This window comes from Haemaphysalis longicornis, unplaced genomic scaffold, assembly GCF_048455015.1.
Source record: "Haemaphysalis longicornis isolate Haplotype H1 unplaced genomic scaffold, Haemaphysalis longicornis Haplotype H1 scaffold_8, whole genome shotgun sequence".
NCBI classification, from domain to species: Eukaryota; Metazoa; Arthropoda; class Arachnida; order Ixodida; family Ixodidae; genus Haemaphysalis; species Haemaphysalis longicornis.
The window spans coordinates 36626224-36698312 of record NW_027526445.1 but is presented as its reverse complement, the minus strand read 5'-3'; the positions used below and the strand labels follow the sequence as shown (position 1 = coordinate 36698312).

Below are 72089 nucleotides of genomic sequence, written 5' to 3'. Positions count from 1 at the left end.
ACATAAGATATTATGCCCAATTTTGTCTTCTTTTTGCATATACTAAGTCTTGGTTGTTTCATTGGTTCTCTGCTGTTAGGCGCGGCGGTTACTATGGGTAATATGACCAAAAACAGCTTGAGCGACGTATTTCCTTGCTCAGCGCGTCTACTTGAGCAATGCAGAGCCCACTTCTTTGCGCGCCCACCGGTACCTTTCTCAAGAAAACTTTCTCCTTTCTCCAGAAAGTTGCAACTTCAGCAGTTAAATACAAGCCCTTGAAGTGTGTATATCCCCTTCGCAATCTTATCGCCTCGACCTTACCTCTGCGACATGGGTACTTGGTAACCTCCATCGTTTCCTTTTATTTTTGACGAAACGCATAGTAACAGGACCTTCTATTCTATTTTACCATATCTTTCGACAACACATGACGCAAGCTGGCGGTATAAAACAGCGACTTCTCTCTCAGCAGAATAATTCATCTGCAAAGTAAGCTCCCCAGCAGCTGTGGTTTTTCGCTCACTCTCCGTCGGATCAGCACAACCTGACACCGCCTTCGAAAACATCATGGCTGGCTGCGCAGCTCTTTCTGGCGCCGCTCTGGCATGTCTGCTCGTCGTTTGCGGGTCGATTCCAGGAGGCTGGAGAGACCAAGATCCCCAGAGCAGCCCAAAGTACAAGAAGCTGGCCCACTTCGCAGTTTCGCAGCACGTGGAGGGGCTTGAGAACTACGATACGGTGCTCGATCTGATTAAGGTGGAGACTCAGGTACGCAATACAGTTATTCCTAGCAGCGGAGAAAGTATTGCAAAGAAAATATCCAATGAATGGCATTTAACACTACCCTATGCCCACTAACCTATTCCCGAAGCGTTGCGAGCATTATCGTTGCTTGCCCACCAAAAGCATCTCCAGAACTGGGCGGACGGTCCCCCAAACACGCAATTTGCTAACGACAGTTATATTTCCGTACCGGACGTTTATTGTGCAGCATTATCAAATTGTCACAGGTACACAATTTGTTAGTCAAGTTCCTTTAAAAATATGAGAACCGAAATCTTGCAAGAGCTGCGAGGGGGAGGTTCTTTTGTAAACGACCATTCGATCTGTCAACATTTTCGTATTCCCTAGAATCCTCGCTCTGGGTAGAGCTTCCAGAAAGTGTTGATTTTAAGTCGATGTAGAAGCCTTATTAGGGCAAAGGGCATTGATGTAATTTTTTTATTGGAATGCAGGGCCCATAGTTAAAATAGATTTTCTTTGTTTGAAATACCTGGATCACATATAAAGCCGCGCCCATCAACATGTTTTGATCAAGAAGGCAGTATTGACTTTAGGGAGAAATTGTATAAGGATTTTCATTTGGTTAGGCTGTCGTGAACAGAAATATTGTAAACCACCAGGCTAGCCGGGCTCTATGAATTCACGTTCTCCTCAAAGCGGCGCCTTTATACAAGAAAAGGCGCATCAAGCAACACCTAATGATCCTCTGCCATCTTACGAATAAGCTGGGAGGTAGTTTACAATAAACATTCCAGAGTTTCACTGATGTTTAAACACCGTTCCTTTATATTCGTTTTGAACAGCTACCAGCGGTGCACATGACTGTAGTTATGAGTTTATTTGACACCTCACGGAGACGGCCGCAGCCCTTTGCGGCGCATTTACGCCGCGGCATGATCACAATAAATCAAATACGCCGTTCTTCACGTTGTTGTGTATATTTCTGTAAATAAACTTTGCCTCTGAGCCTTGCTCTGATACATTGAATTAAACCGGCTATTTCCCATTTGCCGGAAGGAGGACAATATACACAATATATTAACACACTAACTTGCGAAAGTTTGTCTAAATTGAAGTATCACAATATTTGCTATTGTCCAGTTCCATAATTCAGTAAATTTACAGACACGTAGCCAAATGCATTGACATAATTTACAGAATGGGCGCTCTTTTTATACAATAGTATTTCGTCGGCTACATCAACATAAAAATTTTATTTATCTGTATGTCTGTATGTGTATCAGTCTTTCAGTCTGTCCTTCGACTCAGCACCAGGCCAAAAAGTAAACGAAATCTTGAACAGAACGTTTACACAGGAAGAAGTTTCGAAGCTGTTTAATGTAGTGACAATCTTCATAATTGACTGCACAATTGAGTAAAAGAAACCATGAAGGTTATTTCCAGCAGAATATTCCGACATCAATGACTTTTTGCAGTGTTCTTTTAATAAAAATGCATCGCTTGTTTATTTTGGCGACAGTAAAGAAAATATATGCAAGAAGACGCCCTCTGGAGGCGAAACAGCAAGCCGACCACTGAAAGATGTTCCAGACGATGCAAGCCAGCACGTAATCGTTGCAAAATTGATTGACATAAGGAAAGATATATTGCGTTTATCGTTGGAGGAGCTAGATAGAAGAGCAGGAGCACGACAGATGGGTGGGAAACAGATGCGAGGCATTTACTTTTCAGGGGTGGCAGAAGACTATAGTTTTTCGACATTTGCATAAAGTCAATGGATACGCGACCTTTTTTCGTACCTTCACAAGTGCGCAATCAACAATTTGCACGAAAACCCTCCTAAAACCACAACGTTAAAATTTTTGGGATAATGTGTTATAAAATTAAGATTTCATAAAATATGCCGCGAAGCACAAACTTTTTGCCCTATACTGCAACAGAATCATAAAACCATACCTTTCTTAACATTCCACGGGGAAGTTTAAACTTCAACTTTACATTCAACTTCCTTTTCAAGTTCGTGATGAACCTTATTTTCAACTTCATGTACGGGCACAGCATGAAGTTGAAAATATTAGAGCGTATGTTTACTTGTGATTGTTAGTTCTACTGCGTAAGGGCAAGCCAAAAAACGTTCTGTGTACGGGATTCCTCATCTGCAGGGGAAGGCGTATCAGGTCACTTTACTCTCGCCCCCCCCCCTTCTTCCTCGTCTTCTACGTATGGCAATCGGCACCACCTGCACTTGGCAAAATTGCACAAATCACGGCTCAAGAAATGACCGGAGGGGTCAAATGTGCGACAGCCACTACAGCTGAGTTATTTTCGTACAACGTACGAACTGTCCGGAGGCCCACCTAGGATTTCCAATTCGCATTGTCTCTTTTTATCTTAGTACTTGCTCTTGACGTATATCGTTACAGTTTTGGCGTTTGTGTATGGACGAGAAAATGATTTGACTCTCATAATTTCACTCACGATGAATATTTCATCATGGGTGAAGCTGCGGGAAAGGTGCAGCTCAAATGCCACGGAAGCTGTACGACTATTCGTGTGTACACAAAGAAATATTAACGTTTTTGATCCATTTGGTAGGAGTTTTGAAGTGAATAAAAACATAAAAGTTAAGGTAAAGAGTGCTTGGTGGAAGCTTAAACGTAAAGAGCCAAAGCTGACATCCCTAAAAAGACTCCTCACCCACCGCCCTTGTTTGTACAACCGCTAAAATGTCATCCTCAAATCCACCACTACCACAAAATTGCTGATATTGTCTCAATCCTATCTCCTTTAAGACACTGAAAAAACCTCTCCTTCTGTAACAATAAAAAAAGTAACTTTTTGCAAGTATTTTTATGTCGTGCAAACTACATTCGTCTGTATTAAACATTTGTGTCTTCCCAGAAAGAGGGTGAAGAATGTTTGGCTGTGCCTGTCATTTTAACAACATTCATATCGCTGATGGAATTTTGTGGTTAGAAATAGAGCCCTAATTATCACAGATTTTTTCCTAATGTATACATCATAATTAGTAAAGACGTATCAAAACCTGTGAAGAATATTTTGACGGTTCTATCTTTGGGCGCCCACCTTGGCCGCCCACGGGAAGACAATGGCCGGGCATTTGGATACCGATATCTGCAATAAATAAAGGGCACTAGCGTTTCCTGCATCTTTCTGTGCATGTAACAAAAAAAAACGCAGGTGCATTTGTAATCACGCTCTCCAGGTTGACACAAGGTACAAAATTTTCGCATCTAACCTAACAATGTTGGAACATCACTTTCCAGAAAACATTCCAACTTGGAAACTTACACTATTTGTCGTTTCCTACTTGCTTGAAATATGTTCTCACTTTTCAGAAATATTTGGTTCGCATAACTTGCTTTAATAGCAGCAGTGCACTCACCCGGCGTGGCTGGTTTTAAGCGGTAATATGCGATGTTGATTTCAAATCACACATAAATTCATGCGGCCCAGTGTACGGATCTCGCTTAGACGTTCTATGATTGCTTTCCAAAACCCATCTATGATTAATGCAGTCAGAGTCCGTTTGGGAGGGCGACCATAAATTTATTATTCAAAATCTATGCACGGAACATTTTACACTTAAAACGCTCTCCAACAATGGCATACTCCATTCCATTTCAATACCATAAAAATTCGCTTTCTACGTATTGTTTCCCACTGCACTTGAAATGAAAAGATTTGTTGTGAGTATGTAGTTTATCGTCTAAAGGGTTTTTGGTTGTGGGTATTTTAACAGATGTCCTCTACACTATATTTTGACTGCACGCGAATTCTTTCACACTGCCTGCAATGGGTTGAGAAACTAGCGTGCGAAAAGAAGGAAAAAAAAACATTTAGATATTGTCATATATTGATTGGAAGAATAAGATTTGTTATATAAAGGCACACAGTGTTCGCGTGTATAGCAACGCGAGCCCGCCTTTCCGGCAACGGTTGCTCAAGCTCAAGGGGAGCAACGAGGACGAATTGAATACTGAGTTCTTCATTAGGAGGGGATCGACTACATACTCAAACCTCGGAATTTGACATAAACAGATTTCTTTGTTCCGCTCCTGTCATGTGGTTAAAACAACCCATACCCGAAGGGGGATTGGCCCCAGAAGATGTTGTCAGACAAGATGAAGAGAAAGAAGAAGCAGCATACGGGATGGTGAGAAGGATTTTGAAGTGACCAATGGAGAAGGAACACAGGATAATAGAAGAGGAGGAGGAGGTAGCTTGTTCAGCGAATGGGAGCCGCACACGACAGAATGCGAGGTGAAGAGGAGGACGACGAAGTAGAGGGGACAGAGTGGAACGAGGTCTTGGAGGAACGGTGGGAAGTTCGGGCCGTGCCTGCACAACGAACCAGCGGCATCGCACCGTTTGGCAGCGGGGTGCCCGGAACCACCGATTACCAGCGGCTTCGCTCTGCTGGCCTCCTGCTGACCGGCGGCATCGCACCGCCGGCGACCGTGTCGAGCCGTGCCCCACGACGCACCAGCGGCATCGCACCGTCTGGCAGCGGGCAGCTCGGGACCACCAATGAACAGCAGCTTCGCACTGCTGGCCTCCTGCTGAGCCGCACTGCTCAGCGAAGCCGTGGCATCACACCGCGGTCATCCGGACCACGACGCACCAGCACGGGCCATCGCGACGTTCGGCGACGTTGGGTGACGCCTAAGCCAACCGACCCACTGTGCCACGTCATCGGCATCGCACCGTGGTACCGGCGGTAGGGTTTGTTTGAATCTGACAGAGACAGTTAATGTATTATAGTGACTAAAGGAGTAGAGTGTTGGTAGTGTGAGGTCGTGCCTGTTCTTGCTGTTTAGTGTGATATATGTGCGTTCAGTCACTATGATTTCGTTCGTTTGAGTGGTTTTGTTATCTAAATATATTGTGTTGCCATCAAATGAATCAACTTGAGCCTCATTTCTCTGCCGCGTGAGACGCGTGACAAACATTTGGCGAGCCTGCCAGGATCTATCCTTGGCCCAACCACGCGTCTTACCTGGTGGAGAGTTGGATCTCGAGAAGATTCTAACCTTGGCTAGTTCGTCAGGTTTAAACAAAGAGCAGTTTTTTGCATTGTTAAATGAAGAGCGGCGCAAAGAACGCGAGAGGTTGTCTGCCGAGCTAGAAGAGTTGGACCGAGAAAAGGCAGAGTTAACGCGGCGCCTCGAGGAAAGAGAACGCATAAAGAACCGTGCACGCGCCGCACGTGAGCCTGAAGGCATGCGGGTCGCCGACCTCAATGAGGCACGTGAGAAAGAAAGTAAGCAGATTTCCGACAGTGAAGAAGCACGTGGGGTTGACAGAACGCGGTTTGCACACCGTTATGAGAAGAAAGGCGCGTTTGAAACGCAAGGCCGTGAAATGTCTGGGGGTGGCAGAATCGCAGACGAGGCGCCTGAAAATGGCTGCACTGAGAAATCACCTTGCGAGAACAGCGCGTTGCCTCCTAGTATCTTTGTGGAGCCAGTTGGTTTTACGGTCTCTGAAAGATTAACAATTCAGACGGAGGTACCTGCCACTCCGTGCCCTGGCCGTAGTAGCATCCGGACAAAAAGCTCCATTGCTGGTGAGGTAGAAATGCCGATGAATATTGACTGTACACATGTCCCACAAAAGGACATTGCAAATTTTTTAGACTTCTCAGCAGACAGCTCAGCGTCTAAGACAGTAGACGGGATCACCAGTGCGCTGTCAAGTCAGCAGGGTTCAGAGCAGCTAGGACAGCTCCCCCAGACTCAGCTCCTTGTGGTCGACGAAGAGTCCTGACTCGAAGATTTCAGGTTGGGCACTGGAGAGGGGCTGGTCCAAGGAAAATGGCAGTTGCAAGCACCCGGTAAGGGGGCTGAGAGGCAAGAGGGCGAGAAAAAGTGCCTATGTTTTCGTAAGCGTGCGAAGCAGAGGAGGATAAAGAGTTTGGGTATTAGAAAGGTTAGAGTACATGAGCGGAGCTGTGCGAAAAGTGATAGGGCAGCTGGGAAGTTTGCAGAGCTTGCGCATGCTACCAAGATGACGCGCACACAACCAGCTAAAGCCTGTAAGACGAACGGATGGCTACGTAATCAGCACCCAGGCCAAGGTGGCATCGGCCAAAAGATGGGCAGTGAGTCCTCCGGGAGTAGGCAAAATACCAACGTCAGAGGAGAGCAAAAGCGCAGACGCGCAAAGACAAAAACGAAGAGATCGTGCCAGTCAGGCACAATCGAGAGAAAGCTGAAAGTAGAGGGCTGCAGACAGGTCACGAGTCCTAGGTCAGTGAGTCAAGTGAACATTGATGGTAGTTCAAACAGAGATGATAGTGTAGTGAAAGTTGCTGAATGGATGAGGCGCAAGAGGGTGAAGATGAAGTCAAAGCTCGAAAAAGCTGGTTTAAATCACGGAGTTGACCTGGAAAGAAGTAGGACTCACAAGGGAATATGACAAATAGGTTGTGTATAAATGTAAAGCATGAATGTTGTTGTATGGTGCAGACGAAAAGGTGTTGTAGGGGTATGAAGTGTACACGGAAATGAGATAGTCTAGAAGTGTAGAGTGATTAAGACTGTTTGCAACCTTCAGACTTGTTGATGTATTTGGTTTTGGCGATATTAGAGTACTTTGCATGAGTATATTAGTGCAAGAGAATGAGGAAGAGTTGTATTTCAGTAATACGTGTTGTGATTCACTGTGAGATTTCAAGTTAGTTTTGGTGAACAGTGAACTTGGTGTGTGATTAATATAAATGTTTGTCACGCGTCTCACGTGGCGGAGAAATGAGGCTCAAGTTGATTCATTTGATGGCAACACAATATATTTAGATAACAAAACCACTCAAACGAACGAAATCATAGTGACTGAACACACATATATCACACCAAACAGCAAGAACAGGCACGACCTCACACTACCAACACTCTACTCCTTTAGTCACTATAATAAATTAACTGTCTCTGTCAGATTCAAACAAAGCCTACCGCCGGTACCACGGTGCGATGCCGATGACGTGGCCCAGTGGGTCGGTTGGCTTACGCGTCACCCAACGTCACCGAACGTCGCGATGGCCCGTGCTGGTGCGTCGTGGTCCGGATGACCGCGGTGTGATGCCACGGCTTCGCTGAGCAGCGCGGCTCAGCAGGAGGCCAGCAGTGCGAAGCTGCTGTTCATTGGTGGTCCCGAGCTGCCCGCTGCCAGACGGTGCGATGCCGCTGGTGCGTCGTGGGGCACGGCTCGACGGGTCGCCGGCGGTGCGATGCCGCCGGTCAGCAGGAGGCCAGCAGAGCGAAGCCGCTGGTAATCGGTGGTTCCGGGCAGCCCGCTGCCAAACGGTGCGATGCCGCTGGTTCGTTGTGCAGGCACGGCCCGAACTTCCCACCGTTCCTCCAAGACCTCGTTCCACTCTGTCCCCTCTACTTCGTCGTCCTCCTCTTCACCTCGCGTTCTGTCGTGTGCGGCTCCCATTCGCTGAATAAGCTACCTCCTCCTCCACTTCTATTATCCTGTGTTTCTTCTCCATTGGTCACTTCAAAATCCTTCTCACCATCCCGTATGCTGCTTCTTCTTTCTCTTCATCTTGTCTGACAACATCTTCTGGGGCCAATCCCCCTTCGGGTATGGGTTCTTTTAACCACATGACAGCTCCGCGTCGGAGAAAAGTTTTTCTTCGCGCATTTTGTTGGAACCATCAGCAACGTTTGTGAAAACAGTGGTGTACGAAGGGTGCATCTTGTTTTGCCCAAATTGTGATGAGCAGTTTAAGCAATTGTGACCAAGATTAAAAGTATAGCCTTATACCTACTTAAGAAATGAATTTTTATTTCTTTATTATTTTCCACCCTCTAGTAGTGATGACCGTTATGCAACTCTACCCATGGCTAATGGGGATTAAATAATCAAGAAATAAAATGAATGCATACATTTCTGCGTAATAATGACTAACCTTCGCGGTTCCTTTTCATCTACCAGTTTATTAGTTCGTCTTGTTATCTATATATATATATATATATATTGAAAATTAAGAGGAATCCCGCACTTGTCGTTGCGCTGGTGCCGCAATCTCCGAAGTGAAAGTACTGTTACGGCCGAGTCAATTGCCATTGTCCATAACACAATTTCGATAAGAGGATGTCCAACCGGGCTGTACAAATCTCAAGTTCTGCCTAATTAGTTGTACCTTTTTTCTTTGCTGCGAATGATTTGAAATTGAGCAAAATATTGCAGCATCTTGAATATGTGTTGCGCTAACACTGTGCAAAGAACGGGCTGCAAGTGCTATATAGTTTAGCCTTGGTACGGCTAGGGTTGTGTGTTGTGATGCTTGAAGACTCGCCCTTGCATTCTGCATGGTTATGCATCGTTGGCGGTCACGCTTTCTTGTGTTGTCGTCATAAGCGCACGCCCCCCCCCCCCCTTACGCCACAAAAACAGAGCAAAGTACACTCGATCATTAAAGTATTCACAATGTACCCGAACTCGCCACTCCGGTTCTAACACGACTAACTGGCGATTCATAGCCGATTTACCGACGCGACATTCAGCATTGGAACGAAGTCGTCGCATTCATTTCCGAATAACTAAGCGACCGTTTTAGCGCTCGGCTTCCTCCACTTCATGAGCACTCTTAACGAAAAGACTTGTAAAAAGGCAGTAACGAGTTTTATTTACGAACTCCTTACGAACTTTACTACCCCGGTGAACATTACGTAGCTCGTACACCAAGTATTGACCCATAAATGCTATCGTTATTAGTCTACACCGCGCATGTAGTAACTGCTGCTTGTTTTATAATAACATGCATTCATAGCAGCAAAAGGTTATAGACTATTGAAGATAACATCTGCAGCCCTTTCTCTACTCCTCTTTTGGATTATAAAGTCTTGTTTTACAAATCCACATGCTCATATGTATATGTCCACATTACAATACGCAATTATAAAATTTTCGCTAAACGTTTTGATTTTTGCGGCAGCCAGACCGACTCCATCAGGGGACTTTTGGCTTCTGCGTATAGACGCAACAAGAGCAGATGTATTTCCAGGGTAACTAAGTTATACTCGCTGTGTCCGTTAATCCCGTTCGTCTTACTGCTCAATTGATGCGTTGTTTAAGTTCGACATGTATGTGTTGAGTATGCCTCCATGTCGTGGTTTGCGCTCAGCCTATTAACATTGACAGGCGTAGCGTTTGACTACGTTATGGATAGCCAGTTAACAAAAGGATTATGCACCTAGTGGATGCTGTGAAAAGTAACTGTTTAGCGTTCTGTTAGTAAATGCACCAACTTATAGGGGCGAAGACCCTCATGGGCTTGGCCCATGGGCATCGCATGGGCATCACAGTTCTAAAACCCCGGGACACTCGATTTCCAACACCTCGCGATAGAACAGTCATCTTGGTGAGTAAAAACGCGTAATAAACGAACACACCGGGACACTCGTTTTGCAACCCGTCGCGCTAGAACGCTTCGTACTTCAAAGACGCGAGACGTATGTCAAAGCTGCATACCCCTACCCCCCTACGGTTTTATCTCCGCGTGCGAAAACGCCAAGGCGTCAAGGCCTGAGTCGTCGAGCGCTTAGCATCACCATGGCATTATGGATGATAAGTCGCCTGTGAACAATGGGATCCCCACCCACACCACGTGTTCCTGGTAAGTTATGGTTTCAGGTTATCTTTGAAGGCTAGGCAGGATCTAGATACACTATCAGGGCGCAAGCGACAAGCTCGGCTAGACGACGAGACACATTTCATGCCCTCCGTCTCAATTTTCAATCTAAAAGGTGGTTTAAAGCGCGAGGTTTCACATGTACACCATACTTGTTAATGCGCTGCGGCGTGCACACGGAGACAACATATGGCCAGTTTGTGTTTCATTTCTTGGCTAAATGCGATTCAATTCAAGAAATTGTGCGACCACTTCAACAAGCTTGCGATTGATTCACCCACTGGTGCTACCCCGGCGGCCAATAACTTGACGCAGCATGGGAAGAGAGAGACATACAACCTTTGAATGCACTAACACACTGCATGCAAGGCCCATCCCCACGTTTCACGTTAGTGGATATGACCCAGTATTTTAGGTACGTAGTACCTTACGACCGCACAATGTCCCTCCGCATTCGTCCGCAAAGCACTTAAAATCGCAAAAAATAGCACAGGCACCGGCAGGATTCAAGCCTGTGTCTAGCAGACCAGACAGAGTTAGTGTCAGTCGTCTTACCGATTGGGCACGACTACGAGTTAGTACCCCTGTATCAAACGGCTTACTCTCTCGCCTGGAACGGTGCAGAGTAGCTTAGGACCTCCCAATGTCCGTCCGCGTCCATCCGTGCGCACACCACCATCAAGCGAAAATCTGGCGAAATCTGATTTGACCCATGAGTTGCAGTTTCGTTTAGGGAATAATCAAGGTGCAACTCACGGATGAAATCGAATGATGGTAGGGGTCAACTTGGATGACATTTCGAGTCTCCGTAATCCCCACGCTCGCAGTCCAAGGAGTGCAGATGCTGCCATTTTTGTTAAGAATGTCTCGACACCTTTGCTTTGTTGCCCCCCTCTTATTTCGCCGGAAACCAGGCTGTTGCACCTCATGTAACTTTCCTACCTTCACGCGAAAAGGTCTCCTTGACTGGCAGTCCCGGATTATATTTTTTTCGCAAGCTTTCCCACCTCTCGAAAAGTGGAGTGCCAGAGCACACGCTAGAACCAGCGCCAATCACATTTGCACACTCGGCGTCTGTAGCTCTACCTATTTGGACTGCCCACTTTATGCGCGAAAGCATGTTACTCGGTGAGGTGAACACGCAAACATGACGCCATGAACGGTGGGCAAAGTCCTTCGGAAGTTGTAGGCTGCCGGCGCGCACGATGACGGTACCGCCGGCGAGTTTCTCAGCGCACGTTATCCAGCCCAAAAGTATCTTAAACAGCATCGCTTTTGGTGGTGTTAAGGACACTTGCTTGTGGCTACCACTTATCATTTTTCAAAACATCACTCCAGTACATAGGTTGGAATGCTTGCTTTCATGGCGAGAACCTACTAGTACTTTTATTAGGTTGTTACTGCTATACCACACTTGCGTCTCTTTCGTTGGAGTCGTTTATGCTGTTGCCGGAAATCTCTCCTTCGAGAGTGCGTGTCCCGAAGAAAGGAACAAGAACAACAATTAATGTTCTGCTCTGTCTGCTAGTGCGGGGACATGGGTTAAAGTCCAATCACATCGTATACGTATTTTGGTTCATTTGTTCTTTAGAACCCCGGCTATTTTTGACCGGATAAGAGCGACGGTTATTCACACAATGGGGCACATAGGGCTTCCGCTTTATAGTTTGGACGTTTCCATCTCGAAAACATTGGTAGATATGCACTAACATGGAAGAGTCTTTAATAGCTCAAATACAAATTGCCTGCTTGTAACTGCGCGGAGAATAGATTTTATGTATATTAATTAATCTTGTTACGTGCCAGAAAGACAAATGAGACCATGCATGGAAGCTGCGAGTGATATATTTATAAGATGGCGACGCAGAGCGATGCGATATATTTACAAGCGGCCATTATCGCTCGAGCCACGACCGCGTGCCATTCACTGTTTCGTCGTCGTTTGTGTAGCTTTCAAAGAGAAATGCGGAAACACCACTTGCGCTTGCCTTAACCATACCTACAAGTTGGTTTCTGTTCTCGTAAAAGAATTTTAGTCGTGTTACCTACTCCAGGAACGTGTATCAGCGCCATACGAGTTGTTTCAGGCACACCGCTTTGTAAGCGTAATACTTACCACCAACTATATTCATCATCCGCTGGATGAATGTCTCGAAAATTCCAACAGGAATTAGTTCCCACTTAAGCCGGTACACTATTCAGACAATGTGCACACGACAGCTGTAATTTGTTTTAGTTATAGTTATATTTTTTGCGGACTAATCCGCGCCTTCGAAACTATTCTTTACATTACAGTCACTGTAGCTTCTGTGCCGTGAAAGGGCTGTATTCTTAATTAAAGACACAAAAACGAAAGAAAATACATATTTCTGGTTCATGTCTTTCTAAATGTCTGTGATATGTGTTAAAGCTACTGCCTATATTCCAAGGTCAAACCCATGAATGTTTAGCTTTAAACATTATTTAAGTAAGCAGTCCCCGTGCAGCACCAATGTCCCGGTGTCCGTACTGCCCGCGGCTTTCGTACGTTTGAAAGAGGGTATTAAAAAAATCGCGTATTTGTCTCAATTTCACCCCCAGATAGTATCCCAATGTGATCAAAACTAAGCTGGAGCCCTCCATTGCACCAGGTACCACCTCAACATGCAAAGCTGATTGCATATCAAAACTTTTTCTTAGCATTGATCTTTTTGCGTTAAATGTGCGCATTGAACTATTCCCCTGGATGACGAAGAGTAGAAACATCAAAACCAACTGCTCGAGTGTGGCGTTTTAGAACCTTTAGTTATGCTATTGCCCCGTATCACAACGATATTTCAAGGATCACCGTAGCCAATTATCGGTGTTGTGCATAATATAGTTTAAAATGGGTCGGCAGTTTTGATCGTATAGATAAAAATATTTCTGCATCGGTTTTATAATACTTCAGGAGTGTACATTTGACGATATTTTTACAGATGCTACATATATATTTGCATCTAAATACAGGTGCTCGCTGGCATGAACTACCGACTCACCTTCACCATCGCTGGCTCGTCTTGCAAGATAGGAGAGGTCCAATATACTGAAGAAAGCTGTCCTCCAACTACCACGGAAGTGAGTGTCAGCTAACTATGACAGTTAGCGTTACTGAAGTTAATATACACTATTGGTCGCTGTACAAATGCCCATATTTGTTTCTATCTTGTACGGGCCTTACCGCAGCTGAGGGTTCACGCATGGTTGCCGCGCTGCTGACAGGAGAAAGTGGGCGAACTCCACGCTAACACTATATATTCTATTATTTTATAACTACAACAAGGAGGGTAACGTTTTTGTGCTTCACTGCATACGTCAGCGTCTGATTGCCTGACTAGGCTCACAAAACCTTCGACTAGAGCAAAACAGCACTCGATGGGGGTGTTTTATTAAAAAGACACTAAAGATGGTTTTGTTTTACACGATTGTGTTTTCTATATAAGGTGGTGCCACGACAAATGCACTTTTAATGTTTCACTTGGTAGGTCGTCCCATAATGAAGAATTTATGCAATTGCTAAATAGGCACAGGAGGATTTTTAGGCTCACCTGATTTATTGCATTGGGTTTCAAAGATTCCTATATCGCAGCGATACCCACGTTGAAACCGACGCGCATCTTTACCCGCCCCACTGAGGCCCAGGGGGTTCGAATTCATAAAACGTGTCGCTGTCGCGAAGGGATATTGACGTGCTGCTGGCACAGTCAGATCATGCTTCCTTTGTGGGACCTGCGTCTTACAGCGATAGAGTGTTGTATGCTTCCATTTGGAAATAGTGGCAGCGAAATATACTTAACAGATTCAAGGAAGTTGAGACACAAAAGTTACGAACGCTAATCAATGCCATTGTTCTGTTCTACGTTTCAGGCAAAGGCGACGTGCACAGCCGTGGTTTACGAGAGGCCCTGGGAGAACGTCAGAACGCTCACTTCATTCAACTGCGTGTAATACATTTGCAGCTATTTCGGGCAAATACAGTAAAGCATATCACGGAATGTGTTGCCAGCGTCAAATGAGGTTTCACGCTTAAGTGAAATTAGGCCTCCAAATACAGGAAATTTAGATGATTTGAAGATATATGCGCAATAAATCGATCTAAAAAGACGCAAACATTTGTAGTTTTACGTGCAGTTGAAGACAAGAGCGGACAGTATGGTGACAATGTTTTTGTGCGTTGCCAGGGTGCCGATTTATTTGAGTGTACCAGAGTACAGGGTCATAGGTAACACTCCGACGCAAAATTTAGACAATAAGAAAGAATGTGGGGTATACGTATTTTTTTATGGGAAAGTCAATGTTTTGCGGCCCCAAAGAGTTACGCGAGGACTGCATAAATATTTCAAAAACAAAAGCATCTCTCTCGATGAGCAAGCAGGTGGTGATTTGCGAAACCACCAATAGCGAGTCGTTTTGTTAATCTCTGGGTTATCATATTGCATATTGGAAGCCTGAGCAGTTGCTCCAGTAACCGAAACAACTACTCTACAAAACGTCAAGCAACTCGAGGAAAAGTGTTATTGAGAGCACTTCAGTGATATTCGCGTGCGCTCGCAAGCTACGCTAGGTTTTTTAATCCGATGATGCTTGTATGATTTATATGCGTCTGTGGACGCACCCGTAACCTAGACACGGACGCTAAAAGTTAGTATGGCACCAAAACTATCCCTTTGCCCGTAAGTGAAGTTGTAAAGTTTGTTGGCGGGAAGCTACAATGAAGGGCAGCGCTTATTTTGCATCGTTTTATGCAGAAGCACGAATAAAGGCGCGTAACATATTTTGTGTACAAAAAGCCGTGGATGTGACACAAGGTTCGGAACGTGAAGTTACGTATTTACAACACTTGCAGAAGCGAATGTCTCGAATCAATAACGTTTATGGTGTTTTGAAGCGATACGCCCGATACAGAAAGACTATATTTTATTAAAAACTGCATCGCTACGGTGCTGAAACAATCATGCTTAGTACATAAGGCCTGTAAACTTTTCTTCTATATTATGGTGCAATGTTCAGCAGTTCTGAATACTTCGTTAGTTGTGATAAGGTCATCGTTTTATAATAAATGCCCAACAAAAACCGTATTCAGCAACTAACCTAGGAAGCTGAAAATCAACAAACAGATTCAAGCTGTGACATGCGTAAAAAACAAACGTGATGGCTTTAGCGATTCAGAAATAGCAGAACTAAACACGCCATCAATGTCCCTAAATATTATAGTGGTACTCGTCATGTAAAATTCCTTTGCGCGAATTCAATGAGAGCGCCTGACCGCGTGATTGTGTCCCCTGTGTTTTCCGCAAAGTGCTTGCTGCGCACTAACTTTTTTACAGCTCTGCTAAGAAATCCACAAAATTCACGATGCTTAACTTTCCTTGAAGCGTGGGATATGACAGCATTATGCACTCTGTGATGAAAACATTGCCCCGCATCAGCTCGTACTGTTGCTAATGTCAGCCTAAGACAATTATTCTTCCGGCCCTGCCAATCAACTGCCTCACCTTTCTCATCCACCCAGCTTTTAAGCCTGTTCTTCCTGTCTCGGTCTGCACATCCAAGGTGTCCGGATTTCAATTTTGCCGCGTTTTGACTGCTGCGCCTTCTTTCTGGGGCTCTTGGTATTTAGCGCTCAATATATCATTCTACATGCCTATGGAGCTTGATTTGTTAGTACTTCCCCATGAAAAATGGTTTTCGACGCATTGGGTTTTATTTTCTGTACAAATAATACAAACTCACATCAACATTTGATTTTACATTCCGAAGCAAGCTTAGCGCGCTATTTCAAACAGGGAAGCTGCTAAGCCAATAGAAAGTGTTCGCTTTCGCAGTTACAAATTCGAAGAAATTGCCTATGTAGGGCGCGCACGCGAGCACGGTTCTCGAGGTGACCGCACCGAACTTTAAAAACCATCAATGTTGAATCTCCCGATGAGTAGGCATAAGTAATCTTCAGCATCATAATGTATATTTCCCCTGCGAGTAAAGTGATGATCCCCGTAACGGGCAGTCATGGCCAAGGACTCGATTGCGTCGTTCTTCCGCTAACATTTTGGTGCCGTTAAACTCGGGAAGACGGCCGCACGTGACGAAGGAGACCACCGACGTCTCCTCCGGCTTGAGGTTCGTTGAACCCCCCTCTTTTGACTGTTTTTTACGCTCCACAGCCCCGCCCTCAGCCGGAGGTCAGCATGGCTGGCCCTGACCACCTACCGACGACCGACCGAATGCGTGCTATGGATAAGCTGCGCCCGCAGCAACGCATCCTTCAGGGCGCGACTGCGAGACTTCTGAAGTCCGCGACGAATCTACTGGATGCCAACTCAGCGTCTTCGCACGACCTGCAAGATGCGATTGACCAACTGGAGGGAAAGTACCCCGCACTTCACGAGGTAGATCACAAAATCTTCGATCTTCTTGAGAGCGATGAAGTTGAATGTGGCTACTTCAAAGTCTTGACATACGAAGGAAAGATATGTCATGCCATAAACCGCCTGCACTCTGCCTTGAAGTCTCCGAAGGCTGTTGGCCGGAGATAAAAAAGCGACGTCACTTTCGCCCATCCAGACGACCCTCCTCAACGCGGCTCACACACATCGACCTCGGCAGTTGCCTTGCAGAAGCTACAAGTTTACGAAACGAAGGCAGATGCGACCGCTTTGCGCCCACCATGACATCCGAACCTCGATTTAGGCTAGCGTGAGGCCAGAAGCTCCTCTCAAGAACTACTGCTCTATGACGGCGGTGCAAGAACCCGTTCCGTGCAACGCTACCCGCGACGCAGAACAGGGCAGCCTACATCGGACCGAACAAGACGATCAAGAACAATTCCTCTGATAACGTCCCGCAAGTCTTTGTACAGGAGCAAGCCGTCGTTTCAGCGCAAGATTCGTCAGACCGAAAGACTGAAGATTTGGCTGAACACAAGAAGTTGCAAGAGGGTGCCTTCTACAAGGTAGCATCGAGCGTCGAAACACAAGACGGGTGTGAAGAACGTGAAGCTACGCCTGCCGCAGACAAATAAGAATGGGGTGCTTCGGCCCTAGCAGGCGACGAAAAACGTGAGGCAAAGGGCATGAAAGAAAACGTAGAAGCTGCACCGTGCATGTCCGATTACATCGTCGTTGCAGAACTCATGAACAGCGAGTCCTTACTTGAAATTTTGGAAACCCTTCGTAGACACAAGGCCAGCTTCGCAGCACCGCTACACTCGCTGCACAAGGGCTACCACAAAATCCAAAATTCGAGAGCGGCACAGTATCATCCTCAGCTAAACAGGTGCATCAACGAAGGACTGGAGATGTTTAAAAGACCTTGGAGCGCTGGTTTGTTGGCGACCACTTCAGCTTGGTGGCCCTTGGCTGCCCTGAAAGCAGCGAGACGGCGCAAGCACTGCTGGAAACGGAAGAGGAGACAGAGTTTGCAACATCTTCCCTGTTTTGACCTGGATACGTCCCACGCTCGGGTTTATCAGCAGCGATACAGGGTTCAGCGTTCCTGTAGTGGGTCCCACTGGGCGCTGTGATGATGGAATTAGCAGGCCATGCGGAGCAAACAACTCATGGCGATGTCTGTAACGTCGGCGATGGCGCATTGGCATGAGTGCGGGGCGTGCTGTGCATGTTTTGTCAGGTCCCAAAAGTCTGGCGGGTACTGACCTTGGGTGGGTTGGGTAAACGTGAGGGGGGGGGGGTTCAGATGGCATAAACTCGCTCTCAGTTGTAGTCGAGGATGGGGCCAGGGCACACTTGGACATGCATGCCTGATTCACTCGTATGATGAGGTCAACAACATGATGGAGAACCCGCAGGCACGTCTTTAGGGGAGTCAGGGCTGCTGTCGTGCTAGGCGAGGATGAATTCGCCAGCCCACGTGTTGTGGTATGTTGCTGGATTCGGGAGCGCGAGAGAATCGCTTGCTTCAGCAGGTAGTACAGACGGTCCGTTGGCAGGGCTCGAATCCCCAGTTTGCCCTTAAGAACGTCACTGGCAGTGCCGTTGATTGCAAAAACCGCTTCAGCCTGAGCCCGCAGCACCTCCACATCTTTGGCGAAAATGGTTGTAGTTGAAGGTCGCTTTCAGCCTGAAAACGTCTCTCATCTACGACACAAAAAAGCTCACCGAAACTGCTTAACCTCGTGTTTGTTCCGAGTGTTCCGCGGTCGTAGACGGCGGTCATGGGCAGGTCTTCATCAGGCGAGGCCACAGGTTGTTCTTGTGACGCAGAGGACCGGACTGAACTTAGCGTCTCCGCTGTAGCAGCATATGTGTCTGTGACTGTTGTGGCAGGAGACGTTTGCTGACAATGAAAAAGGCTTGTTCAACTGAAATGGACAAGGACTGCCTTTTTCAAGTTGTCGCACACAGTGGGGCTTTGTTGCGGCAGCCGAAGTTGTGCCACGATGCGCTCCGGGACAGCCTTGCTGGCGATGTTGTAGCGGTGCGCCTGGTTGCTGATGCTTCGGATGACATAATTGCTCTCAAGCCGCGTGAACCACACACTAGGGTCTTTTTCGTATAACTCCTGTAGTCCCGGAAGAGTGAGATTCGGCGCTGGATGGATGGGCTTCGTATTAGAGACCAGCGTGCTAAAGCTGTGGCAGACGTGTCCTAGAGCGCGATCACAGCGCTAACGTAGCGTGTGTTCTGCCGCTGAGATGTTATCATAAATGCCGTGAACTGCGGTGCGGCCTCGTTTTCCGGGTCACCAATTATGGAGGGAAAGTGAGGAAGAGTCCTGCCTTCATTTATTCAGGAGGACCGAGCGAACATAACAAGGTAAACAACGACGGAGACGGGCTAGCCATGGCGCTGGTGGTGATCCTTCTTGGCAGATTGCGAATGCGAAATATGCGAAAATGCAAGTGCGAGTGCGAAAATTCGAAGCAAAATATGTTTAAATACGAGCCTAATCTAAACATACTGCGCTGATGTAAATAATAATAAATTGAACCCACCGGACATAACATTCATAAGGTCCCGTGGGGTGTATCTAGGCGGCCGGGCTTGTAAAACAAGCGACGGGCCTGGCGGCTGGGGCTCTACGGCAGCCGGCGGGTCAGTATCGGCACTGTTCTGCCGCGTTGAGGTTGTCCCCTCCTTCGATGCTCTGCTCTGCCGCGTCATCATCTGTCAAGGCGGAAAAAGAACTTCAAACGCACGAGATACGTGCCGGAAGACAACCTGTAAGAAAAGTGAGGCAATTGAAGACGACCGAGATTTATCCCGAACCACAGCTTCCTCAAATGTAACTTCCGGCCGAGATCACGTGAATGCGAAGCGGTGAGTCCCGAGGCGTCGCTGCTCTATTCGTAGGTTAAACCAGACCTCCTTACGCACTTTTGCAAGACCTTCGTCGAGGCACAGCCCAGGGTGAGCGTCAGTAGCAGCGCACTGGGCTATCACACCTGATCAGTCGTTAAGACGCGAAACCAATTACGTCACTACGAGAGCACGGATTAAAATTACAAAGATTGCACGGCCTATGGTGTCAGTGTGTTGCGGTTGTTACTGAAATTATACATTTTCTATGCAAGAAAAGGTGTTTTGAAACGTCAAAAAGGATAAATCGTGTCAAGCTTTTTTCCGACAAAAATAGGCGCCCTAAAAATATTTCATGCAAAAAAAATAAGTATTCGATTGTACAAAAGTCTGTAAATGGGCTTTTAAATTTTTTACACAAATAAATGTTACATTTTAACTAAGTTTTGACATGCAATAATATTGCGGTAAAACGTTTTTAAACAACAAGTTTTGAACTACTTTGGCTCTGAGTGCTGTGGAAATATGCTCTGACTACACCCTTACGCATTCAAAGGCTAAAGATGAAACATTTTTTTAATATCCAGCATAAAGCCCTGCGCCCTCCGTAAAGCAACATCACGCTGAGTAAAACAACTAAGGCAACTAAAGCAAAAAGAACTTTAAACGCACGAGATACGGGTCGGAAGACAACCTATAGGGAAAGTGAGGCAATTGAAGACGACGAGATTTATCCCCCAACAACAGCTTGTTCAAATATAACTGCCGGTCGAGATCACGTGAATGCGAAGCGGTGAGTCCCGAGGCGTCGCTGCTCTATTCGTAGGTTAAACCAGACCTCCTTACGCACTTTGCAAGAACTTCGTCGAGGTCTAGCACAAGGTCAGAGTCAGTAGCAGCGCACTGCGCCATCAAACCTGATTAGTCGTTAAGAAGCGAAACCAATTACGTCACTACGAGAGCACAGAATACAATTGAAAACACTACATAACATTTGGTGCCAGGGCGATTGGGGTTTCCCATTGAAATTATACGTTTTCTACGCAAGAAGAGGTTTTTTAGACACGTCAAAAAAGGAAAAGCGTGTCAAAAAACTTTTCCGACAAAGTAAAGTGCCCTGTAATTGTTGCATTTGCTTGTAGAAAGGTCTGTAAATCGGTTTTCAAATTTTCTGCGCAAATAACTTTTACATTGCAACTAAGTTTTTGCCTGCATTCATTTTGTAGTAAAACGTTTGTTAAACAACATGTTTTGAACTACTTTGGCTGTTAGTGCTGTGGAAATAACCTCTCACTACACTCATACGCGTTCAAAGGACAAAACTCAAACACATTTTTTAACATCCAGCATAAAGCCCTGCGCCCTCCGTAAAGCAATATCCCACTGAGTAAAACAACCAAGGCAGTGTTCTAAACGATGCGAAACCGTTGCCTCTTGTCGCCTCGAGGTATTCGTATTCTGCTGGGACGCTCAGTGTAACGGCAGCAGTCAAAAAGAATTGTGACATCTTAGAAACGCGGTTACAATAAAACATTCAATTTTAACACCACGAGAGGGGGGAGAGATTGCGACTGCTAACAAACTCGTGATCTAAATGAAGCAGTAACCATGCGTAGCAGAAACAGCAAGAGCCGTGTAAATTAACCCAATGCAACATCTATCTGCACTACTATTTCCAGTGTCCCTTTTTGCAGTTTCTGCGTTTCTCCGCCTTTATCCTGAGTTCTGCAACATGTTTCACTTGGCGCATCGAAGTGATGTGACTCCGTTTCTGTGACTTCTGACAGTAGCTATGATTTGCTACAGACGTTACCTGGAGTTCCCGATCTGTCGTCTAAGAAGGTTTTTGGAAAGCACTTGGCGAGAGTGCTCGCGCTGCTATTTCAGATGGCTGGCGTGGGCATATGACCATAGCACTTTGCATCACTCGCACACATTGAGTGTATTGTAACACCGTCCAACATACCATTTCACTTTTTGCTCTGGAAATCGGTGTTTCACCACTACAAGATTTGTTGAAATTCAGGTGAGCTCTTTTTCCACGATGGCATTCAATATCACGCGAACTAACCAACACGCTGCTTTGCCTTCTACAGGTTGGTCCTTACACAGGCTCATTTCGCAGTGACTGTCGCGGTATTGTTGTTCTGCCGTGCCCCAGAAAATTGCTTGAGTTGTCCTATGACTGTTTGATTGCCTGTGAACTGCTGTTTGTGGAGACATTGAAGTAAACCCAGGTCAAACACCGACTGCACTGCTTCAAGAAATATTGGCAGGTCAAGCTTCCCTTCGGAACGAATTGCTCGATATAAAAAATCAGCTTTTAGAAACGAGCAAACTAGTCGACGACCTGCACCGCATTGTCACTGAAATCGAGGGAAAGATTACTGAGCCGTCAGCCATTGCAGAGAAACCTGAGCAAATTCATTCTACATTGCAATCTATCGAAAATGTGATGACTTTTCAAACTCGAAAAAATTGCTGATCTTGAGGACCGAAGCCGCAGCTCTAACCTCATCATTCACGGAATTCCAGAGGGCGAAAACGAAACAGAAGCCGATTTAATGGGAAAAATAGTCGATGATCTATTTAAGACCAAACTTGATGTGAAATGTCAGTCCAATGGGCGCATTCATAGAATTTGCAAGCAACCCGGTAATCGGCCCGTAATCACATATCTTCAAGACTAACGAAAAGAAGGTAATACAAGACAATGCCAAAAAACTAAAAGGATCCAAGGTTTTCATTCAGAACGACTACTCCCAGTCTACCCTAAAGAAACGTAAAAATCTTTGGGAAAGCGCGAGAGACGAAAAGGATCAGGCCAAGAAGGTGTACTTGGTTCACGACAAACTCAAGATCGATCAGAAATTACTTGTGTGGAATAAATCCGAAAGCAAGCGCGTGAAAGTGTGAGATCACACCCCTCAGAAAACGCAGAAATGACGTCACCGCCAGTTTCCAAAGAAAGAACTAAGGTTAGTTAATGTTAACTCTCGCAGCGTAGTAAATAAAACTGACAAGGTAGAAATAATGCTACTGCAGGAAGATCCCCACATTGCAATATTCACGGAAACTTGGCTTCGTAGTGAAATAAAGGGTGAGGATGTTTTTCCTCCCCCAATACACCGTGTTCCGAAAGGACAGGTCATCTAGAGGAGGAGGGGTGGCAGTCTTAATCAAAGACAGAATTGAGGCCGTTCTATTAGAAGAGGTACCCGAAATAGAGTGCTTATGCATAAAAATTAACTGCTGGGGCCACATATTTGTTTTATATGCTCTTTATCGATTCCCGGATGCCACACTTGAATACTTACAAAATTTACAACTGCACATGGAAAAACATGTGAACAGCAAAATCATACTTGCAGGCGACTTTAATTTGCCAGACGTCGATTGGGAGTACCTGAGGGCGGGTGCACATAACAGCCAGCACGTAAACGTGATTTTTGATGTCATGCTCACGCATGACATCGAGCAGCTTGTTCATGAGCCAACTCGTGTGCAAGGCGATTCCCGTTCTGTTTTAGATCTAGTGTTTTCTCCTCGCGCTTTTGTTGAACACGCCGTATCAGTTGATCAAGGCCTTTCTGATCATCGGCTTGTGAGCATTAGCACACCCTTTGTACCTTCACAGATAGATAAAAAATCAGAAATACGTACCTTCAAAGACTACTGGCGGGCTAATGACACATGTATAATAGATTATCTGGAAACCTGTCTCCAGGAATTCAGTGACAGTGACATTGACGTTTGCTCCCTTTGGAACCGCTTCAAGACAATTTGTCATTACTGCATAGCTAAATTTATTCCCGAGAAACGCAAAAAGGTTTGGAAACACACGCCTTGGATGACGCGTGACAATTCACTTGAAGCGCAAAATCAAAAGACTAAAAAAGAAGCGGTCTTCTACAGGACTGATAGAAACCTACAGAACAACCTTCAAAACGCGATAGAAAGCGCCAGAAATTACTACTTTAATACTTCACTGCCAAGCTTTATCAAGAGCGATCCTAGCAAGTTTTGGAACTATATAACCGAGAAAAAGAGACCTGTGTCCCAAATAATCACCGATGTTACAACCGTTACTGATCAGAGAGGCATTGCTCAGCTTTTCAACAAACACTTCCACGCTGTTTTTTCTTCTGCCGCTACATGTGTGTCTAACGATGCAATATCCAATTCATATAATGTAGATTTTATTTCCTACACTGGTGTTTTATCTTTGCTGTTCAATTTGAAAACCAAAACTTCCTGTGGTCCAGATAATATCCCAACTGTGTTCCTTCGTCGCTATGCTGAAATTCTCGCGAAATTTTTAGTTGCTGTTTTTCGTGCTTCCTTGCGATCAGCCCAATTACCGGAAGACTGGAGAATGGCCCGCGTGGTGCCTATATCTAAAAAGGGAGACCGTCTATCGATAGAAAATTACCGCCCAATTTCCTTAACTTCGTCGTGCTGCAAAGTGATAGAACATATTATATGCCACTGCATAAATGAATATTTAGAAGAACACTCAATCTTAACGAAATTTCAGCACGGGTTCAGAAAGGGCTACTCAACCGTTACGCAACAATTACGATTACCCACTCGCTTGCTTCCGCTTTAGATAAAAAAGGCCAAGTTGATGTCATTTTTTTAGATTTTTGCAAAGCCTTTGACAAGGTACCTCACAATAAACTAATTTTAAAACTTAGGAAAACTGGTATTCCTGAAATTTTTGTCTCCTGGATTTCAGCTTGCTTAACCAATCGCAAACAATTTGTTGATGTGGGCGGGCAGCACTCGGGCTGTCTTCCAGTCACTTCTGGAGTACCACAGTGAAGTGTATTAGGTCCCATGCTTTTTCTATTGTATATCAATGCCATTGTAGATGTAGTGAACCCTGGTGTTCAGATTCGACTCTTCGCGGATGATTGTATCCTGTATAAAAATGTTAATTCGGCAACTGATCAAGACGACCTGAACAATAGCCTAGGAAACATTCTGAAATGGTGTGATGAATGGGGCATGATTCTTAATGCTAACAAGTGTGTGTATCTTCCTGTCACTCGTAAAAAAAACAACACTCAAGCATGTGTACAAACCAGGTTTATTGCCGCTGGAAGAGGTGAATAACTATAAGTATTTAGGCGTGACACTAACAAATAACTTGTCCTGGAACCTTCACATTCACAACGTTTGCTCTTCTGCCTTCCGAAAGCTTTGTTACCTAAAACAAAAACTTAAAAGTGCCCCGCCTAGCGTTAAACTTTTAGCTTACGTAGCATTAATAAGACACAAGCTCGAATACGCATGCACCGTTTGGGATCCGTACACTGAAGTTAACACTTATAACCTTGAACGAATTCAAAGAAAAGCTGTGCGGTTTATACATTACAAATTTTCCCGAACTGATTCACCCTCCGAACTAATGAATATTAACGACCTACTTTACTCAAAATTCGAAGACAGCAATTCAGACTTGACTTTCTTTCCCTACTCGTAGGTAACAAACTAGCACTCGACCCTTCACTGTTTGTATCGCCCTTGACAACAAGAGCTACCCGGCACGAACTGATCTTTTCAAGTTTTCTTTTTTTCCACGCACTATCAGTGAGTGGAACGACCTAGCCACAACAAATGTGCTGTCATAAAGTGGTGTATTGCTGTTGAATTGTGCTCACTTGTATCGCCCACCCTGCTTGGACCTAGTGTCCGCAGTATGTTGTAAATAAATAAATAAATAATAAATAAACTCTTCTAAAATTCGAAGATTCCAGCAGCAACGATGCCTGGTGTCACTATAACAAGCTGTTGGATCTCTTTATATGCTCTATTGTTTATTTGTCGAAGGCGGAAGAATTTGTGCCCCTTTCAGAATTTTTTTTCTTTCCAGAACACACGCTTGCAGTTCCTAGGCGCCTCGGAGCAATTGCAGTTAATACTGCTTGGGCGTCGGGAAGAGGACAGGGAATGACCGATGCGGTTATCCGTGATGCTGATTGGCTGCGCCCACTACACTGCCTAATCCCAGGCCACCGCGTGAACCTGCTCAAGCGTTGTCGCAAGCTGCACTGATCAAGGAAAGGCGCGCGTTCCTGTTTCCGTACCACGACATCAAGGGACGGGAGCTCGTACCAATACGAAGTAGCCGTTACTATGTTTCGAGTTTTGATACACCTTGGCTGCTACAGGCATTGTAGAGCGTTGCTATAGGGCTCCTGCGGTGCCCAGGAGGCGCTACGAAACCGGCTTCCGGGCGGTACTTCCGGGTAGCACAAAGCTGCGGGGGTCCCATATGATCCCGTACTGACGGAGGCAAAATGAGCTTTATACTGCCGATTGTTTTGCTACACTGTCTCCAGCATATCCCCGACGCGTCCGATCTCGTCCGGCGATCAAATTGGCATTATGGAAAACAGCTTTGCAGCGCTAAATACGTTTACAGCGTCGAAGAAAGTGCTGGGACGGTGACGGCGCTCTGCCACTAGCCGATTCACCTATCGATGGTCGTATGAAGGGAAATTTGAAGAGAAAGCTTCTTGTTTATACTAATACACTTAGCGGCAATGGCTTTTCAAAACAGCCGATCAAACAAGAAGAGTAACAGAATCAGCGATGATCGCTCGTATAAGCCAACAAGTCTCGCGGGCCGCAGGCTCGTCCGCTCCGGTGAGCCGTACTTTTGCGCTCCCACGCACTTATGCGTGCATTCTCAATAAACACTGTTGGTTTGCGTCATCGTTACGAATACATATTGCAGCGCTAGCTTGCCGTTTTTCCTTGGCTCAGTCACAAAATGCAGCGAGTGTCATAAGCGTCAAATATCTTTGCGATTCTGAAAGTAGTGGCCGTAAAACAAAGTGGTAGGTCGAACTCAGGGCTCGTTGCGTTTTCTTGATGCTCTCACCGTATTTAATTACGCCCTTACATCATATATTCGAAGTTCACTCTTAATAGACTCAATTAAGGATTGGCAGCGTTTGGAGGTGTAGCGCCTACACGGCGGAGGGCTGAACGGCAAATCGGGTATGAGAGGGGGGTGGTTTGAAAGGAAAAAAAATCAGCGAATTGCCAATTATATTTGACAATAATCTGGCGAAGTGTGAAGATTAGGGCCAATGGAACTGGAAACGTCCAATTCTGATCTTTTTTTGTCTTGCCGTACAATCCCTTTTGTGCACAAAACTGGCGTGTCGGCGTTCATATTAGCGATGACCCATGCACTAGAAGATAACGAACACATCCAGTGACGATCTTATGTAAATATTTGGGACGTGCACCGTGTATGCAACTGTGGTATGTTACAAATCTAAGCAGGCAACGTACTTCCGATTCGCTGCTTGATTCGTGTCCTTTAATTTCGCTCAATTTTTTATTTGACATTATTGCCTCACTTATGTCGCTAGTATACGTGTACCCCGCCGTTCGTAAACCGTGTGGCGTAAAATATTAAGCAAGAATAATTTACTTTGCGAAAATACAACACAAATTTTTCACTCGTTTTCGACGCGATACCAGGCCAGCAGCGTCCGCTGAGTCGGCTGTGCTCCTCACGGATGCTGGCATGCTCCTGCTGAAGCGACCATTTACAGTTACCTCAGGCTCAGCAACGTTCTGTTTTTGCTAATTGTCAACTTTCCTTTGTCGCCCTCAAGCAAGAAGAACGAACGATAATTATCGTCAAGAAGTTAGACCACTGTCGCGACCTGGGATACTGCCCCAAGCTGTGACGATCGCGACAGCTCACTCAAAAAGCGCCGATAAATCGTCTCGTTGTAGGGGATATTATTTTGTTTAGCCTCTGCAACTAATGTAAGGACATTTTAGTCGGTATGTAGTCAGTTAAACGCACCACAATGCGATTAAATTAAGTACAACCAACTTTCGCTCGGGCTTGTAATTGAAAACACATGGAGGGCGGTGAGGGTCGTCTGCTTTTGTACAAACCAGAGGCGTCCGCCACTATGGGCGCTGCATGTCGCCCACAATCCAGTGCAGGAGGCCTATAGATCGTGTTAACGCCGTTGTCGTTGGGTCCACATATGAGGGCTTCGCATGTTAAAAAGACAATGCCCATTTCATTTTCACGGGTTGTGAAACATTTTTAGTGGCAATAGCAATTTCCCCACGTTTCGATGCATTTGCGATGCTATTAACCAAGCCTAAACACACTTGTAGTTTGGCAATTTTTATATTAGTGTACATTTTAAGAGGTTGGCGATCATTACGGCGTTCCCATCACAATTTCGTAAGGACTTTGCTTGCAGCTGCGGCAACAATAGAAGTTTGCCTTCAAGCGTATCACTTTAAATAAAGGTTCTGCTTGTTCCGGCCGCCTTGTGCGTTTCGCAAAGTTTTCTCAGTGGGAACTTCGCTTATGCATCGCATGTGTCACTCGTCATCGTCGTGTCCTACATGGTAGTCACTGCACCATGTAAACTACTGTGTCTGCTCGCGATGGTGCAACGTCTTTGGCCTGTACTGTGTCGCAATTGTCTCGGAATATCCAACTGGTGCACTGAGCAGCGCGCTTTGAAGGATCAGCCTGAACCAGCCTGGAACTCACTTGGCTTCAGCTGCCGAAATGCAAGCCCTACTCAAGCACATCCCAGATTGGTTCAAGCATATTTTAATAATGTACTCGGTATTTCCGCTGCAGCAAAAAGTGGAAGTGTAATTTACTCGAATGTATAGCTTTAATGGAGAGGTACTGAATGACGTTAGGCCGGATTCGTTGAAATCCAAATCCACTCCGCAAACACCTGCGTTACGAGTATGAATAAACAAATACGTAAGCGGCTCTTTTGTTAACAGTTCGCTGCAGTGAAGACAAGTCGTTTCAAAACTTAAATGCGCACCTTTACACTGAATAACAACCGCTATGGTAGTCATTGTGCAGCTTTTAGCATTGTAGAACAGCTATGGAAGAATATTTCCGAATTTACGCTACCTTTCCCCTCAATTCATATCCACAGAGTTTTGGGCCAAGATTCTGGGATAGTACGCATAAGCGCAATGTATCGCTTTATTTTTTATTTTGCAGCTGGTGCGCAATTTTTTTCGAGAATTGTAAATTACTGGTGTTCCCCCCCTAAAAATGGTGGTGACAGATTTATTTGGCCTTTCAACAAGTTTTGTGGGCACTGGGCGGAGTGTAAAGTTACACGACTAGTCCTTATTGCACTTCGCTTTCATACAGCCTAATGTATACTTTGAAAGAAACAAAGGGCACTGTTGACGTGGCCATGCATGTTGAGAGGGGCAGGCGTTGTAAACGTTACCGGTCCGTTTTCAGAAAACTTTTCATGGGACCGATTAACCCCATTGTTACCGCCTTGTACTGGCGTTCACAGGGAAGACTCCATACCCCTTGCAATTCTTCTGTGAAGGAAAAGAGGCCGGAGAGAAGCATGGCGCAAGAAACTCTACCTTCCTGTCCATAACAATTACCCGTTGTGATTATTTGCCACAAGCTTCGCAGCACCTCATACGGCGTCTATTTGTGCTCTGCCCTCAACAAACGCCCAGTTTCAATGTTTCTGAAAGCAAAAATAGAAACAAAACAATTTGAAGGTAGTGTAGAGTGCATCGATGGCATCCCAAAGCCGTTTCATATTTTTTTGTTTTGCCAGCTTTTGTGGGTCATTTTCTTGTAGTTATCCTGGGTACAGAAATGAAAAGTGTATTGCAATGGAGCGAAACGGCCTGCGCATGATGTTTATTCCCGAATTGTGAAACCGTTTTTTCATAGTACGCGTTATTTCTTTTGGAATTATTTCCTAAAGGCTCCATTGAAATAAGGGTTGTGTAAATATATACAAAGTGAAAGCAAGATTTTAGAACAGGGCAAGGTAATTTGTTTCGGTGTTCACAATGGTAGAACAAAAGGTTATGGTGATAATCTTGCTAGAAAATTCCGATCAGGCCTGTTGCTGCACGACAAAAAATGAAGCCGAAAAAGTTGTTATACATGAGGTGGGAAATACTTGGAGCACGCTACACACACACACCACACGTCGCGCATTCACAGCAGCTGGGCTGCCTAATTGTGTGCCCTAGGAGAGGGGGGCAGTCCGCATCCGCGGCGGCCGTTTTTAATGGAGTAAAAAAATGAAATCGAATGCGTGCCAATACTTCGGCCCTCGTGGATAAAGGTTTTACTACCCCTACCGGTCTGACCTCGTTTCGGCCTATTACATGTTATGTTGGCCGCATTTTAATGGGCAGCAGTAAAGTGCACACTCGTGCAGTTAGGCTACGCCGGCGTCCCTCCTAGCAACAGTGTAAACGAAACGACAATGAAAACATGAATACAAAAACTGCGCCGTATGCGAAGAAGGAAAGCAATTGGAAAGTGTGAGGGGAAGGCGGTATGCTGACACGGCGCGAGACATTTCCTGAGGCGGCGACGCTCAGCGACACAACCAAAGAAACGCAAATACCACTTCAGATGGAGGTAGCATGAAAGCGTAGGAAGAAAGTATGGCAAATTCCCCAGTGGCTCTGTGATACGAGGCAACGCAAGAGCACACACCGCGCCGACGCGCCTTCGCCAATTCCGCGACAACTTCGTTAGACGCATGAGGTATGCGCAGTCACCTAGAAGTCTGCATTTCGCCGTAGAGTCAATCAGCCATTCTTTTCTTCTTTTTGTCATTCTTCACCTAACTAGTCCGGTTCGCATGCGGCAAGGTGGGATGAGAGCAAAATTCTTCAAATATTGCACTCCGTTGCAAAGAATATAAGGTTTAACTCCCCACTTATTCGGCTACTAAGGTTACGACCGTACGTATAACCCCCAAAAAGTGTTTTTCGTATACTGGCGTCGCCTTGTGCCCGCCGATTACAAATCGTAGTGTGTTGGCGCCCTATGTTTTCCACGTTTTGCCTCTCTTCTCTTAAGCAGTCGGATTTGCATGCGGAGAACTGTGACCAGTGCAAAGTTCTCATAATATTGCACTCCGCTACACAGTACACGAGCTTCGGCTCCACAATTGTTCGAGGAGTATAAATATGGGCCTATTTAGAGCGGTCAAAGATTGTTTCCCGGCATACCGCCCTCCCTTCTTTCCTACCAATTATACATATGCATGTTATGGTGGTGTCGCTTTTCATTATTTTGCCTCCTTTCTTCTAAAAAGTCGCGTTTGCATGCTGAGACGATGACCCGGTTTGAAATTTCTCGAAATATTGCAATCTGCAAAAGTGTAGAAAATATTTGTTTCTGCACTGGTGAATGTGGGGCAGGTTATTATGCCTGTAATGCGTGGTTTTCGTTCCTTTCTTGTACGGAGCAGCGGCGCAACGTGACGGTCCGTGAACAGGATTGTTATCGACGTCTGTTTCTAGTTACGAAGTGCAACCACCAGAATAGCAAGCGCGTCTGAGAAAGAGAACGAGTCGCGTGTGAATGCATGCAGTATCTCTCGGTCCCGCGCGCGTCCGTTCCGCCACCACCGCCCACCCTACGTTGCAGCCATCAATCCGCCCAGCGTAAAAAAAAAACTGGAATCACTTGCATTAAGTCTCGCAAGGCTTAAACCATAGAGAAGCTCCACGATTTTTTATATGAGAGCACTGAAAATAACATGACCACGCATTTCTACAGTTGTAAATTGTTTATTTACAGGTTCCCTCAACGCTTTCCGCTGTACTAGTAGTAATCGTCGTATGCATCGACGTGGGTGTTCTTCATGCCAAGCAGTACGTGCGCGATGGCGCTTGGCGCAGCTTGGGCACGGCGACGGCGCGTACTTGCACGATACTTGCTCGGCGTTCCTAGAGTTGCGTCGAGGTTCTTTGGAGCCGGTGTTGCGTCAGCAGTGGCGTTGGGCGTTTCTGGGAAACGCGCTGCGCTCCACAACGTTTCTGGCAGTTTTTTTTTCAAATAGCTATAGCAATTACCGATGGGTGGTCGCCCCGAGGAACGAGTGCGCGAGCATTCGGCATTACTTTGTATTTATAACGCGTAATTTGCCACATATTACGGTCAACTATAACATTTTCAATGTTGAATAAGTGGTACCATTACCCGATACCATGGCACAATGACGAAGGCGCTGTTACTGCTTATCCCTTGGACAGATGGCGCAACATCTGCGGAGACCTTTTGCAATTATTTCGCCTCGCACTATACCACAAACTCGATGCAGTACATCAGCCCTTTTTGACACCGGAAGGGTTGTTTGTGGTATAGTGTGGTATAGTTTGTGGTATCAGCCTCGGGTCAATGTTGCTCCGGGCGCTTACCATGTACGTGAGCACCCGCTTCACGAGGAGCGCCCGGCATCGTCCAGGCTTGCGCGAGGTGCTCGCAAAGAAATACCAAGAAAAAAAGTTCACCTGCGTCCCCGAAACGAGTGGGGAGCACAAGGGAGCTCGCGCTACAGACGCCCAGTTCGCGAAGCCGGTTGGCGGCGTTTCTTGCGTGTATTGACGCCGTTTACTTTGGAAGCAATGTGAAAGCCTGACTACAAAACAACTCTGCCCTTCGGTCATGTATGAGGGCGACAAATATAGAAATGGATATGGCGAAAAGTACCACTAGCACAGTAGAAGGCGACGGCGGTACACGTAAATAAACAATTCAAACAAATTGAATGCCTGGTGGTGTGTCGTTCAGTTGAAAAATAGAAAGCAATTCTCCAACTAAGATATAGTTCCCGCCTTGCGCGACTTCGTCCGAGTTTCGCGAGTTCTTGGTTTTTGAGGTTGTCTTATTGTTTTCGACGCTTTTTGTGTTTGGTAGCGGAAGTTAAGTCTACGTGTATTTGTAATTTCGTGGTAATTTTAAGGTATTTTTAATGCTCTATTTTTTATTACTTTGTTGCCGAGTGTCGAGCAAGGTGCCTGATTTAAAAGAATAGAAAAGTTTTGTCACCATAAACGTCTCATTCAAGAGTTGTTTTACCCTTTGGCAGAATGGCTGAACCGAGGGAGACACAGAATAACAGACAGAATGATTTTTTATTTGATCATGGATAGGTGAGGTTGATCAGGTCTGCAGTACGTTCTTGTGATACGTACGGTGCAATAACCCAGCAAAATGTTTTGGCACGAGGATAAAAGTATGACGGCATGACAATTTTCGTGAACGCCTGCATTAGTGATATCGCTCGTATTCGTACCAGTGTCCGTGTTCGTATAAAAGCAAACTTTAAAGCACTTTACGCAGTTAGATGTCACGGAGTGAATATCGCAACATATGTTGGCTTCACTAGTTCATAATATTTCTTCCATAAAAGCTCTGAATGTTGCGTAATATTTATCCGTGCGCATTACTCAAGTGAGAGCTCGGTGAGCTCCTACGGTGCATGGATTGTTGGCGCGACTGCGATAGCAAGCAATACCGAACGCGGGATAACAACTCCTGTAGTAGTTTTTTTCTTGAGTGTGGATTAAGGAGCTGATATTATAAACGGTAATCCCTGACGTCGGTTTGAAGGGCCTATAGAGAAGGAAAAAGTGATTTTTCTTAACAAAAACAAATATTATACACCCAAGAAAAGTCGAGTGAGAGCGTTCTATTTAAAACGGGTCCAATGACTGCAGCCTTTTCCCAATGGCTATAGATACTCTCGAAGGCATAATGGTTAAAGAGATATTCAACAGCAGTAGCCATAGAATAAATTTCTTGTGTTAAATATTACGCTTTGATTTTTTTCACGTTCGCTAATGAGTAGTACACGTCGGATTCACTTCACTAATACGGTTCAGTGGGACCGTATTAGGGAGCGAACGCCCAGGCCCGTTCATTTTGATATTGCACTGAAACCCAATTACCACGACGAACACATGGGCGCTTTATTGAGAAAACCACAGTTATTACTGAACAAGCTCCTTTCACTTTTATTTGTTTCATCACGGTACCGGAAAAGGTTCCCTCTTGCGATAATTCACCTTACGTACAATGCAGCATGGATTGAAGTGAAGATAGGCCTTTTTAGTTCTAATATACTTCGTGGTCATAGCTTTACAGCGGCACTTTTCATTCACAGATTTCCGTGTGTGAACTGGTTGCAAGATAAACGCAGGAATAGAGATTTATCTCTAGGACCCACCGAGCTCAACCACGCTAATAATTTCAGCAGCGACAAGCCAGTTGACGCAGGTATACGTCGTTACAGCTAAAGAATTTGACTCCAGTCCACGCTGCGAGTGTGGTTGGAAAGCAAAGCTTTAAACCACACCCACAGCAATTGCCCATGCGTCGTCACTTGAATTCACACACGTAGATCTACAAAAAGTAAAACCGCAGATTCTGTCAGCCGGTACCTGGGATTCGCGGTAGCAGCGACCCTAACGCAACAGCGCCGGCCATGGCCGGGCTCGAGCGGCGGACGCATATGCTCTCTCCCAGCCATGCGCCGGCTAAAAGAAAACGGAGAGGAGAGTCTTTTGAAGAGTGAGACAGCGGAACCTAGCCATCCCCATGTGGAAGCTCTGGGCTGCACTACCGCGAGACACAGTCGACAATTCGGCACGTGAGCTCAGCGATTGCCGTTTATACCAATTTAAACTAGTTACTTTAGTAAGTTTCAGAATTTACAGAAAGCAGAGAGAAATGTTATAATGGCTGCTTATCAGAACCAGGTGCTCATTTCGCCTTTTGTAATACCTCGTAAAGCATAACCGAATTTGTATTCACCCAAAATAAAAAGGAGTCGCATTCGTGGCAGGCAGTGCGCCAAAGGTAGCGTTTCTCCAGCGGCCAGATGTCTGTATGTGATTTGTAAATGTTGTTTTCGCTCCCTGCAAAACAATCCTTAACGTACGTTTGCTGTACGACGACCTAATTCAGTATGGTTCTGGTTACCGAGGAGGTCTGGTCGTGCGAAGGAAGCGCACAATGTTCTCGAAGCTGCGTGAAGACGGGCCCAAAACAACCTTCACTAAACCAGATGACAAAGCCGCACCGCCGACGCCCCCGCCGTCGAGCCGGCACGTCCGCGCGGAACGCTGGGTAAATTTGCCGAACCATCTACAGGGTACTTCGTTAGTTACGCCCCTCCCCACGCTAATCCCCGCCACCTAGACCGCGTTCGCAGTTTATTGTTCCACAAGCCACAACAGAACCGTTGGTTGGTAGAGGTAGAAAGCTTTGCTTTAAAACCGGGAAGTGTTGCCCGAATTGATCGCACCACATAGCCTATTTACACATCGATAGGTATACAGAAAAAGATGTCAATGTCAGATACTCTCAACGAATACTGTCGTGCCCATAATACACCGCAAATCATTATTTGTATCTTCACTAACTGACTGCATTCACATATCTTTATAAACGTTCTTGCACTGCACTTTTTTCTTCTGCTGAAAATAATATGACCGGGCACGCCCCGTGTATTTTATTTCAACTTACATAACAATGTTTCTCAGAGTATCCTCGCTCACTCTTTGATCATGTTCCTGTATTCCGTCTATTGTAAACCTTGTATTCACCAAAAAGAGCAAAGCTGTAAAATAAACTACAGATTGCCGCTAAATCAGATCTCTATAATTCCATATGCCCCGAAAATTTTACCTGCGCTTTCTTGTCTAGACTTCCATTGAAGGTGAGTACTTTAAAAATCCCTGAGGTATACTTTTCGCGGAAACTTTTACTGTTTGGTCGTGTTTGTCTTTCTTTGATTTTTTGCCTTCTTGATTGCACACCAGAGGTAGCCCGTTTGTAACTCGGCAGTGACCACGTACGAATCTCAGAAAGTGACACTGGACATGTACCAGTGGGGAAAATCACCCTAGGTGCCAAGTATCGAAAGCCGGTCTTTGGTTGTCCCCACCCCCCATCCCTTTGCCGGGCCAAGCACGGTGCAAGTGGACTAGCCTGTCGTCTGTCGGGGAACATTGAAGTAGTACTCAAGTGCTTGCGGATGCTGCTGTAAGTCATAAAAAGAAAAGCCGCAAAAACACAAATAAATTTCACCTAAATAATGTATTCTAATTTAGAAAGCAATCAGTAGTTTACAAAAAAGGTTGAATAATAATAGTTTAGCAAAGTTCAGTTTTTGTCTCCTAGGTGCCGCGCGCGTCGACGTGCTCCTCAGCTTCCACGGAGCAGGGGGACTAGCACCGCCCGGATTCTGAAATGGAGTTTCTCAACTGTGTATATTGAGTAACTCTGATCTCAGACACACCAAACTGCGTGAGTTACTTTGACTAAAGCCACAGCGAAAATTGCGCTAGGTACACCATGGGAGATTTCAATCGGCAGTAGTAACGAGGGACGGACACAAATAACACAAGACGAGGAAAAGGACGGGAGTGAAATTGAAAAGGCTGTAAGACCATGTCTTCATAAAAAAACTGACAATTGTTACACTCTCTCAAGGGAAATTTGTGCTCAGCGGAACGTCTTACTTCTTGGTCGCTGGGCACGTCTGATGTGTCTCAGGAAGCCGTCGCGTGATCGGCGAATGCACGATGGTGCGGCCTGCTCTGGCATTATCTCGCAGAGTGCCGCCTCCGTCGAGCATGTTTTGTGTATATCGTGTTTCAACCTCCCGCGTAATGTCACGGAGGAGCCACGGAGCATGGAGGACGCTGACGGACAACGTACATCACGCAGGCGTTCTGCGATTCTATACTCGTGACCACCATTCTGTGGCAATGCACTGGAGCAACAGGTATGGGGTTCGGGGGAGGGAAAGCTAACTGACCTTTATTACTGCGCGAAAGTAGCTCTAATTAACTGGTTTCAGTTTCCATTTCGGCGTCCCATATACGCATTTGACACTGTTCATTTCTTCACATGAGTATCGTAGTTGAGTGCACTGAACCACGATCACGAAGCATGCAGCCGTATTGGCATCTCTTTCGCATGCGTCATTTGCGTCATTTATTTGTAAACACAAGCCAACGCTTCGGCTGGAGAACTCAGACAGACGGTGGGGTCTAACTCTGTATAGTCCAGAAGGGAAGTGAATTTTTCTTTCCAGCGCTGCAGTTTTGACGGCATGCACTGATTTGTAAATTCTTCTGGAGATGAAAAGTGGGCAGACCCACTGGCAAGCGTATTGTACTTACACAGCGCTGGCGCGGTATTCCGCAACAGCAGCACGCGCACATGCTTACGCCCACACTCGCTTGCGCCGGCAAAGTGGCTAACCGAACCGGTTTCGGAAACGGCGGAGAGTCCCGTTCGCATCAGTTTCACTTGCGCGTACGCTTTGCAAGCCACTGGCTTCGTTAGTTTGGACAGCGAAGCTTGCTAAATATAATTATATAAATCATAAAATTAATTGCTAAAGATAAATAAATAAATCAGGTAATTAAATTGGTAAAGTGAAATTGTTAAAGATGAAGACATAAATTGTTGAAGATAAATATGCAGAGAGTGAAGAGGCGAGCCGCCGAAAGCCGTTGACGAAAACCCCATGTTTTAACACTTAAGTGTTCTATGCCGGGTTCCACGAAATCTCACTGACATCATATCCGTCTCGGAAACGACATCGCCAGAAAAATGTCTGATTGACGCGGCTGCACCAGTGTTCAAGCCATGAACTCTTCCGCCGCAGCAGGTGGTAAAAAACGCGCTCCCAACTGCGCTCGATTAGACACGTAAATAGAACGACGAACGCGCCTTGTGTCGTTTTCTTCAGATGGTGCTGCCGTCTAGGAGAGGCAAAGCGAAGTAGTTTATCAAGACGCTATTGGGCAACGACAGTGGGCGCCTGGATTCCAGCACCTACGTGTACGGGGGACACACGGCGTAACCTGCGGAATAGCCGACTTGCGATTTTCGAGCTCGTAACTCGGTCCGCTGCTCCTTTCACTGCAGCGGACCATGTGTTCACGAAATGATTCGCTGACAACCCGTTTGGTTTCGTTCGCACGGAGGGTTTGCGTCTGCCTATGGTTTCACTCTTATTTACGCAATGCTGCGGCGCGTGCCATCCAGTGTCTAAAGTTGATGATTATAAAGATGCCATATCGACAAAGTATAACGCACGAAGGAGCAACTATTGTCGACAAGAAAACGATTGCCAATCATTTCAATTTGTACTTCCATAACGTTTTTTCCGCCTCTAACGAGCCACTGCACCGAGTGTGTCGAAGTAATGATGACGTGGGCACGGCGGACCAGTTTCCGGCATGTTGCCTTACAAGCCTTTCGCCTATCTTGTGCAGGTTTTTCTGCTTGGTCTCGCCCGTTCATCGGAACAAACCACTGCTTCATGGGCCACAGACACGCGCCTCTACTACCCGGATTCACCACTGTTATCCAGTTGTTCGGCTTCTCCTCCCCCAGTTGCGCTGCACAACACCCCAGCTGATGCGCACGTGACGTCGACAAGCCAGCCTTTAAAAGAACGGTTTCAGGCGTTCTTCTTCAGTGGGCACGGCGGACCAGTTTCCGGCATGTTGCCTTACAAGCCTTTCGCCTATCTTGTGCAGATTGGTGAATATTATTGCTCTATCAAAAGTGACTCTCGTGGTCTTCTGGTTCTGCCGTGCCCACGGAAGTGCGTTCATATTGCCTACGATGTATATTGTTTGTGCAAGCTACTTGTGTGCGGTGACGTTGAGATGAATCCCGGGCCCTCATCGGATGAATCCGACAATTTGTCCGCGGAGGATAGTACTCATGAAATGTTAAAGCAAATTTTTTAGGGCCAGAAGGTGTTGACGTCCGAAGTGGCTGCTTTACGAACTCAGCAGGATGGCATGCAGAAATTACTTACGGACTTGTCTGTGCGAATCAATCAACTAGAAAAAAGGGTAGACAAGGTAGATAGTGTTGAACGCAAGGTTAACTTTCTTCAAGAAAAAATTACTGACTTGGAAGACAGAAGTAGGCGTTCAAACCTTATTGTTTTTGGCATCAATGAAAATCCCTCGGAAACCACCGAAACTTTAAAGAAGGACGTTTTAACTGATCTTTTTGCCCATAAACTTCAAGTACCATGTCATTCCGTCGGTCGAATTCATAGAATTGGCAAGCCGGGCATCCAACGTCCAGTTATCGTGTTCTTTCAGGACTACAATGAGAAAGAAAAAATCTTAAAAAACGCGCACAAACTCAAAGGATCTGACGTATCAATACAAAACGACTATTCGAAAGAGACTCTTAGGAAAAGGAAGCTTTTGTGGGAGAGCGCGAAGTCTGAAAAAGGTCAGGGCAAGAAAGTAACCCCCAATTACGACAAACTTCACGTAGACCGAGATACGTACAAATGGGACGATGCAAAGAACGCTAGGGTTAAAATCGCCAACCAAAAAAGCCGCCCGCCCAGTCCTTGACTCGTGACTCCTGTTGATAAAGAACTGCGAATTTTGAATTTGAATGCTCGTAGTATCGTCAACAAAACACAGAAATTAGAAGCGTTAATCTTAGGCTACAATCCACATGTGGTTGTTCTAACAGAGACTTGGTTGCGGCCTGAAATTTGCGATGAGGACGTATTTCCGCCGTCATATCGGGCATATCGCCGAGATAGGGCTTCTCGAGGAGGCGGTGTTGCTATCCTTGTCAGACACGACATAAAATCTTTTCTATTACATCAGATTCAAGACCACGAAAGTGTCATTATAAAAATTTCTTTTTGGGGACGATCATTCGCAGTTCTTGCAGTTTATCGTGCACCCGATTCACCGCCCGATTTCTTTCGGTCACTTTACGATTACATGAACACATGCAGGCACGATAAGGCAATACTAGCAGGCGATTTCAACTTGTCAGGCATAGATTGGAGCTCTTCCTTTCCGAACACAAAAAACTATGAGCATGCGTCGTACCTATTTGATATTATGATAAGCCAAAACATGCATCAAATTGTTACCCAACCGACACGGGTGCAAGGCGCAAGTGCATCTTTGCTTGACCTGGTTTTTATAACGAGAACAATTGAACTTTTTTCTGTAACGGTCGAACCTGGCATTTCGGACCATGAGATGGTTTATTTTTCTTGTCCCGTGCAGGCTGTTTGCACTACGCACCATGCCAAATCAATCACTGTGAAAGACTTTTCGCGTGCAAATGACGAGAGTGTTCTGGACCACCTCGATCTCTCCCTCAGCAGATTTCAGGGAAGTGACCCTGAAGTATTGTGGAACAAATTTAAAGACATATGCCTGCATTGTCTAGATAATTTTATCCCTAGCAAAGTTAAAAAAACGCGCAAATCAAATCCTTGGATCACGCGAAACGTCTTGCACATGAAAAGAAAACTTAAGCGGCTTAAACGCAAGGGTGCCCCACGCAACGTTATTCTTTCTGCCCAGGACACACTGAACGAGGCTGTGAGGATAGCTAAATGTAGATACTTTGAAGATACTCTACCCAACTTTATTACGTCTGCCCCACAAAAATTTTGGAACTTTTTGAGCAAAAAGACCAATTGTGTTGAGCAAATAACGCACGAAGGAGCAACTATTGTCGACAAGAAAACGATTGCCAATCATTTCAATTTGTACTTCTATAACGTTTTTTCCGCCTCTAACGAGCCACTGCACCGAGTGTGTCGAAGTAATGATGACGTTCCAGATATTGTATCTCTACCCGGCATTGTTTCGTTGCTCCTGAATTTGAAAACTAAAACTTCGACCGGTCCTGATCAAATTCCCAACACTTTTTTACGACGATATGCCGAGATGTTATCGGAATTTCTTATAATCATTTTCCGCGCTTCCATCCGTTCCGGCCGCTTGCCTCGCGATTGGAAAGTGGGACGCATTGCTCCAGTGCACAAAAAGGGTGACAAAGATTTGGTGCCAAACTATCGTCCAATTTCTATAACGTCTTCATCTTGCAAAGTGCTTGAACACATTATAGCTAAATTTATTATAACGTTCCTTAATGAAAATAACATACTTTCGGATGTTCAGCATGGATTCAGGAAAGGGTTTTCCACAGAAACGCAATTGATCTCTGTTGTGCACAGTTTTTCACAAATTTTAGATAAGGCAGGTCAAGTTGATGTCATCTTTTTGGATTTCACAAAGGCATTTGATCTTGTTCCTCATGATAAGCTTATTCAAAAACTGGAATCGATTGGCCTTCCTGAATTTATAATTTCCTGGATTTCTTCCTACTTGTCTGACCGTGTTCAGTTTGTAAGCATTGCCGGCAATTGCTCTGACCCTCTCCCCGTAACTTCTGGGGTTCCCCAAGGGAGTGTTCTTGGGCCGTTGTTATTTTTAATTTATATTAATGACATTGTTCATAGTGTTTCCGCGCCGGTTCAGATCAGACTGTTTGCTGATGATTGTGTGCTATTTAATGAAATCACTTCCCATGACGACCAGCTCTTGCTAAACACTAACCTCCATAATATCTTTGCATGGTGCGAGCAATGGAAGATGAGGTTAAACACAGACAAAACCGTATTTATGCGAGTAAGCAACAAAAAAACTATTTTACCATTTACATATCAATGTGGTACCCAGACACTAGCTGAGGTTGTTGAGTATAAGTACCTTGGTGTCACTCTAACCAACAACCTCAGCTGGAATAAGCACATCTCTAATGTTTGTGCGTCCTCTTTCCGTAAACTTGGTTTTTTGAGGCACAAACTTAAGCATGCTCCTTCTACTGTTAAAAAACTAACATACATGACTGTTATACGACCCTCGTTGGAATATGCATCAATCGTCTGGGACCCATACACAAAAAGAAATATCGAGGCTCTTGAACAAATCCAACGCAAAGCGGTCCGTTTTATTTACTCCAAGTACCGAAGAACTGATTCCCCCACAAACCTTATGAAAGAAAACAGTATACCCACACTACAAAAACGTCGGAAAATTCACAGGCTCAAATTTCTTTTTCTTTTGAATAACAACAAGCTGTCAGTAAACCGTGATTTGTACCTAAAACCGCTTACGACAAGACAAACCCGGCATCGGCAGACTCATTCATTAACACCGTATTTCGCCAGAACAAACATTTTCAAATACTCGTACTTTCCTCGAACCATAAACGACTGGAACTGCCTACCTCAGTCATTAACCGGCTCTGTAGAAGCACTTGATCGTATCGAACCATGACCCATGATGTATCTTTTTGTATCTTTTTATTGTTCTTGCTGATTTACAGTTGTGTGCAGTGTTATATTCTTGCCCCTCCTGCTGGGGCCCTTAAATGGGCCTGCAGTATTCTGTAAATAAATAAATAAATAAATAAATAAATAAATAGCGATGAGCAAGTTCATATCAACGCCCAATAAACATTTGACGCACAATAAACATTCAACTGCTCCTGTAAAAGCATCTGTTACTTTCTTGTTTTGCCGGTTCCTATGAAAGACGGACCAACTACATCTTTTTGGTCTTTTTCGTAAAGAAACCACCGCAACGCCAGCGGGGACTGCAGCAACAAAAAAATAAAAAAATCTAAAAAATAATGCTCTCAGTTTTATATATTCTGGCTAGTAATTTAGCGGCATTATCAATCCAAGTCTACTACATAACAGCTATATATCCTTGAATTGCTTAGGTTACGCCAGTAAAATACTTTTGCTTAACCAGTACGTTCCAGGTGTTCAGGGAAGAGACGTGGTTACGCTCCGTCGCCTTGACAGCATTGCCACAGAACGTTGTCCCCCAGTATAGTCGCCTGCACCGTCCTTCCCATCACACGCTCGCCACTATCCTGCGCCATTTTCTTTCTGCATTCGCTCGCTCTGTGAAGTTGGCGTCGCCGCCGCCATACCACTGTAAATGCGCCAAAGTTCCGGGCACTAAAATCGTGCTTGGGTTGAATTACGTGGTGTCTCTGTGAGGTTTGCAGGTGGCATTTTGTGTCCGAAAAGTGGGCAATTTCCACCGTATTGTAAACAATAAAGATAATGTGATCAAAGGAAAGCACAAGTGCCATGCGAAACAAACGCAGTCTTTAGTTTGTTGCACGGCTGCTGTTGTCGATAGAACTCTTTTATCATGCAAGCTTGTGTACCTGGGTTAGGCAGCAGAATGTGGAAGTGCTTGTTTGTACGAACATGTTTCTTCGTGTAGAGTTCTACGAGCGTCAACATGCCTGTGCATTGCAATACTGTGGCTGTCATCCTGTGTGCGAAGAACCTGGGGTTTTGTAAAGGCATATTGGCCAAGGTATTTGCGGCTATTTATAAACATTTGCATGACACCGAGTGTGTTAGCAAAATGTATGTGACTTTACGTGAGAAAGAGCGCAGCACCATGCAGCAGAACACAAAGAAAACATTTTTGTTCTTGAAAAGAAAATACCCACTGAAAGGGTTAAATTCCCACTGAAAGGGCTAAAATGCCCATGGCAATATGATGTTCCTCGGACATTTTTCAATTGGCTTGTAAAAACGATATTGACATTATTGTATTGGCCATTCGGAGAGATAAATCTGGTGCCTGAGTAGGCTTTAATTTGAAGACACAAACACCCATTTACGCCACAATGCTGCATCCTGTGCAACCGGTAATAAAGGTGGCAATACCAGGGGTTCAAGAGCACAGACATGATAAAATAAACGAACAAAAGTTGACCTGGTATCGAAACCAGGAACTCAGACAAATAAAATTCAACATGAACCCTTCCCCATTCCCAAGCATAGGTTCTAACAAACAAAAGGTGGATCTTGTGAACTTCTCGTAGCCTCCGTCCTTGAAACATGTGCTACAGATTTCCATGATTGCCTAAGGAAATACGTAGAACATGTATTTACAAAAGCAGAAAAAAAGTTAGCGGTTATATCCGTTATGTTAGACGTCCAAAGCTTAAGAATCAGGAAACAAAAAAGCAGAAAACAATCCACTTTTATTACAGTGTGCTAACATCTTGAATAAAAAGAAGAAAACTGCAGAAAAAACGAGAACAACACAACAAAAAAGGGATCATTACAGTCGTAATGATAGGACACAATCGCACTACTTGTTTGAAACAGGGGTATTCTGCGAATTATAAGTAGAAAATATCAAAGCGTGTATAGGCTAGAAGCGCCAGTGTAGGCTAGCCAAGGGGATTATTTAAGCCTTTTAGTCTCCTTTTTTATAGAAAAAGAAAACAAGGCGAAGGAAAAAGCCCATAAAGATGATAAAAAAGGACACAATTCCACCACTGGCGGCGTACAATAATTGTGAAAATGGTAGCCGCAAATTGTAGGAAATGATTCTAAGGATTTATTCTCCCTTATAAGGAGAATAAATTAGAAAAAGGGTGATATTGAGCGCGCGGTAACAGTACCGCACAAAAATAAGTGATACAGAAGCAGCCTGACGAATTCAATGAAACGGCAATTACACCATTGGACACTATATACAGCCTCTACGGGGATTGATTCTGAATGGGCCTATCCTAAATGCACCCGCGAAACATGGTCGTCCTGGAAGTACGCTTAAGAAGAAGACGGAAAGGAACACAAATATTTCGCACTCAGAGAAACGATGCATGCGCACGTTCCAGGTAAAGCCACCACTTAAAACCGCATCCAGTAAGGCGCAAATTTAACACGCCAGACATATATCCCACAGCTGACGAAGACATGGTCACGGTAGAACAGGGCATATTCACCACAAACCTTGCATTACACACACAGCGCCCCCACGTTCAAAGCAAAGTGTTCCGGTTTAGCCATGCCACAGGTGAATTATCCTAAATATGTCCGTGAATTTCGATTGATTGTAGGGTTTAACGCGCCGACGCAACGCAGGCGATGAGGCGCGCCGTAGTGGAGGGCTCCGGATTAATTTTGACCAACTGGGGATCTTTAACCTGCGCCGAAATCTTGTACACACGGACGTTTTTGTTGTTCGCCTCCATCAGAAAAGCGGCCGCCACGGCCGGGAATCAAACCCGCGACCTCGTGCTCAGCAGCACAACGCCTTAGCCACTGAGCCACCACGGCGGGTATGTCCCTGAATTTCAAAGCCGACCTTTCCAAGTATCATTATTGAAGGGTACGTCCGAGTGAAACACAATGCAGGAAAGCCAACTTCACACAATACGTTTCACGGAGGCTACATTGATGATGCACCACATACAATAACAATGGTATGACTGAACTCATAACCGACCTCACATTCACGTAATATGGAAACAATAGTTCCGAAGGCCGCACGGTTTTCAATGATGATTGTATACCACAAAATACATTATTTAGGTAGGGTATGAAGTTGCCGCTGCAGTTTGGCTGTTTAGATATGGTACTTGAGAGAATTTATTTCGGCGTTGACTGAGGTTGCATGGGGGAAAGCTGCGCGCATAAAATTATTTTTATAAAAAAAGGGGCTTTGATTTTTTGTTGTGTTTGGATACTGTAGCTCCTGAAAGCGCGTAATGAATGAGAGTAGTTTCCAAACCCATCAACCCACTAGGCGCATTCCTGGCAAAGAGGCAGAGCTACTCCATCAACGCAGACGATGAGGCGCGCAGTAGTGGAGGGCTCCGGATTAATTTTGACCACCTGGGGATCTTTATCGTGCGCCGAAATCTCGTACACACGGGCGTTTTTGCTTTTCGCCTCCATCAGAAAAGCGGCCGCCGCGGCCGGGAATCGAACCCGCGACCTCGTGCTCAGCAGCGCAACGCCTTAGCCACTGAGCCACCGCGGCGGGAAGATGCGTGTTCCACTCGCATTCCAAAGGGCTGGCGACTGAATACCTGATTCCACACAGCCCTCTTCGAGGTTCGTGTTTGCACTGACGGTCATTTTTCTGGTCATATTACGGGTACGCCGACGCCATGTAACCCATTTCCGCTTTGAGTGGCAATTTTGGCGTTCGACGAAAAATGCGGAAGTTTACAGACGGCGTGAAAATAAAAAAATATCTGGCTACGTGCGTTCCCGCTTATACCCTAAATAATGCCCTAAATATAATGTACTCATTTGCGACAATTGAAATACCTTTGATTGTAGCTTTTGGTGCACTTCTCTTCATGAAATGCAGGAAATTGTATGCCCATTCTAGGAGGAATATGCAGCTACTTCTATTTCATTTCTTTCTTGGTTTTGGAATAATTTCTACCCTTCTTTGCGCCAGTACCTTCACTGAAATCAATTTCATACAGGAAGTGCGAATTGGGATATCGCCGATTTTAACGTATGGGGAGTATAACGCTATTCCCAATTAAAAAGATTTAAGCTGTACATTCATAAAAAAACACGCAATTGATCAACCACTTATTCTCTCTACTAACCACAAGGGCTTGGAAGTCCGTCGTGACGTTTAATTTCTACGAAAAAGTTACGGAACTAAAGTCTGTATACGTGTAGAAGGCGAAGATTTAACAATTTTCAACACTTATTTACTGCTGAATAGTATTTGCATCGTTTCATTTGTTTTCGATTATTCGCCATTTCATGCAACTTACTCCCTTAATCCGGTGGGCAGACTGGCCGCTATTACGCGATAGCCTTCCCAGCTTCAGAGCACTCGTCCGAGTGACCTGTTCTACTCTTGTGCCATCACGTTCAATTGTCACGGGGCATGCACCAGGCTGATTCTTGTCGTGCCAGCGTGTACAGATATGCATTAGAGAAGAAAAAGTGCCCAGTTGGAGCAGTGGCCAGCGAAGTTTGCTCCAGCTCTGGACAACCGGCCTCAAACACCGCAAAAGCAAGGGTGTTTTTATTCACTTCTTTATCTTTACAGAAACGCACATTTTTCTTACTATCTGATCATGTTCACTCAGGCGACTAAACCTACGACCATCAGTTCTCGACCCTGATGAAACATCTAAGGCTTTCCCATTTAGTCTTAATGCAGCCTTTATAACTGGAAGTGAGCCGTACAGTTTCGCACAATCTGTCCAAATATCGGTATCAGGAGGAGCACCGCTAAGCGGCACAAAAACACCCACATAGGAATTAAACAAAAATGAAAGCTCGAAAAGGACGTTAAAATTCTACGGCGGCGGCTGGGTACATGATTTTACGGCATCTCTGGTATTTTCCCACACGTGTACAAATCCCGTACAAATGTTTTACTTCCATCAGATTATTCTCTGGTACTCGCAGAACGGCGAATCAGGATTGCCATACAATAAATAGGCTTAAAAAGAAAGGATAAGCTCGTATTAAACGGATACGATCAACTTGTCATTTTTATCATGGCTAAAACATTATATCTTAGAACGGCGCAATAAAACAGTGTAAGCATTGTAATTAGTAAATTCTGTTTGTACCCTAGCTAAAATATACTGCTTATTATGGCGTAATATAGCGGTCTAATCAAGCAAGAATGCTTTGGAGGAGTCCGGAACGAAGATTGTATTCATGGAGAATGTAAAGATACTGTGAGGTGCTGAAGGTAGTAATGCCGGAGTATATATCTGTATGTGGGGTGCACAGGTTTGTACTCATGCAATACTGTCAGCGGAATGCCCTTACTGTGACGAGGGAATGCCCTTTAGGTGTGCTGGTAGTAGCGTTAGCAACCTCATTTCCCTTAGGCGATGTGGTTCGGGGTGCATGATTGTAGATACCAGGGGTTACGGATTGATGAAACTAAAAATAAATACTGAGGGATTAAAAAAGAAAACAAATATTTTTACGACTCTGAATGCATTTTTGGGACAACGGAGTGAACGCCATGTAAAAGTGTGGTAATCTTCCCCACAAAGTACATTTTGTGATGTGGTTCACATTATCAGGTTTGTAGAGTTCATCGTTAGTTTCTTCAAATATCTCTCATGTATTATGTCAACAAACGCAAATCGCTCCTTTCCGTACACGATAACCATTTATTTCGTATGAACATGATAATTTAACTAAATTTCTTACGCTTATCAGCGGCGCTCGTATGCGCGACGTTACGGAAGGCCCCATTGATGAAAATAAGTTCATTTTGAATTATGGTGCTTGGATGCGAAAGCCAGAATAAAAAATAAATTCATAAAAAATGATCTTCCATACGCACTTTTTTATCGGGTGATTTGGCTCTAAAGACCACCCATAAAATATCTGACGAGAAACGATTTTATTGTAACCTGTCGTCTGTTCGTATTGAAGCCCCAAAACAGTGTCGTGCGAATCTCTCGCAACAGAGTTCAGAAACACGTTCTTTCAAACGTCGTGAGGTTTGATAAGAGTTTCAGCGCACAATTTTTTTTCTAATCCTCTTTTGAAACAAGAAACGTTAATACGGCTACGTAGACTGTCCAGATTACCCGAAAAACAAATCTTCAGACAAAAAATAGGGGCTTCCTCGGGTGCCTACCTAGCCATTATTTCACGGAACAATTCTGACTCAAACAACAGCCGTGCATAAGCGGGAGTCGATTTATTCGTTCCGACCTTTCACGTTTACAAGTTTAGCCTTCACAGCTCCCGGAAAAATTAGGGTTCCACTACGAACAAGGAATGCACTCCACTCGCGTAAAGCGGAGTAGGACGAACGCTCCTAAACCAATTCAGTGACAAAGATACGTTCTTCCTGTGAGGCTTATGCTTTCTTGTGAACAGAAATTGTTCGTTCGCGTATTCACTGGCCACAGATGGCTCTGGCAAATCCGATTGTGGAGTTTGAGTCCGGATTCAAACTCCATTCACGAAATTTGCTGCTTTTTGACGCAGGTTATCAAACTTGTAAGTTAAACCGTGTAGTTTTCCTGTTGTTGCTAATGTATCTTGCCTGCTGTACCTTGTAACCAACCTATTGCTCCATTTTTATGCTGTTTAGGCAGCTTTTATTGAGGAAGCCGTCCCGTTTGTTGTTGAAAAAATTAGCTGTGGCTTAGCTCGGCTATGCCAGGATATACGTAGCGTAAGCTACGTTAGGTTCAGCTGGTTATTCTTAGGTTTCCTGGTTGTCTAGGATTAGCTCATTATCATGCTTACTGCTGCTAAAACGATTTGCAATTCAATCCAATCCAATCAAATATCACGTGTTCAGTCCGGTCAGGTCCGGTCCGGTCCGGTCCAGTCCAGTCCAGTCCAGTCCAGTCCAGTCCAGTCACTGCTCCTCGCCCATGCGCAGCACGGCTCTCCAGGAGCCACGCGAAACAGCTATCAAGGGGCTATTGCGCAGCTTCAGACTTAGCTACTGCACAACGCAGCGGCCAGCCAGGCACGCGCCAGCGCCAGTGCAGCTGCCGCGGCTATGGCGTCACTCCTCTGGAATGCGCATACCGGTGAATGTGCAGACCCAATTCTCTACACACCCGTACTCCAAATGAATTGTATTTCAATCCAACACAATACAATTCAATCCAAACCAATCTAAGCCAATCCAATTCAATCCAATCCAATCCTATCCGTTTTCATCTAATGTAATCCCATCCAATCCAAGCCAATCCGATCCGACACGATCAAAACCAATCCAATGCTGTTCGCGCTTGCGCAGAACGGCCCTTCACGGCCCGCGCGAAACTGCTTAACCTCGGCCCGTGCAGCTTACGCTACAAAACGAATATATTGAATTAAGCAGAATCGTCGGAATCCCGCATCTGAAATCATCAGCAGTACGTTGTCGCGAACCTGGCCGCGCGCAGGAGATTGAACATGGCCGTGCGCCCGGGAGGTTGCAAGATGTTGGCGCTACCAGTTCTTTCCTGTAATGCGTATGAATGAAGAAGACCACACCGAGCCAAGTCCACACCTGCCTCCCCTCATCCCCTCCACATCAGTGTACTTCAAACTCAAAACGCTAAACGTTTTACGCATTAGAGTGCCGTAACTGTCGGTAATTCTTCATCACTGCCAAACAACGAAAACGCTTCCGTCTCTCCGCTTAAAATGGCGATGTGTCTTGCCTAGTATGAACCAAACATAATTTCCTAACGCAGCTAGTACAGAATACCTAAGAGAATGCGGAATTTGCGTTCTTGAGTTTATTATGCACATCGAAATACAACACAATTTTTTGTGACAACTGCTCCTCTGAATACACGACATCGCCATATACCAGAGCTAGGGTATACTATTTTTACTTAAAATATTGTTTTTCGCGGAAAGTTCTTCTAAACTAGAATTGGCTAAGCCAGCTTTTTTGTGCTCATTCTACGGTAGCTTTGATAGCTTCAGTTCGTTATTGCCAAAATGAGGTATGGGGCTTGTGTGGGGCAAATATTGCCCACAGCAGCTTGATACCGTTTTTTTTTCAACAATCATCAGTGTTTTACACCGCACATGCAGTGCAACGTATTAGAACAGAAGTTTAGCAGGCTACATTTGGCAGAAAGTATTTCTTCTCTAATGTATCCTTCCCGCCACAAGATTTGTTAGAAGAAAAAAAAACGGTTCAAGCTATTACTCTACAGAGTCAAAACCACGTAGTTGTGTTCGCAGCACAAGAACGTGCCCCTTGTGAAATTTCTCTCTTCTGGTGCCACGTAGAATGATGTAGTTATTCGATCATTGGGAGCTTGATTTATTGGGCGAGCAGCGATTGGAGGGGCGAATAATTAAATACACTGTATTTTTATTTATTTATTTATTTATTTATTTATTTATTTATTTATTTATTTATTTATTTATTTATTTATTTATTTATTTATTTATTTATTTATTTATTGTGATAAAAAGGTCGTTGGCTTTGCCATGGTTTTGAGCGACACCATACGGGTTTTGCACCAGCCGGGGCTCAAGGCACCGCCATAAAGACTCGGGTGGCCTTTTGGTTCGTCCTGCAGATTTTGGGAAGGCACCATCAGCTCGGCATAGCGTTTGAGCACGGTTTCAAGAAGGTTTGCTTCACTCTTCATTGTGGTCAATATGTCAGTCGTCTCCTCGGGGTCAGCTGCGCAAGGTAAGAAGAGCACACCCCTTTATGTTCCACACATTCCCATCAGTCACATTTTGCTAATCATGGCAACTTATTATAGTTCTCGTCAAACTACGCTTCCTACTCCGTTTTGTTTACAATAAGCAAGTGAACCGAAAAATATTATTCCAAATTAAACTATGCAATTATGCAATTATTTAGGTACATCTCCAGACAGGATTCTTAGAACGTCTACGTATCAACGACCTAGTCAAAATACAGTAACGATCTCAACCGCCGCAAGTTACATCACTAGCTCTCCTTTCCGCATTCCCTTTCTTTGGTGAAAAAGATGTCATACCTGTTTTTCACCTGTTTATCACCTGTGGTAACCCATACCACACATTATAGTTTTCTGTACCGGTTTGTATACCAGCTCCGTAAAAGAGATTCAAGTTGTAGCTTTGGTTTTCGCCATGTTTATATCATATACGTCCACCTTCTTAGCTACCGCAAATATATAGGCACTTTTCACCTAATTTTGCATTTGCGTACACTAATTTAGCAACAGCTTACTGACGTCAAGTTTATAGGGACACCAGTGTTTTCCACATTTGTTTGAAGACCCTTTCGTCAACTTTTTTTGCCCGGCCACCCACTATTTGATGCTTGTTAACCGGCAAAGCATTTGGACGACTGTACGTGACGTGCTGCATGGACGTTACTTAAATAAACTTTTCGTTCAAGGAACTACATAGCCTGTGGTGTATGGTGGCAGTACGACACACTATATGCAGTGCTGGCAACGCCTTTCACCTAGGCCTGGCCGATCCGTATGAATTTTCCGTCTTTCCGACGGCGTATGCAAGTGTTATTCGCTATGCATCATTATTTGCCAAAATATTCGCGTATCTGCTTGGTGCGCTAAAACCGTCGTCGACATGTTGGACGGCTTCTGCCACGTCACTCCATCTCCCCTGTACCCCTCGTATTCTTAATGCTCTTCTCCCATCTCTACTCTAGAGATGATTGCAACCAAAGTTCACTCCAATTCATTCGATTTTCCCTCCTTGCACTGCTTCAGCCATCTGTTATAGCAGGGCATTCAGTTTCGTTCGATTTTTGTGAGCTAGCACTTAGGCGGCCGATGTTGAGCTTTGGCGGCGCCGATGGCTACAGCGACGGCGTTGTAACCTAGGGAGCGAAGACAAAGAAAACGGTGGACGAAAGTGTCACGATAATGTCGGAGGGAGGTCAATATTTTGAGCGCGCACAAGACGATCGCCGAAACGCCTGCGAAAGTGTGAGGGGGGGGGGGGGTGGAGTTACTCAGTGCTATGGAGTCGTCTCTCTCACTGCCTCCTCCTCACACTTTCAAAAGACGTGGCTCCTCCGTGCGTTCCTCATCCGTATCACGCGGCATTTGCGCCGGAGTTTCAAACAGCATTTACAAGAACGTGCTTGCAGGTGGCGGTGACGCACTGCGAGATAACACCAGACTAGCACACGCCGCAGTACGTTCGCTGATCACGCGAGCGATTCCTGAGGCGTAGTAGATATGTACCGTGGCCGACAAGACTACATTTCACACTACGCACAACTTTTGCATTACGGAGGCTAGTAATAGTCACGATATCTTATGGTTGTGTTGACAAGAGCGCCGACGCACACGTTTTATGTGTTTTCCTTTCTCTCGACCCTCTGAAATACCGTATTCATGGATCTGTGTAAAAAAAAACATGCTGTGAACTGTTATCCACCTATTTTTGGGGGTAAAACGGTTCACGGTTTCTTCCGTTACACCCAGACCCTGCTAGGGTACTCGCGAAGAATAATAGCGCGTCAATACAAAACATTGGCTGTCTGCCAGCTTGCTTCGCTGCCTTTACAGTCAAAGTACCAGTCTTCTACTTCCCCTGCCATACAACTAACTCTTCCCTCTCCCCACTGCTATCGCTCGCAATTCTCCTTCCCTCGCGCTCTATTCATAAAATCAGTGCAATGAAGGCCTGTTGGAAAAAGTTTGTTTTCTACTTGGCTCTTCTCGTAATCCATCTCTAGGGAGGGCCCATGTCGTTTTTGAAGACGATAGTCTTCCTCAATCTACTTATGGACGCGGGGAGTTGGTCTGTCGGTTTGTCTGTCTGTCTCTCTGATTTCTGTTACTTGATTTATCCGCACAACCAAAAGTTGAAACAATTCTTGGTAAAGAGGTATTTATGATAAGACGTTTTCAAATTGTAAAGCCCGTAGCATGCCGCCTAAATGTCCGCAGCATTCGACTAAAATGTTACAAACGTATTGCAGTCAAGGCATAAGAACATAAGTAAGTGTTCCGGCGTTGTTCAGCCAGTAATACACGCTCGCGGTTGTTTTTTTCGTGCAGCAAATTAAACCAAGCACTTTCCAAATTGTCACGAACATATGCGACAAAAGTAAACTATGAAAATACATATCTCCTCGAGCTGCTCTAAAACATGAAAGCAGATGGCGCCAACAGATGACAAGTGAGAACTGGAAATCCGGGAAAATCAAATTCAGCAAACTATTGTATTTCCCTTCGGAATAGCGGTAGCAGAGGGCAACAGCGTGAGTGGTTGAAGAGAAAGAAACATGAGAGGTTTTAGTTTTAGGACGGCAGAAAAACAGTCATCTTTCCGCGACATTTGGAGCGAAGAACGCAGATACGAAGCCTTTTTTATGTTTTGCTTTAATTCCCCTTGAAGCGGCTCACACCAACATGTTTTCTCTCAGTGTTAACTTTTCTCTCTAGTGGCTTCGACACTGCTCGTAAAGAGCTTTTTGTTTATTTGCGACAGTAAGACCCACCGAACGCGTAACGGTAGTTAAAACAACGATGCAGCCTTCCATGCATAAATTCTCGCAGTTATTCCCAGGATCGTTTATCACCAAATATGTGGCCATGTACGAGCAACGCAGGTGTTTTAAATCGTTCTGATGGTATTCTGTAATATACTTTGACCACGCTAAACATTCCTTTAAAGCGTTTCGGGCCTGACAAAGTGATGATATTCAGTGGGATGCAAGCAGACCGGCTATGTTTTTTTGTCTAGCTAGTCGAATGAATACTATCACCTCAAAAAAATTAAATCATGGCACCGCACTTTACCAAACGTGCGTCTTATAACACTGCATTGTCATCCCCTAGAATGACAATGCGTAATATAATGGCTAGTATACGGGGCTGAGGACAACACAAGCAAGTGATGCTTGTTCGCTTGTTTTTTCGTTAGTGGGTAGCTGTTCTTTAAGACAAGTAAAGCACCCACAAAAAGTAAAAATGGCAACCCTAAGAGCTGTCTTGGATACTACGCGACTGTACCTGTAGCATTCTGACTAGCACTATTTTCACCATCAACCGCTCGAAGATGCTTGCTTTCCACGAACCACCTCGGAAAAGGTGAGGCCACGCACCTCCTTTCGTAGCACACTGTTTCTCCGAACCGTCTTTAACATGGATGCCAAGACAGCGGCATTGCGCTACTGCCGCGTTGAGCAGTAGGAGAGTTCCACATAATATTTTTATCATATTGGTGAGCATCGCACTGAAGAGTTTTTTGTAGTTTCATTTCATCTCAGAGACGTCGAGTTGTGTGCACTGTACCAGGACTAATAAGCATTGACACCGAGCAACACCTAGCGGTGTTGTGGCTCCAGAACGCATTTTAGGACATTTAAATGCAGAGCATTTCAGTAACTCACGATGTCACCAGCGTTGACGTCCGTAGTCCGTACCGTCGTTGTCCCTACTATATAAAAATGCATACTATCCGGCGCCCGGTTTCGATCTCTCGACCGTGCGGGCGGAACGCAATGTACATGGTGCTCTACCCGCTGCGCCACAAAGCCGACACAGAATGGGACGCTTCGAATGCGCCTTATATCGTTGACTCATTCAAATTACTGCTGACGAGCGCTCTCTGAGGAAATTTCCTTGACTCATTCAAACTACGTCAAGAAGCTGCTGATACAACGCATTCTTTGCCACCAACTCCCCAAACACTAAACGTTAACGCAATACACCCACCCCCATATGCGACGCTTTTACTCTAGTCCCCTCGCAGGGAGACGGGCCCAATTTTTTTACTGCTGCTGTCGTCATGGCGATTTCTGCTATGCCCGGTGGCACACACACCAAGGCCTTCTTTGGCGGGACGTTTTCCCTAAATTCGCACTACCACACACTTTCTAGACTCACCCACGATCTCTTTTAGTGTTCCGAATATGCGCAAGTTACGGAACTTCGCCCCGCATTTGCTGACCACATGCACTGCCAAGGCGTATTGGTGCGAGCTCAATCGGGGTGGGAAAATGGGCTTGAGACGGCTGAGTTGAAATGCAGGCATTTATGCAGCCGTCATTCAGACCTCGGGCCTTGATTGTGTACACCAGTGCCTCTATTTTGCTGGTGGTAACACTTCGGCAATACTTGAATTACCAGCTAAACATTCTTGTCAACCTAGGAACGTACTATATCATTGTCCCCAGTCGTCTGTTTTTTTTAATCTGAGCCATAGCGTAGTTTCGAACATCCAAGTGATGACACTCTGGCTGACTGTGCGCAATTCTGAGCTGAATTCGACGTGTACGTTCCACTCTCGGTCCGCTGAGCGGGCACACATCAACGCCGTAGCCGCGAACTCGAGGCACACTTTTGGCTTTTGCTAGCAAGAATCGAGAGCCCATATACAGGTAGCGCCCGAACGAATTCCTCTGTCTTTAGATGAGGTACATGAGCTGATGTCATAAATCAAACGCTACGGACAGCTTTACTGCGCTTGTCATGGCTACAGCCAGCGTATCTCCCTCGCATATCTGAATGCATGCTCGTTTCATAAACTTGAATCTTTTCCCAGCTACTGGTCTCTACGTAGCTGGCAGTCGGTGAAATGACTGCAAGCTGAAATGAAAGGAAACACGCTGGAGTCCAACCATCTGAGTGCCTTTGCAAATAGACAGCTCATAAATACCCCATCAAAGTCCAAAGCTCATAAACGCCTTATTTTCCCGCGGAATGTATATATTAAACGTTTAGAAGCATAATTTTGTAGAAGGATAAACGTTTAGAAGCATAACCGTCACTGAGTGCGAACAAAATATTGCACACAGCGGCCTCACCGGTAAGGTTGAAAAGAACTCTCGTTGGTGCGTGCTCAGCGCCCTCCTTTGTGCATGGTCGCGCTTCATCGTCTTTATACCAACCACTCAAACCAAAGCTTGGACCAACAATTAGCTTAAGTTCTCGCCATCTGAAAAGAAAAACAGGACAAGAGTTCGTCAAGGGTTTTAGTACGTCTCACCCAATGATCACTTCATTGTCAACTTAAGTTAAAAAGACGCCTCAGGCCACAAATAAGCTGGTATTTTATGTGCAGTGCAGCGCTGCTAACACACATATTCCAATAACAGGAGCAGCGGATACTTATTTGAGTAGAAAACGCAAAAATTAGAACTGCAGGAAATGCTGACCAGCAAATTTTATCGCACTCTATTTGCCCCATTCAAATCATAGTTTCCTAAACGCAATTTATAAACGCATGCGTAAATATTCTTAAAGACGATAGCCTTTTTTTAGTCTACCTAAACACGGAAGATTTGGTGTGCACGTCCTAACGTCCATCTGTCTCTCCGCCGATGGAGCCGTCCGGGCAAACATTGAACTGTTCTTGAACAAGGTGTTTATACAACGTAACATTTACAAACTACCACATCGGTTTGCAATGTTAACACCTGCCAACTTATTTGAGAAAATACAAATATTTGAGGGACATGAACAGTATATATTTTTCATGATCAGTTACTTTCAATAAACATAGGGTGTTGCGAGATTTCTGCTGGAGCAAATAAAAAGATACCCCTTGAAAAATCCGTTCTGACCCCAAAATACAAAAAGGGCGTGCGGCGTCTCTTGATGGCAATGTTACAAGTCCAGCAATAAAAAAAAAGTTTCTATGGATGGTGCGAGCAGTGAAACACAGCAAGACTGAATTGACCTCAGCGAATCTACGCTATGTTAATCGTGGAGGGAGGGAAAACCGAAGAAAACAGCAGGTTGGCTGAAAACACTACAGAGGGATTTAAGTGGCAGAAGAGGCTGCAGGCAATCCACAATCGATCACATTTGCACCAAAGTGAGGAGACACGCTGCGAATTTAGCACTCTTCTTACTCGCCCTAAAATGTAGTCATTATAATACTTTATGCGGGATTATGTCTTGCGCATTCCACTTTTAAAATAAACAGGGCTGACACAGCCAACAAGATGTAAGGATTGTTCACCGCAGCTATTTCACCTTGCCCTGACATCGCCATCAACCAGAAAATGCTGGTATATGCGACAGAATAAGCATTGACACGGAACAACACTGAGTGGTGTTGTGGCTCTACAGGGCATTATAAGACATTTTACTGCTGTTGGCGTCATGGCGATTTCTGCTATCCCCTGTGGAAAACTTCCCAGCAATTCACATAGCGTCGACTCATTCTTTGAGGCCCGTGAATATCCACCTCAAAAGTAGAAGAACGAAGCCCCCGCAGCCTCTCGGGAGCTGTGTTCGTGAATTGTCGAGTACGTTTCCAGAAAACATGTGAAAACAAGACTGACTGTTTGCACGAAAATTGTTTGCATCGTAGCACATTGCTCAGCCCCATCGAAAAGATGTTTAGATATAAACGATTAAATATTATATAGATTCATGTGCTGCCGTAGTAATTAGCATTTGTACAACACGCGCTGCAATTGTCGCCATGTTGTTTCTCAGACCACCATCGGTTTCCGTAAAGATGGCAGCGGTACGCGCTGACCTACACCAAATGTTCAAGCTAATAGTCGCAACAGATGTTTTCACGGACTCCCGTGATACCCTTCAATATTTAGTATTATTTACATATGAGCTCGCACGCAAAGTCAACGTTCTCAAGAACAAAACAGTAAATATGGGCCAAGGTTTGTGGTTCAGTGGCTGACTCATTGCAGAAGCAAAGTTGGTGCCTATTGAGCAGCTGTATATGCCAGCCCGACTGACTCGCTATGGCAGTACTCGCTCCCTTGGTTGCCAAAAGCTTGTAGCAGTCGACTTTGACAACTTCGCTGCAACGTACGAGCAGTTGTATTTTCTTGCCCCCACAGTATTGGTTGATTTAGTATAGGGTTTAACGCGCCGAAACAACACAGGCGATGAGGCGAGCCATCGTGGCGTGCTTCGGATTATTTTGTCCACCTGGGGATCTTTAACGTGGGCTGAAATATCTGTAATGAAAGAAGACCAGCGTCTGGCTTCCGATGTGGTGATGGTGTCAATTAGCGAGGCAGTGCGCACCCCTATCCTCCTCTTCCTCTTCTCCTACTGACGCCCCTTGCCTGCGCTTCTTTATTTCTCAACACACTCCCGCCGCCGCCAAGTTGGTTAGGAGATAGCTGGCAGCTGCACGGGAAGTGGCGAAGTCCGCGCCCCACTGCGACCAGTTGTCCGGCTTCCGTAGCGGCGCATGACTCCACAGTATATATGCTTGTAGGCTGGCTGGCGGATCCAGTGGAGCATTTGGCTGGTTGTCTCGGTGCCATCGATCTCTGTAGACAGCGTTGTCATTCGAGCACGGCAGTACAAGCCCATAGCCAGCGTCACGGGCAACGAGCGCTTCCGGAGTTCCTGGATCAAAGTGACTTCGGGATAAAAGCGAAGATTGCGAACGGTCAACCGGAAAGAGAGTTCATGCTCCTGGTTTTCAGTCGCCAGGCAGCCGCCAGGATCAAACGGGAACAGATCATGCGGGCAGCCAAGTGCCCAGAGAACATGCAGCGAATGCAGTGTTGTTTTGTCCGCGGACAAGGAGACTTTACTTTGGTCGGGCGCGTAAACATAGCAGAAAGGCGCGTCCAGCATGGAATCGTGCTCGCCAGAAAAGGGGTCGCGACTATGGAAGCAACCGTCCTCTGATGCCGCGTGGATTTGTCGCCAACGGGATAGTATGAGAGCGGGCGCTGCTCGCCTCTGGAGTCCAACCTCGCTCACGGAGCGCCGGAGAAGCAGGCGCTTCGTTGTCCCCTGAAGGGAGTCCATCTTCTGCACGAACCACGTTTTCGTTGCTGGACCCAATGAAAACATATTCGACTCAAAACCTGGTTTCTGAACTGCCTGCGAAACGAGAGGTGCGTCACCGACGTAAAGGCCACAACAGGAAAGCTCGGTGGTCTCCAAAACAAGAGTCGCATCATCGACGCTAGGGCCGTGGCAGAACGGGTCAGACGTCTCCAGAGCGGAAGTCAAGTTGTCCAAGCGAGGGTTGCGAAAGGGCTGTAGTGATGTCTCCGAAGTTGCAATCGCGTCTGTGATGCCAGCATCCGTCTGGGGCCACTTCGACATCTCCAAAGCAGAAGTCTCTTTGACTAGGCTAGATTCACGGCAGGGCTGCTCGGCCGTCTCAGAAACGACAGCCGCGTCACCGATGCTGAGGTCCCGGGAGTATCCTTGAGACTTCCCCAAAACTGCAGTCACGGAAACAGCAGGACTGCGCAGTTGCTGGAGCCTCTCTCCCTGGCTGAGCACCTCGGTGTCCTGCTTGGCACCCTGTAAGGCCGAAGCGCCTCCGTCGCCGTTTCCCTGTTCTACCCGCGCGCCAGTCATTTCCCGTACGGGTGGCACGTAACCCAGGACCATTGTCCGCCGGGCCTCCTCGGGACGCAAGCGAATAGTCGAGGCTACGATGCGGGTGGTAAACAGGGCCGCCTGAGGTTGAAGAACGGGGCTTGTAGAAGAGTCTTGGCTCGCGGAGAAGCGTACACGCGTTCGCACGGCGCAGATACGCTCGTCGAAATCGATCGCTTCCAGAACGTCAGCATCAAATTCTTCATCCTTCAGATTCTCCGGAACTTCCGCGTCGAGTTGGTGAAGGCTCACCTGGTCACGCAAAATAAGGTCGAGGACATTTTGTCGTTCAAGGGCCGTTGCTGCCTGGCTCCGCAGCAAGGCGTCGAGGACGGTCATGGTCCCGGAGACGGTCGCTCGCAAGACATCTCGGCGAATACGAAGAGCGTCCATGGCACCAGTCGATGAAGCAAGACGCTAGGGCTGCGAATACCAAGGGGACAAGGGCGGACTTGGGCACGAGCCAAAAGGGGTGGTGGCCGAGGGCAAGGCTTCCAGGATAAAGCAGTACGAAGGTATCCAAGCCTCGCGTGCCTCGGAGCCGCTGCGCCGTCGAACGTAGATTCGCTCGTGCGCCGGTTCCCGGGATTCACGGCACCAGAAATTGTGTAACGAAAGAAGACCAGCGTCTGGCTTCCGATGTGGTGATGGTGTCAATTAGAGAGGCAGTGCGCACCCCGATCCTCCTCTTCCTCTTCTCCTACTGACGCCCCCTGCCTGCGCTTCTTTATTTCTCAACAATATCCTTCACAAGGGAATTTTTGCGTTCCGCCTCTACAAGAAACCGAACGCCGCAGCCGGGAATCAAACCCACATCCTCGTCCTGAGCAGCACTACGCCTTAACCACTGAGCCACCGCGGCGGGTTGCCCCCAGAGTAAGCTTCCTCTACCAGACGGCATGAGCAACTACGATGAAGGGGTTCTACGTAGCACTCGCTGAAATGGGGTCTATACAAGTCAGTGTCTTTTTTTTAAATCACACAAACGTCCCCCACTCCGGCCAGAAGTGGTGACCCGGCAAAGACGTTCATTGCATTTTATGTGTCCTCACTATTAAATTCCAAGACACAGAAGGACGACTTGTGGCATCTACGACAGACCGTCACGACAAAAAATCTCCTCGGGCAAACGGGTGCAACGAGAGCACGGATGTGACGCACTTAGCTGTAACTAACCACTTGCGCCTTGTAACTAAGCAATATTCTACGGCATTGCCGTGTCAGTGTGCTTCATTCGAGCGAAAGCGCTTCCAGACGTGCACTGTTATGGTAAGACAATATGAGCCCAGGTAGCACCAAATTTACCGCTTGCCCGAAAGATTGTTGTTATGGACGTCTGTGGACACTGCTAGGGGCTTTGGCTGAATCCATTGTTCGAATAAATATGATATGTAACTGGGTGTTCTGTACGTATTCCTTAAACACCACCACTCCCTCCTCTAACGAGTTACTCTTCAGAAAAGGAGCAGGATGCTCAGGTATTTTCTCATTTTTGGTAGGACAAACTGGGAAATCACGCGACACTTTATCGAACTGCATTACATTGTAGTACCCAAATATTTCTAAGATTGAAAATTCACATTTTCGATTACAGAATAACGAAGGTGACACCAACTGATCTATTCAACATGCCACAAGCATTTTATACTACACTGGCGATTCTGAAAAGCATACACTGACCTGATTGCTCCACGTAACTTGCTTGCTCTGTAGTCGAGATTGTAGACAAACTCCGTCCTTGTTCCGCTGTCGGAATTTCCGTCCCTGATGCCTGGCCACTGGTTCACGCCATCAATGTTCACTACGGCGTTCCCGCTGCCGGCGGCATTCAGTAAGGTGGGAAACCAGTCTACAGCGTGTATCAAGCTGCGTCAAGGAAGAAGCGCATCGTAAAAGGGAAACATATCAGCACAACTGCTGTTCGGCTTTTGCTTGGTCTTTCGCATATAAAAACACTAACTCATCTCTTTCTTCTTGCAGCTGAATGGCAGAGACGGCATGTAAGTATTTCTTTGATCCCTCTTATTTTTCTCCATTTATCGATGATGTAGGAAAATTATTGCGGCGCTTGAAACTTCGTCCTAGCGTCATCAGCGCGCTTCTCCATTCTTAGATGGTCAGACACCGTGACACCACCTCAGGGTCAGGGAGCACCTATCAGAAACACGGGTTTTCGCTGCATTAAGTAATCCATTCTCGCCTAGCAGGTTTACCAAAACAGGTTTAGAAAATTTTCAGGAGAAATAAAAAATCCAGCATCAGCCATAAAAATTTATTTGTGCACTCGGGATAGCTATGTCTGAAGAGGGTTACCTAACTTGAACTACTAAATTTTCGCACATAACATAATAGGCGGCACAAACGGATCTAAGTGGTTGTTTACGCCTTTTTTAGTTGTGCACTTCTCAGTTGTATCGCCGCTGAGATTGGAGCGGGTAATTACAATATTTATTGTAAGCTGTGAGGATCACCGGGCGACAGCTTTGTGTTCAGAATACGGGTAACACTCCCCTTTTATAGATATACACAAATACCTTCCAAAACAGTGTTTCTTGCGAAACAAACGCAAATAGACATGAGAAGTGTACCGGTTATGTGCTAGAAACAATTCCAATCCTCTTGGTATTTATACCAGAAATGTTTCTTGTTTTTGCAGCCAGCACACCGCCACAGTCACCTTCAATGAGGTCGTTTCCTCGCTCTTGCTAGCAAAACTACTTAAGCTCTCGGACTGCCTGGCGGTTCTGAAGAGATTTCGACAGCGGTTCGTCACGGGTGAAAACTTTTCTTCCTTTCCGCCAAATTTAAGTGCGGGCAGCAGTTAGGCTTACTCAGACTCAACCATCAGTGATTGTGTTCCACGTGAAGGCTTCTTCTAAAATTGCAATTTTAAAATAATTTCGCACTATGACAAACTCTTCCACGATATTGGATGTTCGGCTAACCACGATGCCTACCGACGTTTTAGCGTGTTGTTGCCAATATACGCTGCGGTGGTTAGTGTAGCGGCGGCAAAAATCGACGAAGAATGCTGACAACTGAGGAACTCGGCAAGAACGTCGAAATCTTATTTACACCAGCCGATATGAACAATGTATGATTCCTAGCAATGTTAACGCGTCTTCCAACACTCTAGAGCAACTAGGCGTGTTTAAAAAATTTGAGGCAAAACAACACTTCTTTTGTATTGCATACAGCCTGTATTTTTCTACTTTGTTCTGTATTGTGGAAAAATGCCACGCGTTTCCTCCCGAACCAAGTGGTAAGCGAATTTGTTACAAGTGATTAAAACTGCAATCTGTAAGGCTGGTTTTTCAAATTTGCATTCTAGAAACGTCTCTTCAAAGTACTTGTGGCGATGGTCCACTCGCTGCGGTTTGGATGTCTGAGATGCTGTTGACGGTGGCATTCTGGACCGTAAGTGCGTATAGCCTGGTCTTGTTGGCTATCCAACTCAGCTCCTTAATTCTTCTGACAACCGGCATTGTTTTATATGCCTCGTTCTTCTTCCACATAAAAAAGAGCTTTCTGGTCCTGGTTATGTTCTTTATCCCCCACTTGCAGAGACCGTGTTTGTTCTGCATTACGTCTTTTGGTTTTGAATGCAATCTTGTGCATTAGACCATTGCCGATAGTTTTTTTTTCTCGTCACACAGTTGTAAGGAGAAGCACGGCACCTTATTCCTCGATCAGATCTTTTCTATGCCAGTTGCACGAGGTCGTTTGGAATTACCGCGCCTTTCTTTTTCGTTAGTAGGTGAGTAGCAAGCATCTGGGCACCACCAAAGTCACGGCAGCGCGTTTGTGACGCAACATCAGCGGATACTACAAGGACATTTGCAATTTTGCAGCGACCGACTGAGCCCCTCTCCGCCTCGTAATTACTTCTAGCTGCGTGAACTCCTGTGAACGGTGCTGCAAGTTCTACATATTACGTACACGAACGATGTGCAGTCTGTCTGCTGTCAGCTCATGGGACTGAGAGACCACAATTGCGTCACCATTACTGCTGGGATTCTTATGAGGGCACTGCTTTTATCGCGTTCCGCTTTGATTGCCGTGTTCCTGCATTTGCGAAACTAGATAGACGTAAATACGTTTTGCGCTCTCTTAGAAAACCTTCGGCAGCACAGTAGGTCGGATGCACACCTTCAACGAAAGATACCAAACTTAAAATCTCAGCAGCAGGATTTTTATCATATAGTGAGGGCAAAGTATGACACGTGAACGGCTACCGACAGGCAGAAAATGTTTTTGAGTGCGCTCTTCCCACTGCAAAAATGAAACTGAAATGAAATGAAACGCACTGAAACTGCTTCGCAATTACACCACGCGCACAACAACTATCGAAAATGGAAGTTCCCCATAGATACGGAAAGGTTGGAATTGCGAAATTTTTCAGCTACTAGTCTTTGTCACGTTCGAAAGAAGTCACCGCACAGAACTAAACTGCCCAAGAACTTCGTAGGCGCATACCGCGTCTCCAACGTCGTGCTTATCCCTTCTGACGTATAGGATTTGGGAAAAGCCACAAGTACAAGATATGTTACCGCATCTTATCGGTACACCTGAGAAATATTGCTTTAAACTACAAATAATGTCCACACAGACGGTACTGCATACTCAAAACAAGAATTTTTGTGAGTCCGGTTACAAAAAAAACCCTAGCCACGAGGTCTGCTTTAATAGTGGACGTGACGTTCGCGACTGCACTAGTTCCTTACGGTCACTTCAACATTTGCTAGGTTATTATGAAACATCATTGTGCTTCAAAATTTACGGCTTTTCACAGCGCCACGGCCAATTAAATTTACTGCAGAGGAAAACTAAGAGCACTTATCTTCGCTATATTAAAAAAACAGGGTTGTACGTTGTAAACTACTCTGCAATAAGGATTTAACATTGTAACTCCTTTTTCAAAGGCACTTGGCTGTAATGCACACCCACTTTGAGTTCACATAGCCTCGTTGTTTCAGCAGAGGGCCCGCGACAAACGCCGGAACCCTCGTTCCACCTTCGTAGAGAGTGTTTTTGTTGCCTCGAAGTGGCCAGTTGTTTCCTCCGTGCAGCACCTGCCCGCCATTCTAGGAACAAAACAGTACACGAGAAATATGCCAATTATTCAACACAAGCCATTTCTGTTGCAGGAAAGGGAAATTATGAACTATAGAATGCTTCCTAGAATCTAAAACCAGTCAGCACTAAATGTTTTTAATGAAGGGCATTTTGAGGGTACAGATTTTGGATTTTTGATGCTTATCAAGGAGTCTGCTTACATCGAAACCGTTAGGATTTATGTGCCATTCGCGAGCTGGTGGATATGCTGTCTTATTTAGCTTTTCGTTTTTACAGTATTTCAGATTAATAACAACCATGAACAACGCAGTGAAGTTCTAACAACAGGTTGCACCAGCTGCTGACATCAAGCACATGTTCAACGGCCTAAACTTTCTACGCAGGCATTTAGCAATAGCTAAGGACATATAAACTGCAGAATATGTTCTTAATCAAGGAAGCACCCGCATTCATTTTTAAGGATCATCATTAGAGACTCATTTGTGTAATCCGTTTTATATATCACCATGTCACATGCGAGCTTTCGAAACAAAATTGACAGATCGTTAAAACTAAAGAGGTGTCACTGCTCGTAATCAAGCCCAAAACAAGTCATTTCCAGAATGACTTTCTGGGGACTAGGCTGCGAAGAAAAGAACTTTAGGAGAGAAAACAGTTAGTGGTAATCAGCTTCATACATTTTATGATTCCCCGCAAGATAAATACTCCTAAAGTACGACAAGAACAAAAATCCTTCCACATTCAAAGAACTACAGTAGAAACATATTACCGCAAATAGCTGGCCCACTCGACAGAAATGTATGAAGCTAGCATATATGAACCTGCAGACACGTCATGTCCTTCACGCTTACAGAGAGGGGTAATAACAGCAAGTATGTCCTTACCTAGCCGGGAAAACAAAGGGCGCAGCATATGCAATCGCATTTTGTTTTACGCCTGCTGTAGATAAGACTTGTTAATAAATGAACCTATGTATAATATAAGCCCGCAGATGTTTCACAGCGTGCCCCTGAAGGTTAGGTTGGTTTCCATTGGCTCACAGACGCTGGGGTTTACATGAGACCGACCAATTGAAGGTGGTGGTGACAGGTACCTGTATGAGTAAGCTAAGGGTTGACCACATCAGAATACATTTGTAATTAATATTAAACGCACTCTCTGCTCCCTGGCATCCGCCATTGTGACAAAATCGCCCCAAATTTTTCTGCAGCTTTTAGAACCAATGCCAAAACAGATGACTGGGCGAGTTGGTACATTGTCTTGCTTGGTAACAGCGCAAATAAAACAGGACACAAAAGGAGTTGTAAGTCAGCGCTGTGTCCGTTCCTTCTTCCTTTTGTGTCCTGTTTTATTTTAGCTGTTACCAAGCAAGAGAACTAATGCGCTTCTCTGCAAGAGCACTTCAAACAACTTTGATAGTATTCCTTACGTCACTGAGGAACACAAGAAGGGTCTGTTTCCACATTCCAGTCTCTGAAAGCTTTTTGACAACCAGTCCTACAGCGTGATCCATGGCAGCCAACATCACTGAAATGAAAGCACAGAAAATCATTTGTTTAACGTTGAAATATTTTTTGAGCAAAGTCTACATGGATGATCCAAACATACGGGAGAAGGGTACGCTACACACCATTGCGTTAGGTGCTCTGGGGAGAACAATCGCAGGTTTAAGCAATAAACACGAAACACGCCGTCAATGTCAGTATTTGGGGTAGTATGATCGACAAAAATAATCAAAACGCTATGGGAGCGTCATTGTGAGTAGTTACTCGGTCCATTAGTCGGCTATTTGAAGAAGTAATTGTGTCTATTACGCTTAAGACATTTTATATATATATATATATATATACATATATATATATATATATATATATATATATATATATATAAATATATATATATATATATATATATATATATATATATATATATATATATATATATATATATATATATATATATATATATATATATATATATATATATATATATATATATATATATATATATATATATATATAAATACACACATTTATATATATATATTATAAGGGGGGTTTTAGCTGGGGACCAGCAAGACGCTTGGAAAGAGGCAGAGACCAGATACGGGCAAGGCAGCGCATACCGATGCGTCGGTGCGTTCTCATAGAGCGAGCCACTCGCGATGCTTACCGTTCCTCTTCTTCTCTCGCGCAGCGCCTTGCGCCTGCCATCATCATGCGGCACATAGCAGTCCTTCCTCCGCCACATACCCCGTCGGTTGCACAGTGGAGATTGGCGCACAGTAAGCGCAAGGTATGTCGTCGTGTCGGGGACAACTATCTCCAGTACAATATATATATATATATATATATATATATCAAGGTGTCGAACCGGAAGCGAACCGAACCGAAAACCGGAAATGAACCGAATAAAGAATTAACGGTTACCGGTTCATGCCGAAAAGGTTCGACCCTCCGTTGTTGATATTGCACAGTCAATGCAATTCAGGCCTTTTTAGATGCGCCGCATCTCTTGCTCTGAGGCATGTCCCTTTTGCGTCGTCGGCGTCCGTCCGCACGTTACCTGCGCATGCGCGACTCTCCTCCATTCGTCTCTCCCACAGCTGTGCGCAACAATCTCAGTCCGGCGAATTAAGCGCTTAGTTGGCGCCCTTCTCTGCGTTAACGCTTAGTTTGCGCGCTTAGTTTGCGCGCTTCTCTGCGTTAACGCTGCGGTAACAGCTGCTTCGGTTCGCATGTGCGCGCACGCGCTACTCTCTTCCGCGGTCTCCTCTACTTCAAGCGCTGTGAATATAAAGCGGGTATCACTCCGCGGTGGTTCAGTCAGCGCTCGCTCTCGTTCTTCTCGAATATCGACGATGAAACCAAGGTTCGACCACTGCTTCGGCAACCGCTCACTGTGCACTTTACTGACCACACAGTCATCATTCTTAAATGTAATAAAGAGCTGGGTGGTGGTCGCTAAAACTCGTGTACTCTCTTATTTCGCGTATGCATGCGCCGCATCACACCAGGGTTCCCTCGGGGGGAGATGGGGGCATTTTTTTCTTTCACGTACCATCAACTTCGTACCCGCTCCCGCACTTTCCCCTCCAGACAATTGAACACTATCCCCCTCTATGTAACAACAGGAAAAATGAATGAGCACCACTGTATCAATTGTCTGTTGCTGCTGGAGCGCCAGCGTTGTGCAAGCTGAACAAACTAAATGTCATTCTCGGCAGCTTGCTGGGGATATCTGCAACTTTACTGGAGCAATCAGTCTGCTGGAGTGCTCTATTCCGCAACAGCGAAAGCTCCCACCCGATTTGTGCAAGCTTGTTGCATTTTATTATTTGTTTAAAAGGTCCCACACCTGCAAGTTTTTAATACTTGAGAAGTGTCACCGCAGGGGCTGCTTATTGGTATGCCGTTTGCTGCTGACCACAAGTGGCCTCGTCACCCTTCCCCACCACCGTTTTTCTGAAGTAGATGGAAATCGAGAACGTCCGTATATCGAGATTTTGATCCACATTTAACATCAACAGCTAGTTAAAATAAATCTGCTGGGCTGCAACATAATCTGCGCCTAGGCGCAGACATATACAACGGGGCATCAAATTCGCCAGTTTTAAAAAAACGTGTTTACACGGAAAACAACAAAACCCAAAGGCGAATCACGTTGTTTTAAAATATTACACAAAAACAAAGTCAGACCGAATGAGTAAAAAAAGCACCGAAACGTGGATATTGCTTTATAGATTTCTTTGCTCTGCCTTTCACAACCAAACGTTTCATAAATGCAAAGGAAGTGATTTCCATGGTCAGTTTTTGAGGACAGTACAACGGACAAGCTCAGCTTTTACATATACAAATAACAACAGATATGTAAGGAAGAACAGTTTAGGTGGGCACTTACTCTGTTGAAAAAAACTACAGTCCTCGACCTTGTATTGGAAGCAGAAACAGTAATAAAGCAGATTACACGTGCAGAAAGGCAGGCCGGTAGCTCACACTGCCCCATTCGCCCAGGAATCAGGTTTTTTTGCTTTTCCTGCAGTTTTGTATCTTTAAAATCTGCATTTTTTTGAAGGTGTACTTGTACTGACTGCACAACACTCTACATTACTTGAACTGCTACTCGTTTTGGAGGGGAGTGCTGCTGTGGACGAATTAAAGAGCGCCTACACAGAGTCCCATTTCATGCTCTGCGTGTCAAATTTGCCCTTCATTTTGTAGCAGCAAAATGTTATAAGATTCCGCAATGTAGCACAATGAACGATGACATACTGATTGCAATGCACACATCCGGTATAGCTATCGCAAAAGGAATTGCAGGGGTCAGAGCAATAATGCAGTGACTGAGCGTTGACGAAAGCTTACTTTTAACAAAAGTGTGGCTAAGACATTCGATAAGGTGACAGTTAAAAATTATTACGGGTGACAAAGTAATCTAATTCATTTGTAGTATTTATGTGTCTCTTGTAGAATTTTTCTGTTTTGTTACAAATACAAAAAATGTGCGCCATTGTCTCTAAGCGCTGGTATTTGAACACGCCTGTACGCAGGCCTATTTTTATGTCTTCAAGGTAATAGGGATGGGCGATTCCATAGCGACGATTGCGCTTTCAACAAAAAAGGAAAGGGCAGAAAATATATTCAACCGCCATATTTTTTGACAGTGGCTTCATGAAGAGTCGCTACGACAACAAAAAGTCTGGGAAACAAAGTGGGTGGTAAATTCTCGCCACTTCATCTGTTTTTCTAATATCTCCTTATTGTTGAAAGTTTGCTTTGTAATTGCGCCACCGCCCTTGGGCAAACGCAGTATTTTTAATTTTTGTTCGTATTTGTATTGGACTGTCATTATAGAATATTAAATGTTTTGTTTGCGAATTTCAGTGATAATTCAACTCACGGAACCGGTTCGGTACGTGATTTTGCCGAACTGGAACTGATCCGGAACGAAATGGTTGCACCTCAGGCAGAACCGTAACCGAACGGGTATTTTTGTCGGTTCGACACACTGATATATATATATATATATATATATATATATATATATATATATATATATATATATATATATATATATATATATATATATAGTGAGAGTAGTCGCCTGACACGTTTCCCGTTTTTGTTGCCCAGGAGTTAGAAACTCCTTGTTGAGGGGTGTATTTTAATTTCTCACTTTATCCTTTATACAAGAAATGTATATGAGGGAGAGGTCGCGGGTGAGGGTTGTTTCAAACAGTTTGAGCAAGTGAGGCATTCCGATTGGCTGGAAAGGTGGAAGGTGAGGGAAGAGGAAAAACACAAACGAAAAGCCAGCACGAAAACACGATAACAGAAGCACACAAGCAAGCACAAAATCAAAATCAAGACCGATTCCCGCGTGCTCCGTAAATGATGTAAATATAGTCAGTAGGAAAGGAAAAGGGGCAAAAAAAGGGTTGAAGGGAGAAGGACATAAGATGGGGGCACAGGCATAGATTTTCGACTCGTTCAAACTGCAAGGCCGCATGCATGCTCGGCCCGCCCAGTCAACGCATGGTCCCCGCGCCGTACTCCAAATTTGCTGTTCCATTTTCGGTTTTGTTTTATTCCCGGTTAACGCCGAAGCTGCTCTCGTCTTGATGCTCCTTCGGCGAAACCGAGGGGTGTAACGAAGCTTTGACGCGCAGACAGCGAGCCGTGCGACAAGTAACACTGGGATTTGGTTACGTTTGCGGCGGCATTCTTCGGCTGTATGTTTGCCGGCGGTACGGCGGTCATAATTCAGGCTACTCTGCGTTGGGGGGCCCACGGGGTGCGCTCAAAACTGTTCATGGTCACTGAGGACGCGGCGAATGGTTTCCGAACTGGGGGGAGGGCGGTTTTGTCGCGTTTGTTTTGCTGGGCTTAGTCCCTAAAACAGGGTTTCCTTCTTTCTTCCTTGAACTTTTTTGTATACACGATCCCGATTCCGCACTCACCCCGTCTACCGCTCTGAAGGCCCCGATATTTCCGTCTATGGCGCAGCTTTTTGCCGCAAGAATGAGAGCCGGCCCGCATTCTCATTGATGCCATGAGTGAATGCCTGGAATTGACGTATAAAGTAGAGCTCCTTCTTTTTTTTTTTTTTTAAGCTCCTTCTTCTCGCGTTTGAGGGAAGAGCTGAAGCCGGACTGCAGGAGAGTAACTCTGATATGCTCAATATAATAGTCCGGCCGGCGGATGTGTTTGAAGAATGTATTTCTTGCTTTTGATCATTGCAGATTTTTTTTTCGACTTTGATTGCTTTATTCCTGTATCATACAAAAATGACAATCACCTCACTCGGTGCTATAAAGCACCTTCTGGTAGCCGACAATACTGGTAATGGCAATAAGGGCTGCTTTTTTGATTATAAATATATATATATATATATATATATATATATATATATATATATATATATATATATATATATATAGATATATATATATATATATATATATATATATATATATTGTCGCGTACAGCAAATACGCGTTGGGGGTGTTGGTGAGCTTTACTAAAACGCTAATAGAAGAAGCAGCGGAGAAGAACGCTCTTGACCGCGAGGCACTCGAGCTGCCAGAGCAAAACACTGGTGATGATGCGTTCCCGGTAGCGCTCGTTCGTCGTCGTCGTCGCCTCGGCTGGGATGTCACAAATTAAAAGTTCATTCAGATGCTTGTGGGTACGTGACAGTTTACCTCCCCTCCAAAGGAAGCATCGTCCCGATGCTAAGGCAGAAAGGAGCGGAACTTCATTTGCGACCCGTCACGTCCTCGCGAAGAATGGTTTCATGCGGACTATGTGGACGACCTCGGGCCGACAACGACGGCGCATTGTGGAAACGCTGTCCACCGGAGTAACTGCATACGTGACGTCGCTTAGTTGCTGTAGTACTCTGTAGGGCCCGAAGTAGCGCTTCATCAGCTTCTCGCATAGCCCTCTTCGTCTGATAGGGCTCCATACCCACACGTTGTCACCAGGCTGGAAAGCGGCGTGCCTGTGGCGAGCATTGTAAGTAGTAGCATCATGCAGCTGTTGTTGCCTGATTCGATTTCTTGCGAGCTGACGCGCCTCTTCCGCGCGCTGGGCGAACTCCTGCGCAGTCGTGTCGTCACCCCCACCGTCGTGAGGGAGCATGGCATCTAACATTGTGGTTGCCTCCCGACCGTACACAAGAGCGAATGGCGTCATGCGCGTGGTTTCTTGCCTGGCGGTATTGTAGGCAAAAGTCACGTATGGTAGAACTTGGTCCCAACTCTTGTGTTGCTCGTCGACGTACATGCTCAGCATGTCTGCAAGTGTTTTGTTTAACCTTTCTGTCAGTCCGTTTGTCTGCGGATGGTAAGCTGTCGATTTTCGGTGGGAAGTACCTGTGAGGTTCATGACGGCGCGCACCAAATCTGCGTTGAATGCGGTACCCCTGTCTGTAATCACAATTGCGGGAGCTCCATGGCGCAAAACAATGTTTTCGATGAAAAAGTGGGCCACGTCGAGAGCTGTGCAACGCTGGAGGGCTTTCGTTTCGGCGTATCGTGTAAGGTAGTCGGTGGCGACAAGTATCCACTTGTTGCCGGCATGAGACGTAGGAAAGGGGCCTAAGAAGTCCATGCCGATTTGTTGAAACGGGGTTTCCGGTATTTGGACAGGTTGAAGTAAACCGGCTGGGCGTCCCGGCGGTGTTTTACGACGCTGACAGTCACGGCAGGTACGGATGTATTGCTTCACTGTCGAAGGAAGCTTGGGCCAGTAGTAGCTCTGTTTAATTCGGGACATCGTACGTGCATAACCTAAGTGACCAGCGGTTGGGTCGTCGTGGCAGGCCTGTAGGATTTCTTGTCTAAGGCTCGCGGGAATAACGAGAAGAAAGTCTCTTCCATTCGGGGCGAAGTTTCGCTTGTAGAGGATGTTGTTTCTTAAAGAAAACGACTGGAGTCCACGTATGAACAGCCTTGGCTTGTGCGGAGTTCGTCCTTCCAGAAAATCTAGAAGTGGCTGTAACTCAACGTCTTCCCTTTGCTGATCGGACAGAGTTGTGGCGTCGATGGCACCAAGAAACGCCACGTCGTCATCATCTTCCGGTACAGGGC

General features: G+C 45.4%; 1 protein-coding gene and 1 long non-coding RNA gene across 2 annotated transcripts; one reads left to right on the top strand and one right to left on the bottom strand.

Moving 5' to 3' along the window:
* Positions 1 to 506: 506 nt before the first annotated feature.
* Positions 507 to 14483, top strand: LOC144149306 (cystatin-2-like). The gene is made up of 3 exons (XM_077680875.1): positions 507 to 750; positions 13376 to 13483; positions 14273 to 14483. Exons 1-3 carry the CDS (start codon positions 550 to 552, stop codon positions 14351 to 14353), a joined length of 390 nt encoding a protein of 129 aa, XP_077537001.1. The 5' UTR covers positions 507 to 549; the 3' UTR covers positions 14354 to 14483.
* A 46124-nt stretch (positions 14484 to 60607) lies between these two features.
* LOC144149865 (uncharacterized) lies at positions 60608 to 65524 on the bottom strand. Its single transcript, XR_013318379.1, has 3 exons — positions 65427 to 65524; positions 63869 to 64005; positions 60608 to 60787 (listed from the first exon to the last, which is right to left on the bottom strand). It is a non-coding gene; the product is annotated as an uncharacterized LOC144149865 (long non-coding RNA).
* Between the last annotated feature and the right edge of the window lie 6565 nt (positions 65525 to 72089).

Excerpts from the sequence above, each read along its gene's own strand:
- LOC144149306 (XM_077680875.1), top strand. The coding sequence starts at position 550 with ATGGCTGGCTGCGCAGCTCTTTCTGGCGCCGCTCTGGCATGTCTGCTC. Across the intron at positions 751-13,375 it reads TGATTAAGGTGGAGACTCAG|GTGCTCGCTGGCATGAACTA; the intron begins GTACGCAATACA and ends ATCTAAATACAG. Across the intron at positions 13,484-14,272 it reads GTCCTCCAACTACCACGGAA|GCAAAGGCGACGTGCACAGC; the intron begins GTGAGTGTCAGC and ends TCTACGTTTCAG.